General features: G+C 43.9%; 1 protein-coding gene and 1 long non-coding RNA gene across 6 annotated transcripts in view; one reads left to right on the forward strand and one right to left on the reverse strand.

Annotated features, from left to right (window-relative positions):
• Nucleotides 1-23,689: 23,689 nt before the first annotated feature.
• NMD3 (NMD3 ribosome export adaptor) lies at nucleotides 23,690-53,751 on the forward strand. 4 transcript variants are annotated; one of them, XM_069083517.1, is made up of 16 exons: nucleotides 23,690-23,782; nucleotides 24,320-24,376; nucleotides 25,732-25,866; nucleotides 29,279-29,375; nucleotides 33,863-33,943; nucleotides 34,652-34,780; nucleotides 36,845-36,935; nucleotides 38,124-38,202; nucleotides 40,895-40,991; nucleotides 42,864-42,981; nucleotides 44,131-44,276; nucleotides 45,825-45,937; nucleotides 47,460-47,532; nucleotides 48,609-48,715; nucleotides 52,369-52,439; nucleotides 53,414-53,751. In XM_069083517.1, exons 2-16 carry the CDS (start codon nucleotides 24,333-24,335, stop codon nucleotides 53,542-53,544), a joined length of 1,512 nt encoding a protein of 503 aa, XP_068939618.1. In that variant the 5' UTR covers nucleotides 23,690-23,782; nucleotides 24,320-24,332; the 3' UTR covers nucleotides 53,545-53,751. The 4 variants fall into 4 exon arrangements, with proteins under 4 accessions (XP_068939618.1, XP_068939621.1, XP_068939620.1 ...); XM_069083520.1 differs by having other exon boundaries at nucleotides 23,751-23,806; XM_069083519.1 differs by having other exon boundaries at nucleotides 23,754-23,894.
• Nucleotides 53,752-66,791: 13,040 nt separating this feature from the next.
• Nucleotides 66,792-71,104, reverse strand: part of LOC138157749 (uncharacterized) — a 36,866-nt gene continuing 32,553 nt past the window's right edge. Inside the window, exons 1-2 of one of the 2 annotated variants that reach the window (XR_011167445.1) lie at nucleotides 70,148-70,660; nucleotides 66,792-68,471 (exon numbers count right to left, since the gene is read on the reverse strand). This is a non-coding gene — a long non-coding RNA (uncharacterized lncRNA). Of the gene's footprint in view, nucleotides 68,472-70,147; nucleotides 70,661-71,104 lie in introns of those variants that run through there. The other variant, XR_011167446.1, reaches the window with a different exon arrangement.

A 71,104-nucleotide genomic window follows, 5' to 3' on the forward strand; every position in this document is an offset into this window, starting at 1 on the left:
TCATTTTAATTCCTGTTAAATCCTGATTATAATCTAACATCCCTTCAAACCATTTTGGGCACTTCACTCGACAAAAGAACCAAGAAGGTGGTTATGTGGTTGGATATGATGAAACTCCCCTCAATTCCCCTTAATGTTCCTAGCTGACATGCAAATAAACTTAGAGGTTAGAAGGAAAAAGAATAGGTGAAGCTTGCTGGTTCTTCTACTTGCTCTAAATTCCTGCGTTTTTATGCACATCTTTCAGCAATAAACCTCAGTAGACTCTTACCAGTTCTTTCTTTATGGTCTACAAGCATGGCTTCATAATTAGAGAAGCAATACCTTCCCCTTCAGTAGAAGTCCCTTTAAGGAGGCTGAGAACAGAATGCAATTTAAATATTTTTATATATTTTCGCCCAAAATATCCTCAATTAGTACAGGGAATATTCCCTGTATTCAGGAGATTTCAAGCTCTTCTAGCATTAGGACCGTTCCTCCTGTCTATTCGTAGTCCCCAAATGCCGGGAATAATCAGCCACCCGCAGTAGGCACTTAATACATGCTGGGTGGGTAAGGACTGTCATGTGACAAATCACTTGCTTTTCTAGACCTGAGCTCTCTCCTCTGTAAATGAGGGGGCCGCTCAAGACAATCTTGAAGGTCCCTTTTTGTTCTAAATCCTCTGATGTTAATCATTAATAATAAAGACAGAGCCAATCATGGGCAATTAAAAGAGATTTCCTGCCCTTCTGCTCTTCCCCTTAGCAATTTACCTCACTCCAAATTAAGAATTGTACACTCATATGCTCTGGAGGGCCTTTAAAAATTCATGTCTGCCATGATTGGGTATAAAAATAGCTCTTGGAGTCTCTGGAAAGTGTCATGGACTCACAAAGAGATGGCATCAGTTAGTCTCCTGACAGGTCTGCCTATCATGTTTTATTTCAATAAAGACTCCTTGTTCATTATCCTCTGAGAACAGCTCGCTCTTTCCCACTTTGGGGCCTTTGGCCATACCATTCCCTAGACATGGAGGGCAGTACTCATTGCCTTCCCTGCCCCTCTCCATCTCTGCCTATTGAATTCCTGGCCATATTTGAAGATGTAGCTTGGGCTCTGGACCCTCCATGAAATCATTCCTGGGTTTCAGGAAGCAGATTTGACCCGTCGCTTCCTTGGACTTGCAATGGCACTTCCTTTGCTTCTGTCCTACTTTGGTAGAAGCCGTCTTTTCTAAAGTTCTGATATGTAGGCTGAGCAAGCTTTTCCCAAGGCCCTAAACAACACTGGTTAAGCTTGTTCTTTTCCCTAAGAGTTATTGAGACTCTCCTTGAGATTTGATTGGCTAGGAATCATTTCTGTAGCTTCCTGGTTGCTTGAGTCCAAAAGCCCACAGGGAATTCTATTGTTCTCTCTGAGGCATCTGACTGTGGACTGACAGGAAGATTAATATTGGAAGCAATGTGGTGTCCTAAGTGAACATCCTTCCTCTGCTGTGACGCGTTAAATGACCAACCATTGTCTTGTTTTGTTCCAAGTGGACCTAAGCCTCCAGAAAACTAGAGTGAATTGGCCCAGCCCAAAATCGATCATGCTCTCTTTTGTATTAGAATCACTTGGGCACACATCTCATCTCTCTTACTTAACTTTGCACTCCTTGACAGCAGGGCAAAAATGTGCTGGATCTGTCTTAGATCAGCTCCAGAGAGCTGGTTGTTAAATTTTCAGTGTGAGCATTTATAATTTGGAAATTGGCAAATGTTACAAGTCAGAACTGGATTTATTGTTGAGGGGATTTTCTAAATTTAAGAAAGCAAAGGAGAAATGTAAATAATTCAGATTAAATTAAAACTGTACATTTTCAGAGAGCCAGTTGTTAGAAATTTGCCAGAATACTCTTGGAGCAGGGCATTCCTCTGATAAACTTTGGGTTTTCCCTCATGTGGGTTCTTTAAATAGAGGCTGGGTGACCACTTATCAAGATGATTGAAAAGAGAATTCTTACCCAGGTATGAGTTAGACTAGATGGCCTTCCAGCCTCAAGATTTCTGATTCTATCATTCTGTTTTTCTCCCAGAGGCTGGCAGAATAGGCAGTCTATTGGAGGATACAACCTGCATGCAGAGAAGTCAATACAAAGTAATTTGAGACAGGAAAAGACCCTAAAAGCTGGGGAGATTTGAGGCTTCCCAGAGGAGGTAGAGTGAGCTGAACCTTAAATGAAGAGAGAGATGCTGGAAGGTGTGGTTGAGAAGGAAGTGGATTTCAAGCATGGGAAGCAGGAGGCCTGTATAAACACACAGAAGTCAAAGATGACAAGTTCAGGAAATGACCAGGAGTTCAGTTCACTAGAAAAGGACCAGCTGATGCAACATGGGCTTGACTTTCTGAATAAGCTGGCATCCTGGTCATCTGTTCAGAGAGAGGTCTGGGAGTGGCAGGGGGGCCTTGAAAGGAGAGAGGCTTTGGAGCATGTGGCAGAGATGAAGAAAATAATTTCATTTAAAGTCAACCTAGTCAGCCAAGCTGCATAGCATCCAGTATTCAGGACTAAGAGCTGAGAAGGTGGGTGGTAGGGGTGGCACTGGGTTGAGGATTGGCAATATATAGACAGTAGAAAAACAAGCAGGCAAGAGATTAGAGGCAAGAGTGTATATTCCAACTAATTAACCCTAGGGCCAAAACTGAAAGAAGCCGGGGCAGCAGGGATGGATTGAGGAACTGAGAGGGAGGGGAGACAAGTCATGGTGAGGATGAGAATAGGTTTAGGAAGAGTGAAGGAGATGAAAGGAGGGGAGATTAGGATTGAGCATAGGAGACTTCCATGTTTTAAGTTCATGAGGTGTCACAGTAATGGTTGATGATGAGGTCTGAGGTCTGCTGACTAGCAGGTGTCTGACATAGAGTTAAGATGTAAGTAATGGGACTGAGGAGGCTGAAGAGTTGGGAGGTCAGGATTATGGTGATCCCCAACTATGAGGGTAGGTATTGGGGTGGAGGGGAATGGGCCAAACACCGAGTGCCTCAGTAAAAGGCTGATAGGCCGTAGCAAAAAGGATTTGGACAGGGTGCATAGACTGTTGGAGTAAACCCCAAAGGGTGGGATTTTGATGACTGATGATGGCAAAAGTATGGAGCAACGAGTCAGCCCCCTCATCCTAACCAGCAGCATTGAAGAGACCTGTCAACCTTGCAGTGTCTTACTGAGAAGCACCAGAAGATGGAAAAAGTATGAGAGGAAGAAATCTAGAATGCAGGAGAGTTTGCTAATGATAAAGTAAAGGCAATTCCTGAGAACCCTGAGGAGGATGGGAGAAGATGATAGGCATTGGAGTGAGGTGGTGCTGAACTGGACAGCAGTGTCACGGGGAAGGGCTTTCACCCCTCTTATTGATGTGGGCAGATCACAGTGATTGTTCAGTCGTGTCCAACTCTTTGTGACCCTGTTTTGGGGTTTCTTGGCAAAGATACTGCCATGGTTTGCTATTTTCTCCTCTAGCTAATTTTACAGATGAGGGAACGGAGGCAAACCGGGTTAAGTGACTTACTCAGGGTCACAAAGTTGGTGAGGTCAGATTAGAATTCTGTCTTCCTGACTCCAGGCCTGCACTCTATCCACTGTGCCACCTAGTTCCTAGAGGAATAGGAGGTAAATATAAATTTTATTCATCAAGGATATCTTCTTAGCTCTGATGACTTTTTAAACACTTTCAAAAGTCAATACACATTTTTTTCTACCTATACTGACATCTTACTAGAAGTTACAGTTTTCCCCTTTTTCTTCTATTAAAATTATTAAATATGAAGTAATTATTTATGGGAAGGGTACTTGAGAAAGATGCTTGTGTTTATCTTCACTGTTTTCTTCTGGTCAGATGTTTCCTGAACTTTTGCAACAAGAAGATAATTAGGAAATCTGCTTTTTTTTCACAAATATAGATATGATTCAACAAGAATTACAGTGTCACCCTCTTTCATCTTCTCAGTTCCCACTCTAACTGGCAAAGTTTCTAGGGGCTGGTTGACTACTTCTCTCCTGAGGGGAGAGAATGACCCTGAAAAGATCTGAGGTTTCTAGTACTAATTAGTTCTGTTGCTCATCAGCCCTCGTCTTCACACTTCTCAGTGATTATCAGCCAGAGCTTTTTAAAAAGGGAATTTACAGAGCAGCTACAGAAAGGAGAGTTGTTACAGAAACATTCCCCCCAAGTTGGGGGTTCACTTTTCCCCTTGTACATCAAATGTCCCTGGGGAGAATGGGATCAAATTTAGAGATCAAATGTAGTGAAATTGACTCCTTTTACCCTTTCATGGAGTTTTTACGACATTCCCTTAGATATAGCTCTCTGCTGGGCTCCAAGGACTGGTGCTTTTAATTTTTTCCTAGTCAGAAGTTTCTTTTTTTTCCCCTTTTTACAAATCCCAATTTTATTAATTCTATGGCTTTCCAGTTAGGAACATTTCCATAAATTCTAAAGTTAACTGAGAAGAAAGGCAGCATCAAAATCAGAAGCTTCTGGGAAATCTATGTGTAAAGCTTTGGAAACACTGTCTTTAACATTTCATTCACATGTGTTTGTTTCCTAAACTTTTATGAAGAGATTTGGGTTAGGGAGAGCCTACCATGATTGCATACTTCTCAGTGGGGGAAAGACATTTCCAATTTTGAAGATCTTCCCACTTAATGGCATTCTCTTATGTGGTCATAAGGACCACTTGGCATATCCAATGAATGAGGGGGCATCATGACACAGTGGCTAGAGATCCACTCAGGATGGAAGTCTGAAATTCAGGTTTCAGTCCTATATATATTGGCTCAGTGAGATTGGGTAAGTCAAGTAACTTCTCAGGGAAACTGGCCCCTCTCTACGACTGTAAGTTTCAGAACAGGTGATGATCAACATTGGTAAAGAGTGTTTGCTCACTGGTTGTTCCTTACACCAATGAAATCACAGATCTGGACAAAAAAAACCTCCAACATGACCCAGTGCATCATGGGGCTGAGCTATGCATCAATTAATGGATCATGTCTGGTATTGCCTTGAGAGCTAAAAGGAATCTTTCATCTTTCTAGAACTCAACTTACTGCTCTATGAAATGATCAGTTTGGAGTAGGTGTCCCTTATAATTCAGAGTTGAGAGGTTATGATCCTTTGGGGGGTAGCTTATCCCTACTTCTTAATAAGGCGGTAAAAACAATTATGTTTGGGGTGATTATAGAGTTGATACATCTCAGATTAGGAGAATAGCCCTGGTTTCAAGAAAGTAAAGTGCATTTTAAATGTGGCTTTCCAAAAAAGAATATCATGGGGGAAGGGTTTTTTTTACCTCTCTTATTGATGCTGGCAGATCACAGTGATTGTCCAGTCATGTCCAACTCTTTGTGACCCTGTTTTGGGATTTCTTGGCAAAGATACTGCCATGGTTTGCCATGTTATTTATAGGAAGGGAACTTGAGAAAGATGCTTGTGTTTATCTTCACTTTGTTTTCTTCTAGTCAAATGTTTCCTGGAGTTTTGCAATGAGAAGATAATCAGGAAATCTGCTTTTTTCACAAATGTTGGACTATGTGCCTAGATTTTTGGTTTTGAAAATGAGGTCATTGTAGGCTTGGGTTACCTTGAATATAGTTTTCAGAGCCTGAGTCTCATTTGGTTAATAGTGATATAGCCAAAGCAAGCTTTGGAGGAATAGATTCTGGATAACATTCTCTTTACATCACACAAATTATATCCCCTCTATGGGAAAACCAAGTCAACCTCGTGTCCCACTAATGGTGGGAATGTAGAACTTAGAGCTGAAAGGAGATTCTTTCTATTATATTCCTGTGTTGAAGCACCCAAGTCACACAATTCATAAGCATTCTGAACTCTATAATTAACTTTTCCATCTCACTTCACCTATAGACCAAAATGGTCACACCTTTGACCTTATTACCTCATGAAACCCTGTCCTGTTTAAGATGCTATAATTCCATGATCCTGAACTTTGAAATGCAAGTTTCTGACCACAACCTCCTATGCTTCTTCCTCTTCCTCCTCACTTCCACCCTCTATCTTTTCCAATCCTCCCTCTCCCTCTCTCTCTTTTTCCCTTTCCTTTCCTCCCCTTCTCCCTTTCTCCATCTCTCTTCTTCTCTCTCTTCTCTTTTTTCTCCCCAATTTCCTTTTCCCCTCTCTCCCTCCCCTTCTCTCTTTCCTTCTCTTCTTCTTCCTTCTCTAATTTCCTCCACTTCTGTGTCTCTGTTTTTGTCTTTCCCTCAGTCTCTCCTCCCTCCCTTGCCCCCTCCTCTCCTCTCCTCTCCTCTCCTCTCCTCTTCTCTTCTCTTTTCACTTGTCCTCTCTGCTTCCTCTTCTCCACTTCTCTCTGTCTTTCTGTGTGTCTCTCTCTGTTTGCCCCTGGCTCTGTCTCTTCTCTCTCTGTCTCTGTGTCTCTGTCTCTGTTCCCCCCCCCTCCCCCTTTCTAACTGAATAGGAGGAAGGGAAGGGCCTCTTGGGAAATTGTAGGGAAGTCCTTGTGGAGAGAGTGCAGGACTCGTCCGGCAGGGGAAACCTCAGTCTGAAACAGGACATTCATGAGGACTAGTTGTGTGATCCTTGGCAAGTTGCTTTATCTCTCTGACTCTCAGGTTCCTCATTTATAAAATGGGCTTATATAACATTTGCAATAGTTATTTTACACGGTTGTTGCAAAGAAGGTGCTCTGTAAACCTTAAAGTGTTTACAACTGAGTTATTGCTATTGTTACTTTTACTAGGCTGCATTTTCCTTTGTATCTTCCCCAGCCCTAACTTGGTGCTTGATGCAGGGTCTTAACACATAGTAGACACTCAATTTACATTTGTTGGACTGAAGTGAGATCTTTAGTTATTTTGCCATAGAAGTACACTATTCCCTAAAAGCAAGAGATTGTTCTTGGTCTAATCTGGGTCTTTTCAATTGTGTGGTTCTTTTCTTTTTTTTTAAGTCCTGAAAAGGCTAAGCTGAAAAGTAGTTTACCTTATTTTTAAAGGGTTCAAAATAGGGAAGTGATGCCCTCTAGCGGAAGGTCAGGTCCTGCTTCAAATATCATCTGGAAGACAAGGAGAATCACATCTCGACATTTGCTACCAACCAATGAAAGAAGAAGCATTTTTTAAACTTAGGGACATTAGGGGCAGGTGAGTGGCACAGTGGATAGAGCACCCGGCTTGGCACCATCAACTCTGTTGGCCTCAGTTTCCTCATCGTAAAACGAGCTGGAGGAAAAAAATGACAAACCACTACAGTATTTTTGCTTAGAAACCCTGCAAAAGGGTTATAAAAGACTGGACACAGCTAGCATGACTGAACAACATTTATTAAGTGCCTTTTAAATGAGCCAGGCACTGTCCTTGGTTCTGGGAAAACAATGGGCTTACCTTCTGTGTTTTTCATAGAAAGAATCATAGACTTAGGGCTAGAGGTGAAATAATACAACCTCCTCATTTTTCAGGAATGAGCAACCCAAAGCTCAGGTCACCAAGGGTCACGGTAAGTGGTAAGCCCTGACCTGACACAGTATTGTTCCGCTTTTGACACATAAAAGAAATTAGAGGGGAAACGAATTTTCCATAATTAGTATATTCCCATGAGGTGGCTTCTTCTTCTCTATAACTTTTCTTGACTATATCTAACAATATCCATTATTTACCTCTATCAATTGCCTTTCTATTTAAGGCTCAGATGACTAAATATAGACTTCCTTTCCTCATAGTCCACTGTGACCTGGGGAAAGTCACTTAACCTCTTTTTGCCTAGGAGACAGTTAGGTGGCTCATTAAATAGAGCACTGGGCCTGGCATCAGGAAGACCTGAGTTCAAATACAGCCTCAGACACTTATTAGCTGTGTGACCCTGTGTAGCAGCAAGCACCCCAAGCACATCCTCAGGGTTTGCTGCCACCACAGGTTCTTGGATCTGCTTTGATAAAGGAAAGCAACTCAAAATGGGTTAACAAGCTTACTTTAATCAGTCAAACATGTATCTTTACCTAGTTCAGGGGAAAAAGGTCAGCACCCCAAACTTCAGAATACACAGACAGAATTAATCAAGACAGAAACAGATCAAGTAGACAGCTTTCCAAACTGTCCAGCCATTACATCCATACCAAATCAACATCTGGGTTTCAACATCTGGGTTTTTTCAAAGGCGGGGGGGCGGCTCTGGACAACGGCTTCCCAGAATCCAGATCAAATCACAGAACGCTTCTCAAAGTGAGCCCCCAAAAACAAAGCTACACATCAGGGCTTATATAGCCTTCTCCTGGCTCAGAGAATGTAACAACCTTTTGGACCCACTGGCCAATCAAAAAGTATCAACTGAAAAACAAGCCTCCCACCCCAGGCTCCAGGTGCACTTTAGCCTAGGGGCAGGGAAGATCTTTAAATTTGCATTTCCATTACACCCTGGGAAAGCCACTTAACCCTGTCTGCCTCAGTTTCTTCATCCACAAAAATGAGCTGGAGAAGGAAGTGGCACACCACTCCAGTATCTTTGCCAAGAAAACCCCATGCACAGTCTGATCCACAGGGTCACAAAGAGCCCTACTCAAGTGAACAACAACAAAGCTCAGAATCCACAAAAGAGTGCCAGCTCATTTTGACTTCAATTTCATAAAAGTAGTAGTTTGATGTTTTACATGATTGCACATGTATAATCTATATCAGATTGTTTACCATGTTAGGGAGGGAAGAAGGGGGGGAGGGAGAAAATTAGGAATTCAAAACTTTATATAGAAATGAATGTTAAAATTGTATTTACATGCAATTAGAAAAAATAAAATACTATTTAAAAGGGGAACCCCCCCAGTAATTTGTAAAGTCAGCCAAGGGACCCTTTTCCTCCCCCCCAGTTGCTAGTGTCTTCCCCTCTGAGATGATTCCCATTTCTTATATATACATATATATGTATATATATATATATATCACATACACACACACACACACATATATGTAATTTGCCCATTACAATGTGAGCTCCTGGAAGACAAGGGCATTTCCCCTCCTTTTGTATCCCCAGTGCTCACTTAGCACAACATCTGGTACATGGCAGGCATTCAAGAAATGGTGTTTGACTGGTTGGCCTGAGCCCTTCTAGCTCTAAGAGTCTCTAAGTTACTTCATTTCTGTCTACCTTCATTTTCTCATCTGTAAAATAAGGGACTTGGATCAGGTGGCCAGATGATTAAATGTCCTCTGAAAGCTCTGAATCTGTTCCTATGCTTTCAGCACAATGCCTTACATAGAGAGTAGACACTCAATGGATATTTAGTGATTTAATTTGAAATGAACTATCAAGTGTTAGAAAATAGATGTAGAGTTGGCCTCAGAGATGGGAGCTAGGTTCAAGGCTTGTGCTTGACTTGTGACCTTGGGCACTAACTAACTTCTTAGTGCTTTCTAAGATAATAAATTGCAGAGAAGGCACCAGCCTTCATTGTTAGAGTAGATTCTTTGCTTAGAACTCCCTGTACCAATAAAATCAGACATCTTATTCTAACTATCCAGTTAACATATAAAACACAATTTCTTTTTCTAGATGACTTCCTATACTGACCAGGTCAGTAAAATATTTTTGGAATTGAAGGCTCAACATCCATATCAATAAACAGGAAGTCCTAAACTGAGAACATTCAGTTAAAATATTATTGGTTATTTTTATGTGGATTATAAGAGAAATCTCACATTAAAGTCCTTCTCCAATATCTTTCCATTTTATTTAGTCATCTATGTGTTGTCAAAGGCAATTCCAATGGAGTGAATTCTTTGGTAAATCCAACAAGCTAGGCAGGCTAAGAGTAGTGGCTAGACAATTTATAGTATTCTTGTTATCTAAGTCTGCAATGTCTACAATGCTTGGCCCATATTAGATGCTCAATAAATGCTTGTTGATGGATTGATTAATAAGGATATGAGGAGTAGCCTAGCTAAGTTCAAAAATGTTCTTTACCAGGTTGCCTCTAACATAGATTTATTTTGGTCACAATTCTTGAAAATAACCAACTCAACTACCAAATCCTTTCAGGTATAGATGGGAGTGGGATGGCAGTGAAGGACCCTTCCAGCTCTTAGCTCTATAGCTTTCTGATTCCTAGTAGGATTGCACTCCTTGTTGGTAGAGGAAATCCTCATACCCTGTGGAATCACAGATACTTAAAAGTGTTGAAGTATGTGAAAGGCATATATTGGAACATGGAACAAGCCTCCAGTGGTCTCACTCTGAGATTCTGTGCAAATTATGTCCTTTAATTTTTGCTCCCACTTTTTAAAATTTAAAATAGCAGTTATAATTAATTATTGAATTAAGTAAAATACTAAAGATGGTGACCTTTTCCAAAGTAGCTCCTACCTAAGTGAAGCTCCGCCACAAAGTAGCTTTAATAGAATCTTAGATTTATACCTAGAAGGGACATTAGAAGTCATCTAGTACAAAGAAATCACCAGTCCCTATCTCATATCATTCTGTCTTGCTGATTCCTGGAATTCACTTCTGACAATAACAAGTTGCTTTCATTCAGCAGATTTGATTGCTTTAAAAACACAATACAGATGAGCAGAACTAAGAGAACATCGTACACAGTAATAGCTATGTTGTTCTAAGAACAGCTTAGCGTGACTAAGTCATTCTGAGTATTATAAATTCTCAAATTGACAATAAAGGTCCTATGAAGGAAGATGTCCACATCAGGAAAAAGAACTGATCCATTGAAGTATGGATTGTGTGACTTTAAATACACATAGACATTCACATAGACATACATACATACACACACACATTCGTGTCTAACCTTCCCCAGGGTGGAGTGGGAAAGCATGTTAGCTTTGAAAATGATGTGTAGTATTTATTACATAGCGGTTTTCTTCCCTAAGTAAACAGCGTGAAACACAAATTCATGGTTTTATGCTGAATCCTCTTTCTATGTTGTGCTGCATACAAGAAATGTTCTTTTTTTGTATTCAAGTGCAAAATGGATATAAATTTTTAAAAATTAAAATTAAAAAACACACAACAGCAATTTCCATTGGCTGGCATCAGGGGAGGAAAACATGTACTAATCTAATGAAATAAAAAGAGGAAAGGAAACCTTCTCAGGCTATGATTAAATGACTCAGTGAATGGTAAAAGCAGGACCAGGCAGCCATGAGTACAAAGAAGAGGCAAGTGGAACTTTCTGCCGATACAAACTATCCATTTAGTGTTACAAGTTGTAGGTGGAAATATTTACCAGAAATAATGTGTCCATCCAACGGCATTTGTGTCTTCCTGTATTTCTGCATGGGTGTCAAATGATTTTGGAATGCTTTCTGGATGCAGCACTCCAGGCATTTTCCAGCCTGCCAGAATGCCATCAAAGATACAATGGTAAACGACTCCACAAAAACCCTTTTGTTCAGGTACTTCGGTTTACTATTACAGCTCATTTCATGTTTCATAAATTTTTATAGAAGGCATTTTGTCCTAGGCCGCCCTTTCTTTGCAAGTGACTTAGTGAAATTCAGTATAAGGATAAATGGAAATTCCTCAGTGAGTATGAGCAGATAATTGCTTGAGATGAATGTAGAGAGCTTTCCCTTCAGGAGCTCATGAAGGAAACTCGCTTCTCATGATAGAGAAGTACAGATGGATTGATGGATACTTCCGGACCTAAGCTTACCTAGAACCCCCGAATTTCAGAGTAAGAAGGGACCTTGATGATTATTTATTCCAATCCTATGTGGAAAAGAATCCTGTCTGTGATATATGCAACAAGTCACTATTCATCCTTTGCTTGGAGACCTCCAGGGAGGAGGAACTCACCCCTTTTAGCATTCTGCACCTAGGGCTTGACATGTCACAGCAGATACAAAATAAATGCTTGCTGATGGGTATTTGGTTAAAGCCTCCCTAAGGAGTCCATTTGGTCTTCGGATAGCTTCAATTGTTAGAAAGCTTTTCCTGTCTGCAAGCCTTAATTAGTCTTTTTGCAAGTTCAGACACTTAGTGTTGCCACCTACCCTAAGACTTCTCCAGGCTAAAACATGCCCAAGTTAAATGATCGATCAAGTAACCAGTCAGTCAACAAGATTTATTATGGTTCTTCAGTAAGTCCTCATAAAACACACTCCTTCACCATCTCTAGTTGCCTCCTTTTGAATGCTTCTCAAAATTCTGTTTTCAGAACCAAATGCAATATTGCAAATGTGGTCTGAGTAAGGGCAGGTCAGCAGGACCATCTCCTCCTGATTCCTGGACCCTAGGTGCTTCTTTTAATGCCACCTAAGGCAGCATTAGAGGCAGTGTGGTGTGCTAGAGAGAGTCAGAAAGACTTGGGTCCTGCCTCTCACTCAAACTGCCTGGGTGGCCCTGGGTGAGTCATTTAATAGCTAACATTTATGTGGAATTTTAAGATCACAAAGCACTTGAGAGTTATGTTTGCATTTAATCTTTGCAATAGCCCTAGGAAGTAGGTACTGTTATTATAATCCCCATTTTAGAGATGAAATAATTGAGGTTCAGTGGTTTGCCCAGAGTCACATAGCTAGTAAATGTCTGAGGAGGGATTGCAATGCAGGTCTTCCTGACTCCAGGTCCAGCGCTCTCTTCAGTGCACTGATTCTAGATCTCAGAGTAATATGGGAACTGCACTTAGCACCTTCCCTAACACATAGTAGTGTTTCATAAATGTTTATTGAGCACCTTCCCTAACATGCAGTAGGTATTTGATAAATGTTTATTGATTTATTGTTAGAAGTTCTTCATTGGTGTTTTCTTGCATCAGTGAAATCGCAGGTCTGGCTTAAAAAAAAAAAAAGAGAACATCAGACTTTGTGGTTGCCATATCACATTGTTGACTTACAGTGAACTTTCAGTCCAAGAAAATCTCTAGGTCTTTTTCCCTGCCAAATGTTGTCTAGAAATCTCCTGACCCTACCAAGATACTTCAAAAGTAAACTTTCATCTACAATCATGACTCATGAATCACTTTAGAGATATGACTCATACCCATATCGTCATTTACTAAGGGAATATAGAAAAAATTTGAATCATTTGGTGGTGGGGACAACTAAAATAAAACAGCTGTTTTAACACCTGCCTCGGTGACTGTCTAAATAAGGAAATCATTAAACTAATGTCTGCTCTCTTCTGCCCCATCCAGCCACCGCTAGAATACCATCTTCAGTCCTGTTACTGGAAGAAGAGAAGATTTGGGGAAGATGCAATCATTGTCTTCCCATATTTAAGGGGTTGTGACCTGGAAAAGTCAGGATCGTCATGCTTGGTCCCCCCACTAGACCTCCAAGTGCTGGATAGAATGGACAGAGGGATAGATTTGGGCTCAATATCTGAACAAACTTGATAACAAGCACTGTCCAAAAGTGAAATGGGCTGCCTCCAGAGGTATTGATTTCCTTCACACCCAACGTCTTCAAAAGAAAGTTGGTTCAAGTACTGGGGATTCTTGATTACTTACAGTTGGACTAGACCAAAGAATCTTAACCTGGGGTTCACAAACTTTAAAGAATACATTGATAATTACATTTCCAAAGCTAGAAAAAGAACAGATTAAAAATCCCCAATTAAAGAACAAATTAGAAATCCTGAAAATCAAAGGAGAGATGAATGAAAAGGGTGAACTCCCTACCAAGGAAGAAGAAATTAAAGCAATGATTAGGAGCAATTTTACACAGTCATATACCAATAAATCTGACAGTCTAAGTGAAATGGATGAATATTTAAAAAATATAAATTGCCCAGATTAACAGAAGAGGAAATAGAAAATTTAGGAAAAGAAATTGAACAAGTCATCAGTGAACTCCCTAAGAAAAATACCTAGGGCCGGATGGATTTACAAGTGAATTCTACCAAACTTTTAAAGAACAATTAATTTCAATACTATATAAACAATTTGGGGAAATTGGCAGAGGAGTCCTACTAAATTCCTTTAATAACTCAAATATGGTGCTGATATCTGAACCAGGAAGAGCCAAAAGACAGAAAGAAAATTATAGACCAATTTCCCTAATGAATATTAATGCAAAAATGTTGGATACCTACATTTCTATATAATTGATTTCCTTTGTAATCTTTTGTATTTATTTATTGTCATTTAAAAATTTTAATCTGAGAAAGGGTCCATAGATTTCCTGAGACTGCCAGAGGGTCTGGGACACAACTAAAGCTAAGAACCCTGGACTAGATGAAAGTGCCTTTAAAGTCTGAGATTCTATGACTGATCATCTTTGAGGCTCATCTTGTTAATACCCATGGGTGTCTGACATGGTCTTCCTTTCAGCCTGATCATGGCAGCTATGTAGCAGACCTGGAGTTGGGAAGACCTGAATTCAAATCCAGTCTCAGACACTTAATAGCTGCATGATGGTGGGAAAGTCACTTAACCTCCATATGTTTCCTCAACCATAAAATGGGGGTAACAGCATGTACCTCCAAGTGTTTGTGTGAAGATCAAATGAAATGATATTGGTAAAACATTTAGCACAGTTCCTATCATGTAGTAGGCACCAGTTAAATACTTCTCCATCCTGAATCATCAGACACAAAAGAGTGATCTTTAAATGGTGGCATTTAGAATATTTGCATCATAAGGAAATATTAATAGATAATGATGGGCTTGTAAAGCACTTTATGAATGTCATTTTATCTGATTCTCACAACAACCATGCAAGGCATGTGCTCTTATGATCGCCATTTTATAGGAGAGGAAACTAAGGCAAACAGAGCTAAAGTGACTTCTCTAGTGTCTGAGGCCACATTTGAACTCCAGTCTTTTGGACCCAAGACCTAAAACCCTATCCCCCGTGCTACCTCCCTGCCTCAAAATATTTGCCCTCTGGACCTTCTATTGGCAGTGAGAAACTTGTAAAACCTTTTTCTTTGTTGTTATACGAGTATTCATCAACAGATGTAAACATTTCGACATAAGAAGAATGAACAAAAGGACTGCATATGAAACTGTAAATTTGTTTCCCGCAGGCTTTTTAAAAGATTACATTGAACATGTCTGTAGTACTTCAGTTGTTTCAGTCATGTCTGACTCTTCATGCCCCCATTTGGGCTTTTCTTGGCAAAGAAATGGAAGTGGTTTGCCATATCCTTCTTCAGCTCATTTTACAGAGGAGGAAATTGAGGCAAACAGGGTTAAGTGACTTGCCCAGGGTCACACAGCTAGTAAGTGTCTGAAGCCAGATTTGAACTCAGGAAGATGAATCTTCCTGCCTCCAGGCCTGGCATTCTATCCCCCAAATTATCTGTTTGTGTTTCTTTTTTTCTGAATTCCTTTTTCATTTTGCATTCAGAAACTTTTTGTGAAGCTAGAATATACTGTGCTCTGGGCAGAGATATGTGCTGAAAGGTTAAGACATTGTCAGCAGCCTTTTTGCACTGGAACTCAAGACAGTTATTCATTTCTGTTGCAGGAGGGGGTTTGCCCTTTGGAGCATAGCATGTGAGAGTATTTGTCATCACATGAGAGTATTTATTACAGCTGCTGTTTATTATTGAAACATTCCTGGGTTTCTTCAATGCCTCTGCCATTACAGTTCTGGAAGAAAATGGACTTGGTCTGCCTGGAACAGGAAACCAAAGTGCATAAAGCTTGATGTATTCCTTGCTTGGGAAATGAAGGCATGTGACCTCATGGCAAACAATTCATGAATAAATATCACTTTCTGGGCCACCACTTGTCTTCTTGGAAGAAATTAATGAGTATAGCGAAGGACTGGCTGAATCCTAATATGTTTTTGCTACGCCTGCTGATGGCTCACTCCGTTCGGTGGACTGGAGGTTATTGGATGGAGGTCATAGCTGATGAGGCTGCCAATGGGTGGGCATCCACATAAAGGGGGGTGATTAAAAAGATGCTGCAGGGGCTCAGGGTCCTTACTTGGCACCACCGGGCTCTTCCAGACTCAGTTTAGTAGCCAAAGGCTCTGACACTGATTTAGGGATCCTGGCATGACTATCCCATGATGGGTGCTATATTCCATATTTTTCATTCATAAATGTTAATTAGTGCCTCATCATGGTCTGCTGATTGTCCAATAAACATTTACCAAGGAGGTGATGCTTGGAGGGTCTGAATCCATTGCTTGGTTGTGGGCTTCCCAACCCTGTTCATTTTGTGACTTATTGTAACATGCCAAGTCTTTGTGACACATGTGATCAGAGTTCCAGCTGGAGGGGAGGAGGGCAGGAGAAAGGATCCCTTGCCCATTGGTGACAGGATGAGCACTCGGCTGATGCCTAACACCTGCTGTTTAGGGGCACCAATTTCAAGGAAGAGATTGTATAAAGGATCATAAGCATCATAGGGTTTTCCCCTGCCACCCCCATCATTCTATTTTTATCCTAGTTTTTCTTTTTAACATTATTTTTAAGGGAGTAAGTAGTAATTATTTAATAAATAGCAATATAGAACAAGAAAGTAGGTAGGTGGCACAGTAGACAGAATCCAGGGTTTGGTATCAGGACAACTCATCTTTGTGAGTTCAAATCTGACCTTAGACACTTACTAGCTTGTGTTGCCTTGGGCAAGTCACTTAACCCTGTTGGCATCAGTTCCTCATCTGTCAAATGAACCTGATAAGGAAATGGCAAACCACTCCGGTATCTTTGCCAAGAAAACCCAAATAGGGTCAGGAAGAGTTGGACTCCCTGAACAATAATGACAACAGCATAGAACAAATTCCTTAAGTAAGGACAAATATTTATTGTATTCCAATTTAACCTTGGATGGGTGCTGCTGGCACTTCCTTGAGGGTGAATGTCAGATTAATTAAAGGAATAACGAAGGGACCCAGGTCCCTGATTCCTTCCCTGATACTTGCTACCCATTGTCTTGGACTTCTGCCTGCTTCCCAGGGTGGTTGGCTCACTTGTTAGGATAGTGATGGATCACTAGAGTGAGTCAAGGACAAAGGCACCAGAAGAAGCCTCTCCTGTGCCCAGGGTTCCTTAGTTCTTCATCTCAAGTGCTACTCTATCTGCTTCCAGCATTATTTCTGCTCTAGTCCTTCAGCTTTTTCCCATCCCACAGGGCAGCTGAAGCTTGGCAAGCACATCCAACTTCAGAAGCGCCATGAGTAGACCAGCCCCAAGACCCTGGGCATTGCAATACCTGGCTTCCTTCTCCGCTATTCCCATCAGAGCAGATCCAGATGAGAATTCCAACAATGTAGAATGTCAGAAAGATGGGGGAGTGTGTTAGTCCAGGAAGACCCCCAGTCTTACCAGTGGGAGAACTGAGGCTCAGGTGCTTAGTGAATTTGCCCAGGGTCATGTGACCAGGTGACAGAGCCAGGACTGGTAGGTACACTAATGGTTGGGCTGGGAAAAAAAAAGTCTTAATTTTCTAGTTTTTCAATAAAGCTAAATTCTTCTTCTAAAGTGACATCATCTTAAATTCCATATCTCTAGCAACTTGGCTGTCATTGTACTCATGAATAGCCTGGACTCAACAGTGATGGGGTTTTCTGGTTTTAAGCCCTTGAGAGCTATGAGGGGAATGAAGGGGTGGGAGACAAGGTGCAGCACATGCCCAACACTCTGGAAGCAACTGGAGGAAAAGCTTCATGAGAGCCAATCAGTTCTGGATACTGTACAATTACAATGAGCAATCTTGGTCTCAGAAAGGACACGAGGAAATGAACTTCCCTCCCTTCCTAGGAGAGGCAGAGGACTGTGTCAGAAGTGACTGAAGCATCATTTAGTTTTGTTTAAATTAAAAAAAAATGTATTACAAGAGAAAGCTCAATGGGGGGGGGGGGGGGGGTGATGGTGATGTAAAAATAAAAGAAGTCAACAAACAGAACCTCTTTGTAAATAATAGATGTTCATTGAAAATGCCAATGATCATTTTAGTTTCAAATGATTAGTGGAACTGGTTAATTATAGTCATAAATGATATGGGCAGTCAGGTGGTACAATGCGTGGAGTGCTAGACCTAGAATCAGGAAGAACTGAATTCAAATCCTCCCTCAAACATGTACTGTGTGACCTTGGCAAGTCCCGTGACCACTCAGCCTCAGTTTCCTCCCCTGCAAAATGGGGGTAATAATTGCACCTTCCTCCCAGGATTCTGGTGAGGATCAAGTGAGATGATACATATGGAGCACACTGCAAATCTTAAAGTGCTCCTTGAATGCTGGCTCTTGTTATTAATCTTCCTGATTAAACCTAGCTATTAAAGAAAGAAAAAAGAAAAGAAATCAGGATTGCAAGTAGGCATTTTAGAAAGACATTTAGCATGACATTTCTTGCCAGTCAGTTTGATTTGTCCTGTGCACATCCTTAGATATGTCCTGGCTGTGTGACCCTGGTCAAGTCATTTAACAGCTTTTTGCCTCAGTTTCTCAACTGTAAAATGGAGTAATAAAAGCGCTTGCCTCAAGGGTTGTTGTAAGACTCCAAGGATATATTTTTTAAAACTGCTTAGCATGTCATAGGTGCTATATAAATGCTTATTCTCTTCCCTAAAGTTCACTAGGGTTTCCCCTCAATTTCATTTGTAGGCAGTTAGCATTTATCTAGTGCCTTCAGGTTTCTAAATGGCTATCTATTTTCTTATTTGAACCTTCCTGCCTCCTCCACCTAAGGTATTTGAAGTGGGATTTGAACTCAGATCTTAACCCCTTTCCATGAGCTACTTGCACACACAAGCCTACTTAAGGAGCAGACCATGGATTCTCCCACATCCACATTCCAGAGTCAACTGCACTCCTCCCTGCTCACTAGCCCTTGTGACGTGGGTGGTCCACATACCACAGGAGTGATATGCTCCAACGGTGAAGACAGTCCACACACAGAAAGGTCCACATCCGCAAAGGATCTGGGTACACTGACTGTATCTGTTTCTTTCGGCCCCTTGCCTCTGTAGCTGCCCTGGTTTATGATACTTGGATGGAGGCATGATCTGGCTGGCAAGCCCTCCCTCTGCCAGTAGAGACTGCCACCAATCCAGGCTTGCTTATCCCAGGGGAATCTCCTCTCCTCCCCATAAAGGAGGAGTGACCTACCCAAAGGGCTGGGAGGTGGGGGTGTCCTGCCTCTTTTGATATTTCATTCCCGCCAGGCTGTTCATCTACCCTCCAGCAACGTGTCCCACCTCTTGGTCAGTCCTTTAAGCCACTCTGTGCATGAAAGTCATTATGGACACATTTTGCTGTCTATTTTATACTCACTACAGCATCAAGTACTTATTAAACTTCCACTATGTGCCAGGTTCTGGGTGCTGGGGATTCAAATACAGAAATAATCCCTACTCGAGTTTACATTCTAATTCTAATATTCTAAGGTTTCATTCTAAAAGAAAATTCTAATTCTTAATAACAAGTACATATAAATTATATAAGTAATGATTCAGAAGCTAATGCAAAGTATTTGGATCCAAGGCAGTTTGGAAGGGGGAGCGCTAACAGTGGTGATGGTGGCGGGAGATCAGGAAAGGGTTCATGTAGAAGATGCTGCATCTTAAAGGGAGAGAGAATCTAGGAGATGGGGGTGAGAAGGAAGTGTATTATAAGAATAGGGAATAATAGGGGCGGCTAGGTGGTGCAGTGAGTAAGAGCGCAGGCATCAGGAGGACCCGGGATCCGTTCCAGCTTCAGATACTTAACACCCACCCAAAATAACTGGCCCTGTAACCTTGAGCAAGTTACTTAACTCCAAATGCTAAAAAAAAAAAAAAAAGAATAGGGGATGGTCAGTGCAAAAGCAAAGAGATGGAAAATGGAGTTTTTGAGTACTAGGAAGAGAGGAAGCAGATATGTTGGAGGAGGGGCAATGTCCATCGAGGCTGGAAAGTTGGGTGGGATTTTAAAGTAAGAAACAGCAAGGTGGCACAGGGTATTGAACACCAGACCCGGGGTCAGGAAGACATTTACCTGTGTGACCCTGGGCAAGTAATTTAATCTTTCTGCCTCAGTTTCTTCATCTATTAAATGGAGATAATCATACACCTACCTTCCAGGGTTGTTGTGAAGATAAAATTAAATAATTAAAATGAAACATTAAATTAAATTTAAATTTAAAAATTAATATTTACAAAGCACTTTACAAACCTTAAAATGCTATACAAATTTTGCATATTATTAATAAACAGAGAAGGTTCAGCTTGTATCTTTGAGATAACAACAGGAAGCTATTGAACTGATGGGAAATCACATGGTCAGACCTATGTTTAAGGAAAATGACTTTTATAGCAGTGGGTAGGATGGGCTGGAGTGGGGAAGAGATTTTAAGCAGGAAGACCAATTAGCAAGCTCTCATAGTAATCTAGGTAAGAGGTAACAAGGGTCTGAAAAAAGATGGTAGTTGTGTCATTAGAGAAGGGGTCAGATGCAGGGGGTGTTGTGAATGTAGGCATGGCAAGATTTGGCAACTGATCAGATATATGGGGTGAGGAGTCCAGGTACAAGCCTCAGAGGCTGGAAGGATGTTAGTGCCTTTGAAAGAATTAGGGAAGTGTGGGAAAGGAGCAGGGATCTGTGGAAACATAATGAGCTCGGTTTTGGACTTGTTGAATTGGAGATGTTTCTGGGATGTCCAGTTTGAAATGTCCGTTAGGCAAGGGATGATGTGGGATTGAGACAGATGACAGCTAAACCCTTGGAGGCTGATGAGAAGAGGGCCTAGACTGGAACTTTGGGAACCCCCCGTTAAGGGCTATGACCTGGATGGCCATCCCACACAGGAGGCTTAACAGCCTTCAGATAAGTAGACGAAGTAGGAGAGTCCTTAGGAGAAGTGGGTGACAGGATTAGAGGGATGAAGACTGAGAAAAGGCCATCAGATCTGGTCATTCTGAGATCACAGTAACTTTGGAGGGAACAACTTCAACTGAATGATGTGGTCAGAAGCTGAATTGAAAACGGCTGAGGAGTGAGTGGAAGAATGGGAAATGGAGATAGCCAGTGTAGACAGACAGATTTTTCAAGCAAGGAGTTTGGTCGAGAAAGGGAGACAGGATACAGGATGAGAGCCTGAGGCAATGAGAGGGTCTTGTGAGGGATTTTTAAGGATGGGAGAGACTGAGGCATGTTTGAAGGCAGTAAAGAAGGAACCTTCGCCCTCTGTGTAACCGGTGGGGTTTCATCAATTAAAGTCATTCAGCATCACTGAGGGAAAACTTGTGGGGGGAGGAGGAAGAGTACAGGAGAGGGATGTACATGTGATGTCATTGGTAACTTCTGGTGAGGAAGCCACACAGATCAGCAAATGCTGCTACCGATTGGCCTAGAGAGCTGTCTGAGGGCACTTGGATGTTAATTGACTGATCCAGGGTCACAGAGTCTTTACTTGTCTGGGGCAGGACTTGAACCCATTTCTCTCTCTGTCCACTGCTCAAAGTTTCCTTTCCACTGGGGGAATACTGGTGTGAGAAAGACGGGCTTTAGCAGCAGGCAGCAGTTTGGGGTTATTTATGTTATTTTATTTATTAAAATGTATTATTATGTATTTATTAAAAGAAAAAGTTTACTGTAATTTCTCAAATGTGATTCAGATTTAATTAAATTATCCAATTATAAGGATTCTCTAAGATATACTATGATGTTTGTTGTTCAGTTGTGTCCGACTCTTTGTGACCCTGTCTGGGGTTTTCTTGGCAAAGATACTGTAGTGGTTTGTCATTTCCTTCTCCAGTTCGTTTTACAGAATAGGAAACTGAGGCAAGCAGGGTGAAGTGACTTGCCCAGGGTCATACAGCCAGGAAGTGTCTGAAGTCAGATTTGATCTTAGGTCTTCCTGCCTCTAGGTCTGGCTCTCTGTGCACTATGGTGCCACTTAGCTGCCATATCTATGTACCAATGAACGAATTCAATGACATGTCCATCCAAGCACAACACACACTGTTCATCCACTCGGTTTTGTCTTCTTGTGGCACTAGGCTGATTTCTTGACTTGCCACATACCCTTGTTCTAGGATCTGATGCCATAAGCTCAACGTTATCTGCAAAGAGGAATTTCTGGAGAACATCACCTAAATCGTCAATGGGTGTTCAGGGGGAAAGAGAATGAGTTCAGTTTTGGATATGTTGAATCCAAGATGTTTACTGGACATTCGGTTTGACATGTGGGATTGGAGGTCAGTAGAGAGATCTGGACAAGATAGGTAGATGGGAGAATTGGTAGAATAGAGGTGGTAATTAAATCTGTAGTAGCTGATCAGAGTGTGGAGTTAAGTAGCATAGAGGGAGAAGGAAAGAGAGCACAGGAGAGGAGTCTGAGGGGTACCTCGTTAGACTCGCCTGTCTTCAGTGGCCCTCCCCACCTTTCCAGCTTCTGCCATTCCTGGCCAAAGGGAATTTCTTTTCACTGGCCCTGATCTCCCCCAATACACTCAGTGATTCCCTACTTTTAAGGCTTTTCTCTCTCTGTCTCCTCTGCTAGAATACCCTCCCCCCTCTTTATCTGCTCATCCCTACTTATCTTTTAAAGTTCAACTCAAATGCCAGGTGCTCAGGGAAGATTTCTCTGAACATTCTGTCCCCAAAGGCCATATTGATTGGATTTTAATTCAATTCAATAAACCCTATGTTTCACAGATTGCACACAGCAGACACTGGAGTTTTTGGACTCCAGCCTCTAACAGGTTCACTCTTGATCTGGTCAGACAGGAAGGACAGGAAGACAGCTTCGGAGGGGTTAATAATCAGCTTTATTCTAGTCTAGTTTTCTTCACGGGTTGCTGATAATGGGAGCACCAACTCTTACAACATTCTGTAATCACCCTTCTTGAAGGGGCCGATGAGAAGGGGGGGGCACCTTCCCCTACTTCTTGATGGGGTCAGTTGAGACAGGTACAGTTTTGTGAATCCCCTCAAGCCTCCATGGGGGCCTGTCAAGGCACATACAGATTCTCCTCTAGGTTCCCCGTTTACTGACCAGTGCCCACTTGCTTTTTAGGGCAACAGACAACATCTTGCCAACATTAAGCTCACAGGTTAACTTGAGCAATACTCTGCACAAGTCACCCCCATATCTCAGTGGGACTGTCTCTCACTATGAGAATATATCTAGGAACTACTAGTGGGATGTCGGGGCTCTTCTGTCTAACATCTGGACACTAGACATTGCCTGGCCTGGAACTCTAAAGGATGATACAACCCTCCTTGCTTACCCTCTGTGAAACGGAAGGCAGCATGCCGACTGTATCGGAGCCTTTTCGGGGCTGCCCGGGCATGAATGGTGACTGCGCCTACCCTCTGCAGGGCTGGGATTCTGCCTCATCTGAGCAGTTTCCGGCGGACAGCTGCACGCTCTGCGCAGCGGGGTGCATTAATAAAGCCCGGCTGACGGCCCCCCGACATCACAGCGCGTGGGTCAGAGCGTGGCCGCCCAAGGCCGGGGGCTGGTGCGTCCCGCGCGCTGGGGCTCATTTCTCCCAAGGGAGGGCTCCCTTAGGGGCGTCGGGGGCCACCGGGCAGTGGCAGAGAGCTCTAATTATGAGGGCAAATTCAGAAAGCGCCTACTTCGTGCCCGTGGCTGGGGATGAGACAACAAAGACAAAAGCCCATCAATAAACGTTTAAAGAGGAAAAAAGCCACGTCCAGCTCCCTGGGCCTCAGTTTCCTCATCTGTCAAACAGCTCTGGGGGTCCTAATAAGGGCTGACAGCCCTTTCTCCCTCCTCCACCTTCCCAGTCCTCTCTACTCCCTCCCTCTCTTGCCCCGCCCCTCTTTTCTGACGCTTGTCCCTTTAAGAAAGCACAGGCTCTAACTCTCGCGCGGTCTCGTGCACACTCTCGCGAGATCTTCTTTCCGGAAGCGGCGGTGCCGGTGCCGCGTGTAAGGAACCCGTGAGGGACTGGGGTCGGTGCCGGCAAGAACCCGGACAGCGTAGAACAGGCCTGGGGCAGGCGTGGGGCTCCGGGTCGTGACTCCACCCCAGGGGCGGTGGGTGAGGAGGGCCGAGCGGGGGAGGGGCCGGCGTTCATCTTCCCTAACAGAGTAGGACGCTGAAGCACAGAGGTCCCGGCCGGGCCGAGGTCCCCCGGCTCCCCCGAGGCCGAGCCGAGGGGTCATAGGTCACGAGCTGGCCGAGACCCTCGCGGCCCCTCCCTAGGGAAGAGAAAGCTGAGGCTCATCGAGCCCCGCCTCCTCGTTCTACAGAGGAGGACACTGAGGCCCGGGGACGCAGGCCACGCCCAGCCCAGGCCCCCTGGACCCCCAGGAGCCCCAGCCGGCTCTGGGCACCCCGGAGCGGGGCCCTTCCGACGCCTCCACTAACTTGTCCTCAGCCTGCGGATGCTAGGCCCCTCCCGGGGGTGGCGGGGATCGGGGTGAAGGCCCAGGACAGACGCTTCAAGTCTCTTCTCTTTTTAGGGCGCTCCTGACCATGGAGTATCTGAAGGGCCCTGCGGTGAGCAGCACCGGCTGCATGTGAGTTGCGCCCCTGTGTCCGTCTCCGTGTCAGTTTCCCTGTCACTTTCCGCGTCAGTTTTCCGTGTGTCAGTTTCCCTGTCACTTTCCGTGTCACTTTCCTGGCTCAGAGCTCAGGCTCCGCCGCCTCTGCGCTGTCTCCCAGTCCTCTGCACTGTCTCGCCTTTCCCTTTTCCGAGTCTGTGTCTCGCACCAGACTATTTTGGGATCATTTCTAACGCTGTAGTGAGAGAGAAGCGCTGGTGGGTGGTGGGTCCCATCAGCCGGTGGCCAGTCAGCAGCTCCCTAGTAACAAGTGGTCATTTTCATCATGTCCGATGTTCAGTTTACAGCTTTTGAGACATCTTTGGAGTGTTTGACAGTGAACGGGGACCTGGGGGCTTAGTCTTAATATTTTCAGGCCCAAGACTCAGCCCATTGTTGGAAATGAAGATGCTTTGGACTATAAGGAAAATGAGACCGCATGGGGAAAAAACCAGGATGAGAACACAGTAGAATTAAAAAGCAGAGATGGGGCGGCCAGGTGGCACAGTGAATAGAGCACTGGCCCTGGAGTCAGGAGGACCTGAGTTCAAATGCGGCCTCAAACACTCAACACTTACTAGCTGTGTAATCTTGGGCAAGTCACTTAACCCTGATTACCTTGCCTTTCCCCTCCAAAAAGCAAAAGAAAAAAAAGGTGTAGAGATTTATTTATTAAATAATTATAATTATCCAGGAGACAGACCAATATTATACCCAGATCTGGCACAGATGTTTGAGTTCTACATCAGACTTTTCCATTAGTATGCTCAGATGCCTTTGGACGATCAAGTAATGTTTGTATTTCAGTTTGCCAATCTTAAAAATGGGATGGCATAAACTATGACTTTGCTCTCTCCTACCTACTTCATTTCAGGTCAGTAAACATGTATTAAGTGCCTGCTATGTGCCAGGCACTGTACTAAACAGTGGGGGTACAAAAAGAGACAAAAGGCAGCCCTTGCCCTCAAGGAGCTTACAGGCTGGTGAGGAAGACTAGTGCAAACACACACATATGCACACACACACATACATAGAACAATTTACACATGTAGGATAGCCTTCCTAAATAAGTTTTCTTTTTTTAGTGCATACTTGAACTCGGACTTCTTGGGAGAAACATCCTGAGACCCAGTTGTACCTATTCTCAGTCAATCCCAACATATAAGGAATGCAACATATCTTAAAGAAATTTTTTGAGAATGAGTTAATATCAAAAGTCAAAGTGCAAGTTGAGCCTATTATAATGCAACTTGAGCTCTTTGGAAGATTTATTATTACTGTCCTATTTGAGAAATGTGTAATTTGCTTTAATTTTGTTTCATTTATTTAAGCCTATGCTGTGAGTGCGGTGTCCCCATCCCCCCTAATCCAGCCAACATGTGTGTAGCTTGTTTGAGGACACAAGTGGACATCAGTGAAGGGATCCCAAAACAAGTCTCAGTTAACTTCTGCAAACAGTGTGAAAGGTATGCTATTTTAGCTTATTTAATATTCAGATTTTCATGTAGGGTGAGAGGAGCTATAGGTTTTGGGCAAATACTTGGGAGTCCTAAATTTTAGAGTGTACTTTTCTAGGTTTGAAGAAATAAATAAGATCATTACAAAGGTATTTGTTTCTTGCTCTGATGTCTTTTCTGGAGGTGGTTTTGAGAAATTGAATTATGCTTATTGAATTGATGTTTCTGAGGATAAATAAGAATAGAATATTAAGAGAAATAATTTAATTTTTACCACTAGTTTTTCCTTTGTTTAGTTATTAATCGATGTAAGTAAAATGAAAACAATCAGCACTTAGTTTGGGCACATTTGAAATTTGTATCTTTAAGTTGTACATGTGTTAAGTACTTAAAAAACCCTATGTGACTTTTCTTCCTATTTTCAATAATAACCATTTATTAAATGCCTACTATGAGGGCAGCCAAGTGGGGCAGTAGATAGAGCACTGGACTGGGAATCAGGGAGACTCCTATTCCCGAATTCAAATCCAACCTCAGACACTTCCTAGCTGTGTGACCCTGGGCAAATCCCTTAATCCTGTTTGCCTCAGTTTCCTCATCTGTAAAATGAGCTGGAGAAGGAAATAGCAAACAACTCCAGTGTCTTGCCAAGAAAATCCATAAGAAGTCGAGAAGAGTCAGACCTGACTGAATAACAGTAACAAAATGCCTACTGTATGCCTGACACTGTGCTAAGGGATACAGATACAAAAAAAAGTCTGCCCTGTTGGAGCTTACAGTCTAAAGGAAGAAGACAGTACACAGAGGGAAAGCTGAGTGTGAGTGGGGCTTGGGAGAGAAGGGGCTGGCTCAGGGGCCAGGGTGGAGAGACCTGAGAAGTCCGAAATGAGGCAGGCTGGGAGATGAGATGCCTCAGGAGACATTCCTCCTCTCTGTTCTCCTTTGATGAAAGCTGAGCTCATGGCTGTGCCCTCCTGTCAGAAGGGCTAAGGGTAGGTTGATGTGTGAGTGCTGAGGCTGATGGCAGCTTGCAGGAGAGGGAGCTGAGGAGTTGAGCATTGAGTCCAGCCCCAGCCTGGTTTGTGCACAGACACTCTGTGAGTGGCTGTGATGGCATGGACATACTCATAGTCCACAGAAGGTCTGGCTCGTTTTCTTAGGAGCAGCCAGTGGTCTGACTTTGCTTGTGATCTGGCAAGGCTTAGAATGAGTCCTCACTGCTCTGTCAGTGGCCTGGGTATCAGCATGTAGCTGGAGGATTAGCCCAGTCATGTGGAGAGAAGTGTCTGGACAGAAGGTTGGACAGAAACACAGCCCCTCCTAAGACAACAGAGGCAGCCGTCAGCTTCAGTGGGGAGAGTAATGACGTGTGATAAACGTTACACGTCTTTGAAGTAAGGGTTTGTTTCTCTTACCTTTCAGAACGGATGTCATTGTAATGAGAATAATTGTTTTATTATAATTTTTAATTTCTGATAACATCTCTTCTATAATTAAATCTTCTTTTCCTTCTGTCCACTACCTCCAGCCCCTAATTGAACCCCTTCCCCTGCCCCCTTAAGAAAAGAAAAAGAAAAAAAAGCAAAGGTCCTCAGTCCATCCCTGTAGAGTGCAGCTGGTTAAATCACCCCATCAGCCACATCCCTGGGTGCCGGGCTCTTTTTGTATTTGAGGTTCATTATATCTCTGGCAGGAGGCAACTGGTGTTTCATGTTCAGTCTTTGAACTTACTGCCTGCGTTTTTCAGAATTCCCAAGTCTTTCACAATTTTTTGTTCTTTGCTTACTTTTGTCTGCATCTTTTATTTTGTCATCTTTTAATGGCACAATAATGCTCTGCTCTGTCCATGCGCTGTGCTTCATTTAGAGATTTCCCAGTAGGAGGACACAGACTCGGCTTCCAGTGTGGGGCTAATGCAGAAAGAGCCTCTGTAAATTCATCTGAGCATAGATCCTTTTTCTCTTAGCTGTCACACATCTGTTCTTAATGTATAAATTAATCATCCAGATAATATATTTACATCTATGTCCACAAGTAATCTTGGCTGATGGAAGGAGACACTGGGTGGAGTGACCTGGAATCAAGACTGCTTTGCTTTTAAGGTCCAGTTCTTTGTGGGGTTCTTTGTGGGGCAGTATCGTGGACCGCTTGGTGTCTGCAGCTGCTTAACCAATAACAAAGTAAAGGTTTGTCCTTGCGTTGCCTCTCTTCACTTGAGGGAGGACAGTCTACCCGCGGAGGGTGTTTTGGGATTCTAGACCTGAGTGAGTACTCTCTGGCTTTCCTGGGGGACTTGTTCTTTTGTGACGATAGGTTGGGTGGTTTCTTCTGAATGGTGGCACTCACTGGGAAGCCAGGGCCTTGAGAGCCAAAGACTCTCTTCTCTTCCCTAGGATAGAGCTCAGAAAAGTTTGTCCCTGAACAGTGCGGTGCATTCACTACTGTCCCCAGCATTGGAGGGCATAGGCAGGCTGGATGCTGGGACCGTCTCTCTGCCTTTGCCACCACTGCCTCCTGCAAGTCTGATCAAGGAGAAATGGCTTCAATTTGTTAGTGTCCCACATTTGTAATAAAACTAGCATCATGTGAAATTTAATGTCTCGTATAACAGTTTTAACTTCTGAGAAAACATTGTGTTTAGTAGAATGACTAGTGCATGCTGGGGCATGGAGGTCAGAGGCCTGGACTCCTTGAATCTCTGGGGTTCAGGGCGGGACCAGGCATCTTTTAATGTGCCCTCCACCTCTAATTCTGTTTTTATGAACCTATAAAATTGTGAATTTATATGTCATGAATTTTTGCTAAACCAGGAAATAGCCATTGTTCGTCTTCCTAATTATCAGAAGGGAACCAGGATTAATTGATAAGTATGGAAAAGCCTCTTTTATATTTCATTAGGCACTGGTGATAATTCAGGTATGCTGTCTATGAAGTTTGCTTAGCACATGAATAGTGTAAATATTTTTTAAGAGGACAAATGGTTTTCTAAAACTTTAGAAAGTTCTCCTTACATATAAACAGATCATGTATCAGTTAGAAATCACACTCATTTTTTCACTAAAGTAAGTCTTTTAGGAATACTACTCAGGAACACCTTACCCTACAAACCTAGATGAAGTTATTTTAAAATAAAAAAAAACAATAAAATCTAATGATTTATGTTATATATTTATATAGAATAACTCAGATGACATTTTATATCATTGGTTTTTAATATAGAAATAAAAAACAAATCATGAGATTTTATATTATTTAAAAAATTATTTAGGCTCCTTTGCTTTGTTAGCTTGGTTAAGAACTTCCTGATTCAGTCAGGAAAATAGAAATTGTTTTAAATGTTTCAGCTGGTTGTCCTGTCTATGCCTGTCTGCTCATGCAGAGCTCATAATTTACTCTTTTTTTTTTTTTTTAAACTTCTCAGGTATCTTCAGCCCCCAGGAACATGGATACAGTGTGCCTTGGAGTCGAGGGAACTTCTTGCTTTGTGTTTGAAAAAAATCAAGGCCTCTTTAAGTAAGGTGGGCTGATTACCTTCTTAAACTGGGTGTGAAGATCAGACTGTTCATAGCAGGGGATAAACCAGAACAGAATGGAGGAATTTTAAAATTCAAGAATTTTAAAGCACAGCTTGGGGTTTCTGATTTGTTGGGGTTTGGTTTTTTTCTCACATGGCTCTTTGCAGAGCACTTTTCGGTGGCCCCAGAGGAAAAACAAGATGTACTTTAAAGTTTATTTTAGCAAAGAACTTGTGTGTTTGCACTCATGTGTCTTTTAAACTTATAAATCACTTAACTCTTACTAGTTCAAGGTGTTTTAATAAATTACTGTTTAGAATGAAACCTTTTCATGTTAAAGTTAATACTGAGAATATCAGTAATGCCTGTAGAACCTTTTTGCTGAAAATGCTTGTTAGGAAAGCAGGTTACTCAGTGTTTAATAAATGTAATTTCATGGATTGTGGCAGCATTCATTGACCTTTCACCTTTGTCCTTAGTGCATCATGCAAAGTAGATACCCCTGATAGATTCTTTTAAGCATAATCAGATTTTATAGATGAGCTCTTTTCCATCAAAGCTGAATTATAAAAGCTCTCTTCTGTTAGAAGAAATCCGTGTCATGTAGGGCTAGTCTATGGATTGTTAAGCTAATTTTCATTGTTTGCACATACCTTGCCTCATCAAGTTTTTATCTTCCTTTTCATATTTATAAGCACATGCTTTTTCATAGAAATTTTTTAAAAGGAAAATTGGCTTTGGGTTGAAAGTCTTGATTTGTCAGGGATGGAAATCCCTGCACACCTAGAGCTTCATCACAGCTGGAGGTGTTTTTGGTTTTTAAAGGCTGTTGGAGCAGTGCACAACCCTGGTGGGTTCTCCCATGATGGAAGGCTTTGAATGTGGTCTCACTGATAGGTTGTTTGGTCCCTGGAAAATAGCCTGTCCTGGTTTGGAGAGAGTGGCCCCCAGAAGGCCAGCGGCTAGGTAATGCGGGTAAAAATATTAACTAACTGTCAGTACTTCATAGCTCCCTTGGTAGAAAAGGGGGCAGAGGTACCAAGAAAGACACGGTCTTCAGACCTGTAAACAAGTGAGCCGAAGGTGTGGTTTTGTCCAGTGACCCACAAGACAAGTAGATGTGTGACCAGAGACGTCGTCACAACTCGAGGAATGGCGTCCGCCAAATGGAAGGACGGATGACGAGAGGCAATTCTCCTCAGACTCGTGAAAGGGGCAGTTGTATAAGCTGGAGGGTTTGCCCGAGTTGTCTCCTGGTTGGACCTTGGGCCGTGCCACCTGGCAGTGCTCACAGCGTCCGTGAGCATGGGGACGGCTGTGATGGTGATGACGCCTTGTGCACCTGCGTCTGTGGCAGAGAATGAAGAGGTAGAGAACTTCACCAGGGAGTCAGCAGGGAGCCGTGTCCTGCTGGGCTTGTGTTGGCAAAGGTAGAATGGCAGAACCTATGTTGGGAAATAGGGTTCAGATGAAGAAACAAGAGGCCAAGACTTCCAGGAGCTTGGCAGCCTCTCTTGGATGTGAGGAATGCTGCGAGAAGTGAGTCAGGAGATGCCAGGCTGGTGGTCACTCCTTTGTCACATCTCAGCAGGAAACCATCGGCTGCAGTGGGTGGGCTTCTGGAGTCAGGGAGCTCTGACAGAGCTGGGTCAGTATCAGAGGAGGAGAAATGCTCAGCAGAGACCCACTGTGTGCAGCAGGGGCAGCCCCAGCCCACTGTGGTTAAATAAGCGAAACTCAGAGCGGACAGAAGGAGGAGTGTTGTCTGTATCGCTGTGTCCTAAAAAGCTGGACTGATGTAAAGGGACTGCCATCATAAGGAGGCCTCCTGGATCCAGAGGCAAGCAGACACTCGAGTTTCTTGGCAGAGGGATGGGGCTGGGGAAGTGGGAGTGGGCAGAAACATTTTTAGAATACCTGCTGTGTGGCAGGCACCACGCTGAGTGTTTTACAGACATCTCATTTGGCCCTCCGGTAATCCCTTCAACTAGGTGCTGTTAGGATTCCCATTTTACTCTTGACAAAACTGAGGCAGACAGGTTAAGTGACTGCCCAGGGTCATATAGCTATTAAGTATCTGAGAATGGATTCAAACTCAGGTCTTCTGGACTCTCGGACCAGCACTCTGTCCACCCTGGTATACAAGTAGCATTACCTCACAAAACAGCAAATGCCAGGAGTTTTTGGAGGGGCCGGCATGAGAGCGAGCCAGACCCAGAAGGATATCTGAGGATGGAATTGCCGAGCAATCATTGCATTTGGATCTCACCAGAGACCTGGGCTGGCCATTTAAGATATTACATAGATGGTAAAATTCAGAAAAGGTGAGAGCTTAAACCACTGCTGTTGGTCTAGATTTTTAAATAATGCTTTTATTCCATGAAATCTAGTTTCATTAATTGGTTGCTTCAATAGACAGAATTCATATTTGGTGTTCTGGAGAGCCCCCACTTGTCTTCCAGAATGGCTTCCTTCATAGAGGATCGGCCCATGGATATTTGTTTTTGTGTCATCCTCTCCTCCCCCCACCCCAGCTTTTTTTTTGTTTTTTTAAATGAGCAGAAACTGTAAATGCTGGACACGAATGCAAATCAGGATTTTAGAACCATGTTAGAGTTTGGTGCAGAAGCAGCCAGCTGTGAGTTTCAGAGCTGAATGAAGTCTTTTGATTTAATGTGACCTGATGTCTTGTAAGGGCGTGGATGGACGGGGCCTTACGGAGAGTGTCATCTGACAAGCTACGAGCATTGGAACCATAGATGAGAAGCACTGGAGGAGGCCGTTCCTGGGGGTTTACGTAACTCGCCCCTCAGGTTACTTTTCACGTCTGCCGTTCTTTCTTGACTTGGGATCTAAATGACTTAGACTCTCTCAGCTCCATCGCTCAGAAAGGTCTTGAGTTTGGTTCTTGGGAGCCCCAGAGTCACTTGGAGACTAGAGGGATGAATGAGCTGGGCACTGGCATTTTGCTTAGCGGTCAGGTGTGACCGTGCAGTCACTGCTGCTTCGGAGGCATTCCAGACGTGGTGTGGGCAGTTCACAGCAGCCTTGAGATAAGTATGCCATCTTCACAAGAGAACTGTCCATTCATTCTAGGCCACATAGAGAACGACCCCTAGAGTCATAGGTTTTGTTCACAGCCAGGCTCAGGAGCTGCCTCTTAGAGGAAGCCTCACCCGCTCTCCTCTGCATCATTTTCACTGACAGCTAATTGGGAAATTACCTTCCACTCCAATTAGGCTGTGAGCTCCTGGGGAGCAGGGCCTTTCATTTGCCTTTCTTGTATTCTCAGACTTAGCCCCATACACAGCACACAGTAGGGGCTTTATGAATACCTGGTTATGGACTTGGTCTGTTTGGTGTTTTATTTTCTGTTTTCATGTTGTACTTCCTCACACTCTTGATTCAGGAGAATGGTGGTCAGAGACTTATTCTAGCTTGTCCTCTCTTTACATTTCGTTCTTGGTGGCCAGGGGCTTGTTCTAGCCCCTGTGAGAGTGTGTGTGTTGGGGGAGTGTTTTTTAGACCAGACCCGTGATTTCATTGGTAATGGGAACTCCTGGTGAAGAAACTCCCTCTTCTGATGCAAGGAAGTACCTGCTTTCCAACTTGGACCCTGAGACAGTTTCCTTGGGCACTGGAGTGGTTTGGTAACCTACCCAGGGTCGCATAGCCAGAGGCTGTCCTGACCACCTGATTGGCCTCTGGACCCCTGTGCCATGTTGCCTCTCGGTAGATGTGTGGCATGGGCAGACAGTGCCTTTCTTCAGTGAGACCCGCCCACTGGCTGGTCTGAGCTCCTTGTGGGCGGTAGGAAGCTCTGGGCTCAGCCTGGAAACACTCCCTTACCTTTGCTTGATGGGTGTAGAATCAAGGCTCTTTCAGAGCAGCGTTGGCCAAGTGCTCTGAGAAGGAAGGTCTCACGGGTGGTGATCTCCTGCCCTTGTGGTCTTTGGCCTTGTTGGTGCGTCCCATTTCCAGGACAGTGAGAGTTCTTCCGAGGGACACGATGTCATTTTCTTTCCGTTAGTGGATGTTATTCATTGCAATCCAGATCAGATCTACTGTGTTGCTGCACGGTTTTTGCCAACAATGCCCGTTCTCCCTCATTGGTCCTGCTGTGGTACCCCTGGGGTCTGTAGCCTCTGTGGGGACCCTTTGTTGTTGTTCAGTCATTTCAGTTGTGTGGGGTTTTCACGGCAAAAATACTGGAGTAGTTTGACATTTCTTCCTCTAGCATTAACAGATGAGGAAAACTGAGGCAAACAGGGTAAAGTGACTTGCCCAGGGTCACACAGCAAATGTCTGAGGCTGAACTTGAAGTCAGGTCCAGGCCCAACACTATCCACCGCGCCACTAGCTGCTCAGGGGTGGATCCTGGGCCTCTTTTAATTCTTGGAGCATCTTGTGAGATCTACGCATTGCAGAGCTTTTCCCTGGGAGATGGGTGAGTTTCTTCAGGTTTTGTTTTTTTTTTTGTCCCATTGAAGGTACGCCTGATTGAAGCTGGTTTTGTTTGGACTGAACCTCATTCCAAGAGGCTTAAAGTCAAGCTGACGATCCAGAAAGAGGTAAGTTAGAGAAGCCGACCAGCCAGGGAAGCACAAGTCCTGTTGCGTTGAAAGTGGCTCAGAAAGGGACCAGGGATTCACTGAGAAAATGCCAATTCCATTATTATGGATCTTCCGCTTGTTTTGGGGTCACTTGCACACCTGGCTGGGCTGGCAGGGAGAGCAGACACACACAGACTGGCTAGAACGTAGGCTTAGATTAGCTTTGGACCGTTTTTTCCAACTAAAATAAAAATATCACCTAAGAGACCCTTTTGTTTCTTTTGAAGATTGCTCATTCCTCCTTCCTCTCAATTTCCACAGTTAAATTATATATAGCTCATCCTTCTTCAAAGGAAAAATTCCCAAGTGAAACTGCTTTAATTTAAGAATATTTCATAGCCTTTGAAATGTTAATGTAAGACATCCTGGGGCTTAATCACTATATCTTTTTACTTTTTTGATCAAATAATCTGCCATTTTCTGCATATAGGATGTTAATTCTGGGAGTTTATCCTTAATTAATATAAAATACTTTCTGAAGGCACTTATGTGAACAGATTTTCGATTAAGAAAATGATGAGATAGCATGGGTTTATGGGCCTTTCAGGAAATAACTGTGCTGTCATATAGAATCTTGGAGCCACAGGGAAGGAGACTTCAGATTTTGCAATAGAAGTGGCTTACCCTGGAGATAAATGGACAAAACTGTTGTATTTTTCAACCTAGGTGATGAACGGTGCCATCCTTCAACAGGTGTTTGTGGTGGAGTACTTAGTTCAGGCACAGATGTGTGATGCTTGCCATAGGGTGGAAGCCAAGGATTTCTGGAAGGCTGTGGTTCAAGTCAGGCAGAAGGTACGAATCTGGAGATGAGGAATGACAGAGGCACTGTTCAGTGATCCTTCTGTCAGCTTGTCTCTCGGAGTTACTGGGCTGGGAGATCCGAGTAGAGGCTGAACCCTGCCCTTTCTCCCCAGACTTGGGTGCCCAGGGGACTTCAGTCCTTGCACTTTTCTGAGATGCAAGGATTGATGAGTCATGAGTATTTTTTTCGTAGCACATATTTAATTTTTAAATTTTTTTTTAATTAATTTGTTTGTTTCCTTTTAGTTTACAGGATTCAATTCCACAATTCCTTGAGTTTTACATTTTGTCCCCCTCCCTCCCCTCCCCGCCATGGCGGCTTATATTCAAGTATAGGATCTGTAAATACTTTCACATTATACATTAGTCAGGCTATAAGGACGGATTGTACCAGCTGGAATGAAAAATGGTAAAGAGGACATAAATCCAAATAAGAGAAGGAAAAAGATCAGGTATTTTGCTTCCACCTGGATATAAACTTAGTTCTTTCTAGTTCTTTCTCTGGATGCACATATTTCTCTCCATCATGAGTCTTTTGGGATTGACTTATATCACTGCATTGCTGAGAAGAGTCCAGTCTATCAGAGTTGGTCATCACACATACATTGTGTCTGTAATTGTGTACAAATTTCTCCTGGTTCTACTCTTCTCACTCAGCATCAGTTCTTTTAAGCCTCTCCAGGTAAATATGAAGACCGTCTGCTCCTCGTTTCTTATAGCACAATAGTATTCCATAACATGCATATACCACAACTTGTTCAGCCATTCCCCAATTGATGGGCACCCCCTTAATTTCCAATTCTTTGCCACCACAAAAAGAGCTGCTATAAACATTTTTGTATATATGGGTCTTTCTCCCATTTCTATGATCTCTTTGGGATATAACCCTAGGAGTGGTATTGCTGGATCAAAGGGTATGAAAGTATTTATAGCCCTTTGGGCATAATTCCAGATTGCTCTCCAGAAAGGCTGGATCAGTTCACAACTCCACCAGCAATGCATTAGTGTTCCAATTTGCCCACATCCTCTCCAGCATTTGTCATTTTCCTGTTTTGTCATCTTAGCCAATCTGACTGGTGAGATGTGGTACCTCAGAGTTGTTTTGATTTGCATTTCTCTAATCAATAGTGAATTAGAGCATTTCTTCATGTGCTTATAGATAGCTTTAATTTCTTTCTCTGAAAATTGCCTGTTCATATCCTTTGACCATTTATCAATTGGGGCATGACTTGTATTCTTATAAATTTGACTCAATTCTCTGTATATTTTAGAAATGAGTCCTTTGTCGGAGACATAGGTTGTAAAGATTCTTTCCCAATTTCCCACATCCCTCTTAATCTTGGTTACATTGGCTTTGTTTGTACAGAAACTTTTCAATTTCATGTAGTAAAAATTATCCATTTTACATTTTATAATGTTCTCTAATTCTTGTTTAGTCATAAAGTCTTTCCCTCTCCACAAGTCTGATAGGTAAACTATTCCTTGTTTTAGGAGACTGCTTACAGTATCAACCTTTATACCTAGATCATACACCCATTTAGACTTGATTTTGGTATATGGTGTTAGATAATGGTCTATGCCCAGTTTCGGCCATACTATATTCCAGTTTTCCCAGCAGTTTTTGTCAAATAGTGAGTTCTTATCCCAAAAACCAGATTCTGGAGGTTTATCAAACAATAGATTACTATAGTTATTGACTTCTCAATCTCGTGTGCCTAATCTGTTCCATTGATCCACTCCTCTATTCCTCAGCCAGTACCAAGTAGTTTTGATGACTGCTGCTTTATAATACAGATTGAAATCTGGTATAGCTAGTCCACCTTCCCCAGCATTTCTTTTCATTAATTCCCTTGATATTCTGACCGTTTATTCTTCCAAATGAATTTTGTTACTATTTTTATAGCACATATTTACAAAGATGTTTCTGGTATTATTTTTTTTGTGATCCATATTACATTAATGTTCTCCTTATGGTGGATTTTGTTTGTTGTTCTTTCACCTCTAAAGTTTGTTTTGGGTTTAATCATCTAGCTTTATTTTGGGATTTAAATTTAGACCTCACACAAAAAAACTTTCTACTATCTGGAGCAGCTCATCTTGAAGCATAGAGCCCATCAGAACACCCTGCGGATCAAAGAGATTCATGGTGAGTCCTAGATTAACTTGCATTTAAAAAATTTGAAATTAAATTTTCCATTTCACCCCCAGTTTCCTCTTCCAAGTCCAGCTTTTCCCCTTATGGCACATTCCATACACTGGAGTTGGGAAGGGGGGCAGTAGAGGAAAGGCTCTCTCCCCAGCGGTCTCCTTTCGTTCTTGTCGGTACTGTGCAGAGTGCCTCAGGGCGTCCTGGATGAGCACAGCTGTGCATGGCCTTCTGGATGGCCTGCAAACAGCTCAGAGGTGACTGGCTTACTGTGTGTCTTTTAAAAAGTCATTTAAAAGGAACAATAAGCCAGAATATGCAAGTACTGATTAACCATCTTTCTTCTGTATTGGTGGTAGGGCATCATTAAAAGGCACTATTTACATTTTTCATTTGACTATATTCCAGCCTACTTGGGGCTTTCTGTGCCTAGTTCTGTGGAATAGAAAGCATTACAAGTGGCTTTTCTCTTGTCTGGAATGGTTGGCTAGCTTGTTAAGGTGAGTGTTTACTGGAGTTGCCTTTTTTTGTTTGTTTTTTTTGAAATACATAAGTAGAAGGACAATGTTCAGGGATAATTATGGTGAACTTATGGGCTCAGAGACTTGACATATGACAAAAGTGAGGCCGATCAGGTCAAGTGACTTGGCCAAAGTCAAGGTGGCACCATCCAGGGCCTTCCCTTCACTACTCCACCGCTGACTACCTGAATCTTCACTCTCAGAGACAGTTCAGGAAGTGATCGATTGAGGGCCTCCGTCATGGCAGACTTCTCCTGGTGAGAGTGCCTGGGGACCAAGATGGGCCCTGTTGTCTTTTGGGACATCACACTATCACTCATGATGAGAACTCTGGTGTAAAGCGTTAAGTACAGCCTCAGTGAGAGATCTTGCAGCTGAAAAAGCATAACTTCTGTTGTCTGCTTTGGAGGGAGCGTTGGTGGTTGTAAGCTAAGGTTGATGGACTTGGGTTAGATTCTATTTAGTGCACTGGCTGATGGGGTGACCCTGCACAAACCACTTGGCCTGGATCATCCTCACTCTCCTCATCTGAAAGTTAGGAATGATCACCCTCCCTGCATCAAGTTGTTGTAGAGCCTTTAAATGTTATATAAAGGTTATGTAAATCTGTTGAAATGTTCATGTTGCTTGGAAAACCCTTTCATGGCCACCTTCCTTTTCCTTTAAGATGGCTTGGATTTCTATTATGCTCAGAAGCAGCATGCCCAGAAGATGGTAGACTTCCTCCAGTGTACGGTCCCTTCCAGGTACGTGGGGGGAGCGGGAGGGGAGGCACGTGTGCTGGCTGCTAGGACAGGGATTTTACATGCACTTTGTAGGCCATTTGTCAGGGAGACTTTTCTCTTACTGTAAACACAGGTGAACATAAACATCTGAGATATCTCTTCATTAGAAATGCATGTTTCTTAAAGCATCTCGTGTGTAGCACAGCCGCCTGCATGCTTCAGAGACTGGCACAGGGTAGGGAAAGTGGGTGAGCAAGAGTCTTCAGTAGAGAGCAAAGGACAGGACTGACAGACAGGGAAAGTGCTAAGCTTGTCAGAATTGCGCTTCCCAGAATGGAGGAAGGCTGCTGTTTGAGGCTCAGAGGATGGAGGGAGGACAGTGTGAGCAAAGACACGGTGTGGATGGCATTGAGTCTGGTGCTTGGGGAGGATGGGGGGGGGTCTGCTGTGCCCACCGTAGCATTAGATCTGTGCTGGAAGATAGTTGGGGTAAGGCTAGAGAAGCAGGTCAGGGCCAGACTAGGAAAGGCTTCAACATTTTAAGTTAATTCAGCCCACGTTCTTAACTGCCTTCCTTGTGCCAGGCACTGTGCTGGGCTCTGGGAACCCAAAGAGAAAATCAGAAAAATGGGGCACACAAGAAGCTTAGAGTGTGCTGGGAGGCCCTAACATGGACCTAGGTAAAGACAGTAGAAGGTAGGAAGTGGTGGAGACAAACAAGGGGCTCTTTGTGGATGGAGGGAGCTTAGTGATCAGGGAGGTCTACATTGAGGAAAGCATCAAGGAGCTGAGCCTTGAAGGATAAAGATTCTGAAGTTCTGCCGGGGTATGACTTCCCCTTCAGTTCCTTGGCTGTATTTTTATCCAGGTCATGCCCACTAATAAAACTCTGTCCTAGGCCCTCTGTGGTATCATCTCCCCTGAAGATCTCATCATTTTTCATGGGCTCAATGACCATCATATCGAGATACCGATGATTCCCAGAGGGAGGGTGTGTGTGTGTGCATGCGTATGCGGGTGTGCATGCAGTGTGTGTGCACATGTGTGCGTGTATGCATGTGTGTGCGTGAGTGTGCATGCATGGATTGCAGGTGTGTGCATGCATGCGTGTGGGTGCGCACATGTGTGTGCGCCTATCTATCTTCCTGCCTGTCTGCCTCTCTGTGTGTAGCTTCTTTTCTGAGCTCCCATCCCACATTGCCACCTGCCTTTTGGACATCTCAAACTGGACCTCCCCAGAGCATCTCAGATTCATCATGTCCAAAACAAGAACCCTTGTCTTTCCCCCCAAACCTCTTCTTGCTGACTTTTCTAGGACTCTTCAGGACACTACCACCCTCCCAGTGCCCAGATTTACAGCCCACTAGACCTGGTCTTGTCCCCAGCTCCTCCTTCTGACTCCTTCCCATAGTCTCTCTGTTGCCAGATCTTGTCATCCTCTACTTCTGCATCTTCCTCACCCACCAGCCATCACCTGGTTCATACTCTTTTTGCCTCTTGCTTGGATTATCCCAGTAGTCTTTTGTTAATGTTTTTACTATTAATTATTTTTTATTTTTGCTTTTTTTAGAGGGTAATTGGGTTTAAGTGACTTGCCCAAGGTCACACGGCTAGTTTTTGTGTTAAGTGTCTGAGAACAGATTTGAACTCAGGTCCTCCTGACTCCAGGGCCGGTGCTCTATTCACTGCGCCACCTAGCTGCCCCTATTTTTATTATTAATGTTTATTAATGTTTGTAGACTATAACTTCACTTTCAAGTCTGGGAGTTTTGAGTGTTGCTGACTACTTTGTGGGTAGAGAGAATGCTGATATAAGGCTGTGGTCCTGATGGAATCTGTGCTCTGAGGAGCACCCCCACTGACTGTCTTCCTCCTGCTGGTTGGGACAATCACGACCATGCTCGAGACTCAGCCTTGGCTGGAAGTTCAGTTACAGTCAAAGTAGCTCAGCCCCCACAACATGGGACTCTTGGGTGCAGTGAGAAAGTGGTTCAGTGGAGTCATAGGCCCCGGGACAGGCCTGACAGCATGTGCCCCATTCTGTGCACATCAGGCATCACTTCTTTACTGAGAGGGAGGGGAGTAGGTTCCATGATCAGCTCTCCGGCATTAAGATGGGGATTACGTTTTCTCTGAGTTCTGATGGATGGGCATAGTGTGTGCTGGGCTTTGTGCTGCCTCCAGACTCTTCTCACTCCAGTCCGTCCTTCACACTGCTGCACAGGTGATCTTTGTTAAGCACAGGTCTGACTGTGTTTCACACACACGTACACACATGCATACACATGCAGACACACGTGTGTGCAAGCACTCACACTCCCCTCAGTAAACTGGGGCTCCTGAATTACTTCTGGCACTTCTGCCTCTGTGTGGTCCTTGAGGCTCCTTGCATCTGGAAGCGTCTGTCTTTCCATTCTATAACATATTCTCTCCCTTTTGGCCCTCTGTGATCCAGCCACACCAGCCCCTCTGTTGCCTTCAGCTTGGCTGAGTCCCCTGCCTGGAATGAGTCCCCTGCCGGGGTCCTCTTGGCCTCTGTGCCTCCCCTCTCAGACTGTCTTCTGTCTCTAAGGAACAGGTCGGTGTGTGTGTCATCTCCCTGGAGGGGTGCCTCAGAATCCCCAGCTCTGGGGCAGGCAAGCTCAGTGCTTGGTAAAGGCTTGTCGATTGATTGGTGGCTCAAGGTTAACTTCTTTATTTCTTTAAATTCTAGATCCAAATCTTCACAGAGACTGATCTCTCATGATATTCATAGCAATACATATAATTACAAAAGCACTTTCTCCGTGGAAATTGTTCCCATATGCAAGGTAACTGTGCTTGATTAATGACAGTGTGAAGTTGAAATCAGCACCCATTAATGTGAGTTAGAAACTTAGCCTTGTTCTCTTTTAGTTTTAAAATTCCTTCCTGATTCATTTCCTTAGAAGAGTTGGGGGAGAAATGTATGTAAGATTGTGCTGGAAATGATTCATTCACATATCCGAGTCTGCCTGGAGGCAGGAGCAAGGAGGCAGCCTGGGAGCTGTCCTAGTGCTGAAACATCTGCTCTGCTATGAAACGGGAGGCGTGAATGCTGGGCGTGAGGGAGGTCCTGGCTCGGTTGTGGTTCGGGAAGATGTTTATAAAGGGTCTTTAAAGCCCTGCTGTGTAGTAGTGACAGTAATAATAGCAGCTAGAATCCTATGGGGCTGCAGGTCTGGTCGGCACCTTGCTGCTTGACAGGTTGATGGAGATGAGGGTCTGAGAAGTTGAATGATTTGCCCAGGGTCCCACAGCTCAGTGGCAGGATTCAAACTCAAGTCTGCCTCCTCTCATGCCAGTGCTCTGCCCACTGCACCCCTGTGGCTTGAGAAGGACAAGCTCTTGCATCTTTAAAAGCCTGTGGTGCCTCCCCATTGCTTCATGGGGAAAGAACGGCCAGGCTCTTGTTCCTGGTATCCAGGGCCTCCTCAGATGGCCTCAGGGCAGCTTTTCAGCCCCATCTGCCACCACCCAGTGGAAGTTCCTCACTGTCCAGGGATCTCCTTTTTTTTTTTTTTCCCCCACTTAATTAACTCAAGTGCTTTGCAAGCCTTTAAGTGTGTGTGAATGTTTGCTGTTGATTAGATTTGTATCCCCAGTGTCTGGGGCATAGTAGATGCTTGCTGATGAGTTGAAAGGAGGTGTTCATGTATTTGTCATATTGAAGTAAGTGGGCTGTACACAGGTGTGATTTGTGTCACTGTGTTTAAATTAAAGAGTAGGTTCTGACTCCCTTTTAGCTTAGGAATAGTTTAGAGAAAAAGGGTTAGGAAGCTAATGAGAGCTTTGAAACCTCAGTGTCTTTTCATTCCTTCGTACACAGATCTTTGTCGACAGCTGGTTGTGCACACGTTCCTGTGCTTGGTGTTGAGGGGAAAGAGATTTTCAGGACTGCCCTGGGAGCCTGTATTTGAGTATAGGAGACACAGCTCAGGCATGGAAGTGAGCCTCTCATGTGTCAGGTGCCCAGACTCAGTGGTACCAGAGGGCAAAGCTGTAGAAATTCATAAGGCACTTGGTTCTCTTCACACCATCCTCGGGATCAGTTTGAGTTTTTAAAAATACAGTTATTGAAGAGGTCCCTTTCACCTTGAACATTCTCCAGGGCTGTAATTCTACTTTTATGTCTATTGGAGTTTCAGTTCCTGCTTCTTCCGCTGATATCTCTATATTTATGTATGTCTCTATATAGGTGTAGGTATAGAAAGAGATTTCAGTGTGAATTGTATTTGCATAAGGCCTTTACATCTGTCTTTACTTATCTATGTATTGGGCAGATTAAGAGCTAAATGTTGCTTTGGTTGAATTTTTATTCTTGTAGATGTTCGTGGAAGTTATAAATTGCTTGAGATCTGGTACATGTTTGCAGAATAATGTTGAATGGGTGTGTGATAGAAAAATGTAATGTCATGAGGGGCTCTCAGTTCCATATCTGAATAAAATTGTAGCAGTACTGAAAAGAGAAAGGGATCTCCAAGAAGCTGACTGAGGTTAAAGCTTTTTTGTTCCGACAGGCTCTTCATGTATCTAGTTTTGGGACTGAACTCTTTAATTTGAATTGGGCTTGTAGACTTTAAAAAGGTGCACATTGGGGGTCTGTTATTTGGGGCTCACATTCCTTGTAAAAATCATCTCTGCTTATTTCTGGTTCCACACAGGACAATGTTGTGTGTCTGTCTCCCAAACTGGCACAAAGCCTTGGAAACATGAGCCAAATTTGTGTTTGTATCCGAGTTACCAGCGCCATCCACCTCATTGATCCAAACACATTACAGAGTAAGGCTTAATTTTGTTTTTTTTTGTATAAAAAAAATTGTCTTGAAGGTTGTACTTCTTTAGGGGTAGCAGTAAATAGTGTTCTTTATTGTTAAAACTGTTCACACTATGCCCTTAAATTATGTAATTCTAATTCTTGGAAAACCTTGCTTTTAAAAATGGTAATTAGAACTACTTCTGCAAACTTATTTACAAAAGGTGAATGGGAATTGAATTGTGAAGAAAGCATTTGATTAAGAACCCTACAGTATCATTTGATAACGTTTATAGAAATTATCTCTTCTATTATTCCTTAAAATCTTTTCTTGTATAGATGTTTCACTCCATTAACTTTTACTGAAATTGGATTGTGTTTGTTCTCCAATTGAATTTTGTGACTGATTCATTTAAAGTCTCATGACCACATTTCAGTGTATTTGAAAGCATTCAGAGTTTGGAAAGCAATTTACTTTTTGTGATGGAGTGGAGATGTGGAATTACTCAGATTGTTAGCTCATTCCATCATTATCCTGGAATTTAGATAAAACTCATTTGAAAGCTTCCATTCCAGAGGAACCGTCTATTAAAACAAATTACGTTTATTCCTTTTGACCCGCTTATATTTTTTAAATGTGTAGTTTTATTTTTAAAAACTGAATTTGGAATTCTTCTTTAACACAAAGTTGACAGAAATGCATAGTCTGTAGATAAGAAACAAATGATCTTGGTATAATCCACACATAGAGCACAAGTGATGACAGGAAAGGACCACGGGCCTCCCCTTTGCAGGACATTAATCTTTCTCACATGCTACCCTTAGGACAGCCGAGGCCACGGCTGTCCAGCTCTGTCCTGACCTGCTGGAAGTAGACACAGATGGTGGGGAAGCATGTTGAAGTCTGTGAATGAGCCCGTGGTGGGGCCAAGTCCTCTCCCTGTCGTCTCCTGTGTGGTGTGCTCGGCTGTCCCTCAGCCTGCTGCTCGGCCTGTAACCTCTGGGGAGCTGGACATTGTCCATGAAGCCTCGCAGTATCTGTTCAGAAGGACCTGGCAGGCGCCAGAGTCAGGGGGCGCGTTGAGAATGCCCCCAGCCTCACGCTTCTGCAGCTCGTCGGAGTGCCCTGCACCCTCTGCTCTCCCTTCATGGCTGTTTTTGTCTCTTCTCTGTAGTTGCTGAGATTGATGGAAATACCTACTGGCGTTACCCATTCAGTAGCTTGTGCCACCCCAAGCAGCTGGAGGAGTTTATCGTGATGGAATGCAGCATCGTTCACAACCAGAAAGCTGTGGCAGGGGCTGGCATGAGATCAAATAAAGTAAGCCTTGCTCCCCCTTCCCCCAGAGTTCATATCATTTTCTGGCCAGATTTTTATTCGTGGGCTGTTCTGAATCTAGGCCACCTTCCTCAAAATAGGCTTTCTGGCTAGAAAATACATAAAGTCAAAAAGATTACCCAGAGCTGTGGTCCAAAAGAACTATTGACCTATTTGGGAGGTGGCTGTAATGCTTTGTAGAAGTGTAGACGGCCGGGACCCTGGTTGGCTGAACTCTGCAGTGCCTGCTTCTGGTGGTGTTTACCACGTCTGCTGGGATCCCTGGTCCCCAGGGTGGGTCCTCCAGCCTCTCACGAAATCCATCATGGATTGTCTTCCCCTGGGGGCCGGCCAGCACTTGGGTGGAGCTCTTGACAGTGGCTGTGGCCTGGAGCTTGTGCTCGCTCCCGTTCTGGTCAGCGCAGTAGTGAGGCCTTGTAGGAAGCCAGGCCAGCTGAAATGCAGATGTGGTTCTGTCATAGCACCAGGAAGTGCCCCATCTGGTTTCCCTGCTCCTGAGGACCTCTGCACAGGGTAGCTGGAGTCATTGTCCCCCAGCAGACTTCCTGCTGCCCTGGGGGGGGGGGGGGGGGGGGTTGCCTCCTCCTGTAAGCCTGGGAACGAGGCTCTACTTTTTGTGGACTTTGATGGCTCTCTCTCCCCGTGCTGCAGCCCTGACTTTTCACTGCTCTCCTAGGACAGCTTATTCACGTGCAAAGCTTGAGGACCCAGGTATTCTGTACAATCCTTCACCCTCTGGAGTCAGAGGAGCTGGGTTCAAATCCTGCCTCTGAGGGGCACTGAGGTCACAAGCTTCCTGGGCCACACAGTTTTTGTTTATCTATAAAGTGAGGGGGCTGGATTGAGGTGGTCTTTGAGGCCCTTCTGGCTCTTCATCTGTGACCTGGGAGCTTCTTCCTACTCTCCTCATTGATGGTTACTGGGTTCCATGGAGCTGCCTTTAACTGGGATCAGCAGCCCATGAGTCATCTACTTGAAATCAACCAGGCAGTTGGTCAGCAAGCATGTATTAACTTGCTGTTGTGCTCTGGGCAGTGGGGAACAAAGGCAGAAGGGGAGCCGTCAGTGTCCTCAGTGAACTTATGTCCCATCTTTCTCCATGGTCCCATGACCATGCATGTGCACATGTGCATGTGTGCAGTGCAGCATAGGCTTTAAATAGCCATTGGAGAAGTTCCCGCCAGAGCCTCGTGGCAAGGAGGCCAAGGGCAGAGCTATGGGCAGTGCCCACGTTTTATACAGGCCAGGTGCTAGGGACATGGAATGGTGCGGGAAGCAGGGGATTCCTTTAGCTTGGATATTATACTGGGTGTACGCATTTCTTGAATTGAGAGAAAACATAATTAGTCAAATGTTAGTTGTTAAAAACCTTTGATGGTGAATCTGTAGGTGGCCTTCAAAATACTTCCATCAGGAAGTAGAATATGATTTTCTCTGGGAGAAAATCAATGTTGTCTTTCTGCATTTCCGCAGGAGGTTCATTGGACTGTGCCTGGGTGACTAAATAGCCCACTTTCTCTTTTTGTCAAGCACATGCTCGGGGAAGTCTGGGTGCAGAAGACTTCGGAGATGAACACGGACAATCAGTATTTCTGCCGGACCCATCTGGGGCATCTGCTGAACCCTGGAGACCTGGTACTGGGGTCGGTAGGATTTGATCGTCTTTTGCACTTTTTTCCACATGCAGTGTTTCTAGACAATTCTAGGACTCAGCCTAAAGAAGATTTCATTTGCATTCTTGGTGGTTAATTAAAGTTATGGCTTGGGTGTTCTTCCAGAGGGCTCCAGGGCTGTGAAGAGGCCTAGGCTTGGAGTCAGGGGGCTGTGGGTTTGAATCTCACCTCTGGCTCTTGTTAGATGGGAGGCCATGGGCAAGTCACTTGACCCCTGAGACTCAGTTTTTCCCATCTGTAAAATTGAGATATGAATTCTCACAGGAAGGATTTCCCAGGAGAATATAAAATTCTCTTCTTGGGTCTAAAAATCAACAGAATGAAGGAAGTCTAGATAGTTACCACTCCCTGTGAAAAAAGATGTGGGAACTTTGATGGACTCTGGTAGTCCTTCCTGACCTGGCAGCTAGAGAAGCTGCCCGATTCCTAGTGTGTTTGGAAAAAATGTGGAGTTCAGTTGGGCCCTGGCCTGGTCAGTGGCATCTAGAGGCTTCAGTTTGGCTGTGGCCACCACAGACACAGAAGAGCTGGAGCAAGTCCAGAGAGGGTGAAGGTCAGGGAGAGAGCATCAAAACATGCTCCAGGGTGGGGAATAGGGGTGGGGGGCAGTGCAGCTAAAGGAGGTGGAAGGAGCATGACAGCACCCCAGAAGGTAGGGTGCTCCCTGGCTGTCTGTCCCCAGGATAGGCAGTGTCAGGATTCCCGAGGGGAAAGTCAGATTCCTTGGTTTGTGGAGAGAACCAGGAAGACCTCTGTCCTTGAACAAGTGGGGAGCGAGCCATTGGCAGGGACGCTACCTCAGGGAGGAGGGACCGCCAGCGTTGGGGGCTGTATCCGAGCAGGCCGGGCTCTCTGGGAAAGCTTTGTGAGCTCCAAGGTTGCCACCAATAGTAGGAAAAGGGAAGATTTTGTGTACTTGTAAGTGGGTTGAATAGGGCAGGTGGCTTTCTGTGTACTGGTTTCATCCCCATATGTTTCCCCAAAGCAGCCCACACTTAAACATTGTGAAATTCAGAAACCTTTTGATATTCCTTTATTGTGGACCCACTTCCTAGTATTTTAATTTTTTAAAAATTTCAGCATCAGGTCTCTGAATCTAAGATGAGCAGGCACGGTGAAGTTTTTTTATTTAGAACACACGCCTTGGCCTGTAGATCGGCTGTCCTGGTGCCGGTTCTGTTGAGGAGAGACTGTCTTCTTCGTATTGGCTGGTTCCAGCCCATCCAGTGTCTAGACCAAAGAAAGACTAGTACGTGTCTTCTGTGCCCTCAGCCGCTGTGTCTGCTTCTTGTACGGCGGTATTTGCACAGAATGGAGATGAGATTGTGATAATGAAGACCTCCACAGGAACTGCCCTTGTCCCTTGGCCCAGGAAACTCAGAGCCTCATCCGCTGAGCGGCACAGCCTTTCTGGGGAACCCATAAAGCAGGAGACAGCAGACATGGGAGGGTGAATGTCCTAGGGGTGAAGTTCTCATTTTCTTCTTTTCAGGTTTGACTTGGCCAACTGCAACCTGAATGATGCGTATGCCAACAAAATGAACAGCCATCGTGTTCCTGACGTGGTGAGTAAGGCTCCTCCTCCGGTGTCTCCTTTGTTCACCTTCCTTCTCAAAGAAAGGGGCTGTTTTAGACCTCTGGGATGGGAAGCTGAGGTAGCATAAGAGCTTTCCTGGGAAAACTACTTGAAAAGACACTGATGTCCTTCCTTTTCCTAGACGGGGTAAATAAAAGAGTTAGAGGGTTTGGTCCCTTTGTTCATCAACTGTCTTAGGTTATCTTCGTTTACTCTCCCAGACTCCTCTCGACATCACAGAGCAGAATTAGCTGGGGCAGCAGCATCAGGCAGGAATATTTGAGAAGAATATATTTCGGATCAACTCTTTACTTGCCTCATTCTTTATTCTGTGTACTACCCAGAGCCCTGGTTAGAAACAAAAGGCTTCTTGGCAGAGGTGAAGGCGAACACCATTACATTATGAGACTTGACTGATGAGACCCCTTTTTCCCCTCTTTATTCTTTGTGATAAGAGGTGGTACTCAGGGGGAAGGGAGAAGAGGGTCTTGGGAAATGAAGGTGGTGTGAAAACAAAAGGTGTCAATGCAGAGCCGGTGTTCCAGCTTGAACGCAGTTGCAGTAAACAATAATCTTCAAAGCACTGAGGCCCGATGGCTCTTGGTGAGTTTTTATAGGGAAAAATAGGAAAAGCACTAAGTGTGAAACCAGTATAGAAAGTCTTCCACCCGCCTGCTTGTTTACTATTATGAAGCGGTATTGATTTTCTCAGCAGGGGGTGGAAGTGAAGTCATGGTAATGGAGAGAAATAAGCCATGTGCTTTTACGCATCTCTTTTCATAGACACAGGAGACAGAACCATCATGTAGGTGTAAGACTAATAGAAATACAGAGTAGATTGAATGAGTTTCTCTCTGACTTAATATGCTGTAAAGTTACACATCCTGCTGCATTTGTATAATAGCGAAAAGCTGGGCCAGCTGCCTTGGTGGGACGATGACTGAAGGGGCCGGGCTGCAGAGGCTCAGACAGCCTTGTTTTTTATCCCCCTGCATTCTTGGAGCTCGTGGGCTTTGGCACTTGTTGACTTCTTATGTAACTTTAAGGTTATTCTTTGGGCTTTAGGTGTTAATCAAAAAGAGTTATGATCGTGCCAAACGTCAGCGTCGCAGAAACTGGAGGCTCAAGGAGCTGGACCGGGACAAAGAAACCATGGACACAGATGATGAACGGTATGGTTTGGGGCTAAACGTTCCTGAAGGCAGCCTCAGAAAGCAGGCTCTGATGGGTTACCTTGTGATCATGGGAAGTCCTTTCCAGCTCTCAAGCTCCGGTTGCATGTGATCAGACCCTACGGAGTATAGGGAAATGTGCTTCTGCAGAGCGGCTGGGCCAGGGTGGTTTGCAGGAGTGTCGTGGCGCTGTTTATGACCACGCTCGCACACTTAGGGGCCCTCCTCCCCTTGACCTTGTGTCCCCTGGTCATTGTAGCTGCATCCCCTCCCCCCCCTTCAGGAGCAGCCCTTGTGACTTCTCTGGCCTGGTACTTAGGAGAGAAGCTGTTTCTTGTTTCATGTTGGAAGCATGGGCACAGGAGGGGTAGGATGAGGTGGCTAAAAGACTGGTGAGCTTACAGGGACATGCGGACAGTTGGAGGGATTGCCCAGAAGGCTGCTTTCCACACATGGGGAGAAAATCTTGCTAATCCCAGATTGGCTGAATTCTGAAGAGGTGAGATTTATTGCCAAACTTCCTGTTCATCACGTCATTCAGATTTAATCACAGTGAAGCCAAACCCTGTAAGTGTAGGCTTGTGACCCAGTGCAGTGAGTGACCCCCTCCAGGGAGGTCAGCTGGAGTAGGTGTGAAATGGACCGCAGAGAGGGCAATGTCAGAGATTCTGAAAACATGGACCTGAGGTGTTAAATGTGTTAAACGTTTTTTCTCTAGAATTGGGATTTTGCAGTAACCCTAGATTATACTTACCACAAAATGTTTCAGGAAAATAAGCAGACTTCCCAGGGATTGTTGCTTTGAAGCTTGTTGGTTGTGCAGGCCCAAGCTGAGGTGACTGTGTACAGGAACATGGGATGAGGGGCTTGGTTGGAGGGAGGATGCCTAGGAGACCCTTCCCCTTACTCTGCAATAGGGCTGCTTGCACGAGGGGGTAACTGGAGGTCCCATGCGTTTTCTCACTAACCTCCCGTCACGTTTTCTGGGTTATCTTTAGCCGTTTCGCAAATAAAGCTAGGAAGCGTCTGAGATGGGTGACCTGGGCTCCTGGTCTAGGCAGCATTTCCTAGTGAGCATCAGGCTGCCCGGGATCGAGCCCCTCCACCCGCAGCACTTTGTAAACTGCACAGTGCTTCGTGGATGTGGATCATTAATTATTCTTGTTAATGTTGTTGTTGACCTTTGTTAGCCACCTTAGGCCTCTTTAGCTTCTTGGGCTGCTTCATCTGAAAAGGGAAGCTCTTTCCTGAACGGCCTTTTTTATGAGGATAACGTGAGGAAGCCAGACTTTTGGAGCTGATCAGGACTATTTATTATAATAAACGGAAAAGGGGCTTGACATGAAAAGTGCTGTTATTGTAGTCAGTGCGTCGTCATCCCCACTCATGTGTGCTTTGCTTCATCAGTGCTTCTCTTATGCCTTAGAGGGGAGGGGAACCTGGGGTTCTTGAAGGCTGTGCCTATACAGCACCAGCCCCGGCAAGCTAAGGAGGCTGAGAGTGTGGGCCCAGCGAAGGCTGTCATTGGAACATCAGCCGTGCTAAGTAGACAAAAGATTGGCCACCAGGTGGTGGGATTTTTGTGCGTTTGCTTTTTGGAACATAGTGAGTCATGAGGATTGTCTCCCCAGGCATGGAGGGTTCTTGGGCTGTAGAGGTAGATGGATTCCCCACATCAGGGAAACCACAGATAATACTGTCTCTCTTATGTTCAAAAGTCTGTCTGTGCATGAGCAAAATGGGGAAGAAGTCAGTATTTCAGTTCAGCAGACTGAGTCTCTATTTTGCCCAGGTAACAAACATTTATTCTATGTTTGGTGCCGGTACTGTACTGCTCTAGGTGCTGGAGGGCGTACGGTTATATATGAGATGTGTGCATTACCTTCAAGGAAATTATCTAGTACGAGTGTTAGGCAGGAAGTACATTAGAAGATGTTAATAACTTCACAGGTGGGACATAGCGTGCTGGAAGTGAGGGAGAGCTAAGTTCTAGGGGAGATGGGTAGGGGGTTGGTTTGAGGTAGGTGTCCAGAAGGAGGTCGCCCCTTGATCCTGGACCTTGAGTGTTAGTTGGAGGTCAGGGGTGGAGAGTATGCTTGAAATAAGGTTAGCCTGAGGACAGGAGTGGGGAGTACAAGCTGAAACCACAAAAAAGGTGGCTTGGAGCTGGCTTGTGGCCTTCGAAGACCAGGCCAGGGGCTTGGGATTAATTGAGTGACAGGAAGCCAGGTCACTCTGACCCCACGGGGGAAGACAGCTGTTGAACACCATCCTCTGGCTCCCCTTTCCTCTTCTGTTTTCTTTGCTTCTGGTCCCACTTCTGGGGTGGACACCTCCAGCTCTCAGCCTAGGGCACCATCCCTAAGGCAGGGAGGGGACTGAATTTGTGTTTTAGAAGCTCTTTTCTCCCTGCTCCTGCTCAAGGGTCTCTTTTGTGTCTACAAAAGCCTTAATGTCTTTGCCTGCTTTGTCGGAGTGCTTGAAAGTAGTTTGGGTAAATTGAGAGTTGGCTGTATTATTACTATTGATATAAGTAATGAGCAGCCTGAAAACTTAGATTTAAAAGTAACTTTGATGGATATGCTCTCTTTAGTGTGTAATAAAAAAGGAAACCTCCATGCACAATAAGTAAAAACTCAAGATATTGTCTAACTGGCAAGAAATAATTAACTTTGCAGCAAGTTCATGCTTTTGAACTGCAAGCATTTTAATCTCCAAGCTTTATGTCGTCTAATAAAGGTTGACAGTAAGAAGAATGAAAGTACTTGGAATATGAATAGTTTGAACCTAATTTATTATTTTTACTTTGAAAAATGGAAAAGTGTGATAGATTCTGAAGAAGTCCTAATTCATTTAGAAAGTGGGAGATAACTGTTCTGCCTGTTAGATGTGTTCATGTTAAAAACAGGTCAGTCAAAATTAATTAGCCATTTTAAAGAAGAAGTAGCTAAATATTATAATAGGGGCAATACTCCATCACTTTGAGGCATCACGTTTCCTCACTGGATCCTCCCTCCACCCGCGTGGGCTGTGCCACTCGGCACCTTGAGGGGCTGCTCTTGGGGGTGCTTTATGGGGAAAAAAGTCCCAATCCCCGGTGGCTGATACGCAGTCTGGTGGGAAGCCTCTGCTGCCTCTCAGAGCCCAGGGCAGTCTGATAACCTGCACGAGCTTGTGATCTGCTGGCGTGACTTTGACCAGCCCAGGTCACCTCACCGCCACAACAGGCAGCATTCACGTGCCGCTCTGCGCTTTGGGAAGTGCTGTGTGTTAGCTCACTTCAGCATCACCACAACTCTGGCTAGCAGGTGCTTTTATTGTCCCTGCTTTATGGATGAGGCGGTCATGAGGCATCAGCATAGGGCATCGGGAGAGGAATGTACTGTGAAGAAATGGACTTGCTTTTTTCCCTTGGCCCTCTGACTCTTTTTCCACATATTTATTGGTAATTGGAAAGTGAAAGTAAAATGTGGTCCTTCAAAAATATTGCTTTATGTTTTACTAATTTTTACTTTCAACCTTGAAATCTTTTCCCAAGGTTTCACTGTTGCTTACTCCTTGTTTTCAGAACATCTTCTCTGTGCTTAGAGTAAGTGCAGCTTTGGGCCAGAGTTGGACTGTTCTATTAAGCTTGTACAAATATTCTTCTACAGGCAGTACCAGGACTTTCTGGAAGATCTGGAAGAAGACGAGGCAATCAGAAAAAACGTCAATATTTATAAAGGTCAGAATTCAAGTTAATTGGAAAGTTATGTTGTCTCTTTGGAGTTAAAGTGGCCTCCTTTTGGCACTTGATTGGGTTGTCACCGTTTTGATTAATTTTTTTCAATTGTCTAGCATTTATTTTTTTCTCCCATTTCTCTCCTGCCCCTTCCTGGGGGAAACCCCCCACAACTCTAAAACATATATAGTCAAACAAAACAAATTCCCCTCTTGGCCACATCCTAGAAGTAAACATCTCAGTCTGTATCATCTCTCTCTCGGGAGGCTTCCTCAGCAGTCCTCTAGGATGGTGGTTGATGGTTATGGTGATCAGAGCTCTTTAACGGCTTTTTTTGCAGTGTTATTGTTACGATAGACATTGTTCTCCTGGTTCTGCTCACTTCCCTCTGCATTGGTTCATACAAGTCTTCCCAGGCTTCTCTGGGACCATCCCCTCCCTCATGACTTACAGTACAAAAGTATCACCTCACATTCATATACTGTCCTTCCCTAGTTGAGAGGCACTTCTTGGGCCTTTACCTTTTACATTTAGTGACCCCAAGGTGTTTCTAGTTAATTCTTGCCTTCCACAAATGTGTTGGATGAGCAGTGGGCTCCATGAAGGCCTGGTCTGCAGGTCTTTGGATACCATGCAGGTCCCAGCATGTTCTTCCGAACTCCAGCCCCCATTGTGGCAGTTTGAGGAGCTTTCGTGGCTGCTAGTGGTGGCACTCCACAGGCCTTGGTTTGCTAAGCATCACCACTGGGGCCGGGGTGTGAGCAGTGCAGGGGGAGAGCCTCAGTTCTCCAGGGAGTCATGGTTGTCTGCTCCTGAGACAGTGGCAGAGACTGCTTTGGGGGTGCAGTCACACACTCTCTTCCCCAGAAGTTGGCTGAAAGTTGTGGGTGGCTACAGTGCATGGAGACGAGGCAGTAATTGTCGTCCCTTTCCTCCCCCTCTCCATGGCTTCTCACCTCTGCTTTGTGGTTTCTCAGCCTCAACAGTCCCTGCGGAGAGTGATACGGATGATGAAGGAGCCCCTCGAATTAGTCTGGCGGAGATGCTCGAGGACCTTCACATCTCTGAAGATGCCACCGGGGGAGAAGGAGCGTCAATGATGACCTGACGACATGGACGGTGCTGGGCCTGGCTTCCTCCTCTGGAAAATGAAGGCTTGGACGAAGAGATCGCTGAGACCTTCCTGCTCGAGAAGTCTTTGGCTATAAAATGTCAGGCCATTTGAAAAAGGAAAGGATTTGGAACCCAAAAAACGGAGTAGAGTTGAGTATTTACCTGTCTGTCATAAAGGAAATAAAGCTAACGATGGAGATAAGCTGTGGGTGAAAGTTTCTGTTGGATACATGGGTACACTTGTCATATGTCACTTAGGGGTTGGTACAGAGACTTCTTGCCAAAAGGAGAAATTTTGTTTTAAACTTTATAAATATCTTAGGGAAAAATGGATGCATTGTAGTGTCTATGTTGTTCACATCTCCAAATTTTTTACCTGTGAGCTTATTTTTTCCTCTCATTTCTTCCAGTCTTTTCCCTCTCTAGAGCTTGCCAGGATTGGCCTCTGGCCTGCTACCCACCGCCCCGCTCCCTCCCCAGTGAGCTTTGCTTTTTACTTAGACCCTTGGAAGAATCTTGCCACACCAGGCTCTGCTGCCCTTCAGCTTTTCCCAAACTAAAGCCCCCCAAACCAATGCTCTAGAACAGAGGTGCTGAAACATGTCCCACAACCTCCCAAGTGTGGCCAGAACCAGATTAGAATTTGATTGGGAAATATTTAACAAAATAATTAAAAGTACAGTCAGACACAGATAACATTACATTTTAAAACTAAGTCAGCATACAGTCCATAAGGGATCCTTCTGTGTGGATCAGAGGTCCCCATTTTTATTTTGTTTGTTGGGGAGGAATGCTATTCCTTTTCATTAAAAATGCATTTTTAGTAAAAAGCTTTTTATGCCATTTCCTGCATGCTCACGTATGGAAATGGATCTGGGTTGTCATCGATGTGGGAGCTCCCTGCAGTGATGCCGATTGTATCTGGCTGCCCATGGACCTCGATGACACTTGTCCTTGTCCTTCCCAGAGTTTGCCCCAGGGCATTCATCCAACATGCTGGAACACAGTAGGTGCTTCATAAATGCTTGCTGACTGGAGGCCTGCCTTATTATTTCCCAACATCTCCAAGGTTGCAATAGAGCCCTCTGACTATCTCACCTCGCATCCTTGGGCCTTCTGATGTGACCGTGTGACCGGTCCATTTGTTCTTCCTCTTAGACCATTCTTCCCTGGCCTCCTGCTTTCCTGTTCTGCACCCTGCTCACGTCACGAGCCTCTCCCATTTCCTTGTTGTGATACTCATTTTTTGCTCTTCAGTCAATTTTAAGAACTCTGGTAAATTGTTATTGGTCAGAGCCTTAGTACATTAACAGATAACTGAACCAAGGTAACCAAGTTCAGTTATTAATAGGTAATAACTAAACCAACTCAACTGAACCAAGAATTTAATACCAGGGCATATAGCAGGGAGACTTGGCTTTGCTGGGTGTGCTTCACTATTGTGGAGATGTCCTTTGCAAAATCCAGACAGGAGAGAGTCCCTGCTGGCGCTGACATTTTCCAGAGGATTCTTTTAATCTGCCACTAAACTGCACCAGGTCTGAGATCAGCCACTAGCTTCTCCTACACTCCCTTCTGCCTCTCCCTGTGACAGGCCATTCGTCTGACCCATGCCTTATTCCGCTATGGTTGACAAAGCAGACTCAGGAGGGGGGAGGAGGGGTGGCAGGTGCTCCTGGCCATGCGGGACTTGCTGGAGACATCCTTTCCTTCCCATTTGGTTAGATTGCCTCGGGAAGTTGTTCTTGGCTGCCGGCACATCTCTATTTGTTCACTTATTTTCCTTTTCACTCCTGTCTTTTTTTTTTCCTCGGGGAATCAGGACTATTTACCCAGACTTTCAAAGTTTGTTCTTTTGGTCTGTGTGCCCTGATTTTATTTTCAGGGAATGTCTCAGTTACAACTGCTTTACTCCAGTGTTTCCATTTGATAATAGAATTAGGTTTATAAGAATTAACTTTTGATAGTTAATTACAAAAAAAAAAATTTGATTTGGTGACCAACATGCAAGATTAAAGACTCCTTCAGCTGGGTGTCTCCTTCCTGTAATTAAAGATCACAAGATTCCTTGATACAAATAAAGAGATAATCTTGTTTAACGTTCCTCTGAGGATCATTATCAATTTCTTACAGCATTTCAGTGATCTACAGGTGACCACATTAGCTGCTTATTCCCCTCAGACACATTAGGACCACTGACTGCTAGACGTTCTTGGGGAATTTATCACTAGAAATAACATTGTTCTGTGAGCAAAAGGCAGTGCTTCTTCAGTCTGAGATTGGGTCTCAGAGGGGCAGCTTGGTGGGACCTACAAAATCTGGAGCTGTACTCCCTGGTGAACCAGGGACATGTCTGCTTGCCAGAGGTGTTCACTTGTGGAGATACCCTTTGTAAAATTCAAACATGAGAGGGGTTTCCCATAGATGGTCACATTCTCCAAATGACAGTATTTTAATATGATATTCAACATTTGCCTTATGCCCTGGAATACGGGACCTTTTCAGTGAGATCTAAGAAAAGGTGGGCGTCACTCTTCATACGTGGAGAAAGCAAGCTCATGAAGAGTGCACAGGGCTTCGTTTGTGCGTGCTAGAAGATGGTAGCCTGTTTGCGTGGTTCCTCGGTACGCGTGTCCTGGACAGAACAGGTGGACAGTGACCTGGACCTGGAACGACTTGAAGGAAGAAAGTACATTCTTAGAAGACTCAACTGCAGGCATCTCAAAGGTCAGTGGAAAGGCCTAAGTGGTAGGGAATATCTAGGTAAACGGGTTGCAGTGTATTATGACCTATGACATGTCCGAGAAGTGGCATAAATGTGAGTTTGCTAAGGACATGCACAACTCGAAAATGAGATGGGTCAGTCGTGCCTCAAGGCCAAGAGAAAACAGTTTGAGTAGCTTTAGCATTATTCTGCTTTCCATGATCACATTAAGCGTTTTTAATAACTCCCAGATGAGTATGTGAATACAGAAGCATCACATAGGATGAGAAAGGGAAGGCTGCAGTCTTCACTGGTGGGGGGAGTAGCTGAACTGAGTTCCTAGCTTTCATGCAAATATCCAGACTAAATAAAACGTACTGGGTGAATTATTTCTCAGTGAAATGATTTGGTGGTAGCTGTGTTTATTATTATTTTTCCAGTTGACTGCAATGAGAAGTATCTATCATAATGATTGCTGAAATGACCTTATAACCTGCCCTGGGACCTAGTTAGCTTACCTTAAAATAGATATGACTTCAGGTAATTTTAATACTAAAGTGAATCTGATCTCACTGGGGTGTATATATCCTCTCCAGTAGTACAGATTGTAAACTCTCCATGCCTTGTTGATCTGTGCCATTTAAAAAAAATCAACATCCTCTGATAAATCCTTCATAATGGAACTGTCTAAGGTGCTAGGATCCTGCCTCCAAGTTTTTTTTTTTTTGGAGGGGGGAAAGGCAGCATAATTGGGGTTAAGTGATTTGCCAAGGTCACATGGCTAGTAAGTGTTAAGTGTTTGAGGCCAAATTTGAACTCAGGTTCTTTTGTCTCCAGGGCTGGTGCTCTATTCACTGTGCCACCTACCTGCCCCTGCCTCCAAGTTTGTACACCTATTGCTAATAGTGTAACATTCAGCCTGCCCATCTTGTATTATTAGGGGTAGTCTAATATAAAAGATAAAGGAGTGTTGGACCTGGAGTTGGACAGTTCTGGGTTCAAATCTTACCTCTGGACACTTGGCTTGGCAACCAGATTTATGTCTGAGCCTCTCTGATCTTTTCTTTATAAAGCAGGAAACAATTAGTACCTGCCTCACAGAGTTATGAGGTTTAAATAAGATCGTATGTTTGTAGCGTTATAGAAATATGGGATGACTCCGCTTCCAAAGAATAAAGACATGGGTATTTCTCAAGGAGCAAAGAAGAGGTGGCCTTGGTGCCTGTGGGCACACCAGCACAGGGCAGATAGGGAGCCATCATGAAGTGCAGTAGAGGCTTTCATTAAAGAAACAGGTGATGGGGAGGGGGTGGGCTTCTTTTTAATTTTTTTTTAATTTTTTAATGCTTTATTAACTTCTGATTTACATCATTCGTTTCCTCCAGATTTTGAGTTACAAATTTTCTCCCCGTTTTTCCCCCACCCACTGCCCCAAAATAGCAGACCCACAGGATATCCCCTCCTCCAATCTGCTCTCTCCCATATTTTCTCCCATACCCCTTTCGACTTTTCCAGTGGATCTCTATGCCTCAGTGCCTGTATATCTTATTTCCCAATTACATATAAGATGGTATTAATAATACTATATATATATGTATATATATATATATGTATACACACACACACATATATATTTGAATACTTGATTTTAAAACTTTGAATTCCAGATTCATTCCCTTCCTTCCTTGTCACCCACCCTTACTGGGAAGATAAGTAGTTCAGTATAGGTTCTACATGTGTGGCTAATGCAAAACAATAACATAGTGGATATATTGTAAAAGACTGACTATATTTCCCTCCCTCCTATCCCACCTCCCACTTGTTCTATTCTCTACTTTGATCCTGTCCCTTTTCAAAAGTGGGTGCTTCCAACTTCCCTCCCCCCAGCCTGCACTCCCTTCCATCATCCTCCCTCTCATCCCCTTCCCCCTACTCTCCTGGAGGGTGAGATACCCTATTTAGTGTGTATTTCACTCCCTCCTCAAGCCAGATTCAATGGGAATAAGGTTGACCCATTCCCTTTTGCCTTCCTATTCTTCCCCTCCATTGTAACCATTTTCCCTTGCCTCTTCTGTATGAGATAGTTTACCCCAAACTGTCTCTCCCCATTTCCTCTCATTATATTCCTCTCGGGAGTGGGCTTCTTAAATGATGAAGGCAGGTAGGAAATGGACAGCTCTTGTGTCCCACTGGTATTGAAATGTCAAGGGGAAGCTAGAAAGGCACCAGGAGTATTGGCAAAGGTATGGGAAAACATGCATGAGAGTCATACAGGAGGGCAAGCATGGACGGGCTGCGGTTTCTATTTTTGGAGTGAGATCACAGGTCCATTTGAAAAGATGGAGAATAAAAGATGGGGTCCAGAGAGTATTGGCTGTCCACACTTCAGTGATTATTGAAGGCTTCCAAGTACCAGAAAGATGCTTTAGAGAACAGGAGGTGAGGGCATGAGATTCTGTGGCTTCTCACAGGTAAATTGCCCAGAAATTTGACAGTGCCAGCTCCTCTCCTTTCTATTTGACCAGTAGGAGGCTGTTGGAGTTAGATGGAATTTCGTAAGGGCTTAGGGAAACTGCGTTTGAATCCTGGTGCTGCTTCTTATTAGCTGGATGACCTTGGTCAAGTTCCATGCCTTCGGTTTCTTCAACTGTAAAAAGTGGTTTTTGGAACACGATGATTTCCAAGCTTCCCTTGAGCTCTAAGACTTATGACTCCTCCTATAGAGGAGGTAGGTGGTTGGTGGCAGGAAGGAGGTGGACGTGGGAGAAGAAGACATTGGACTAGTTATGGGGGCTGAGGAAGCAGCCTACCCCTATGTATATAGCTCCCAGACCTCTGACTAATAGCTGTTCTCCAGGTGGGAGTCCTGGCCACTTCTGGTGAAGGATGACTTCCTTCTAAAAGTGTAGTGAGTATAGCCATGGTTGTCTGGACCGGAGTCCTTAGAGGTGGCTGGGGGAGGGGGTCTCGAGGGAAGGGGATGGGCCAGCTGCTGCCTTTCCATTTCCACTCCTCAGCTTGGTAGAGTGCTGCACCCATGCTCCCATCTCTGCTGTCCTCAGTAGGGGATGGGTAAGGCTAGTCTGTGTGATCAACACTGGCCAAGTCTTCTTCAGTTAGCATGGCTTTTGTCACTAAAGATGTCACTAAATAAAGACTGATGATTTTAGAATGAACATGTGGTTAGGAGCCCTGCTCTTGATGTGACGGCATAATGCAGTCTTTCCCCCTTCAGGGCACCTTAAGGTGCTGGAGCTAGTCAGGGAAGCTGGTGTTTATCTTTTCAGTCCAGCAAACATTAATCACCGCAGTATACCAACATAGTGCTGTGGTGGATGGGAGGTGATGATCTTAGATAAGGGAGATGGGGTTCCTGCCCTCCTGGGAAGGGTCAGCATTAGGGTTCATTAAGACACTGAAGTCTGGACAAGTCAAATAACTTGCCCAAGGTCACACAAGTAGTGAAGAGTGGAGCTGTCCTCTGTCACCCCACTGTATTGCTTTGTACAAGGAGCTGGGTGGTGAAGTGGTTAGAACCCTGGGCAGAATCAGAAAGAGTTGAGTTCAAATTCAGCCTCAGACAATGTGACTCTGGGCAATTCACTTAACCACAGTCTTCTCATCTGTAGAATGGGGATAATAATGGCACTTACCCCCCAGGGTTGTTGTAAGGATCAAATAAGATAATTGCAAAGCACAGCTCTTGGCATACAGTATCTGTTATGTAAATGTTAGCTGTTATTATTAATGGTAGGGGGGAATATGTCACAGACACAAATGACCATATTAGGCAGGTTGGCTAAGGAAGAAGCTGACCTTCCTCCTGCTCTCCCACCTCCCCACCTCTCCTTACTCAGCTACCTAGAATTATTATTATTATTATTTGCTTTTTGGAGGGGGGAGGGCAGGGCAGTTGGGGTTAAGTGACTTGCCCAAGGTCACATGGCTAGTAAGTGTTAAGTGTCTGAGGCCGGATTTGAACTCAGGTCCTCCTGACTCCAGGGCTGATACTCTATTCACTGTGCCACGTAGCCGCCCCTTTTTCCTTTTTTTTCTTTTTATTTTCTTTTATTTCTTTTCTTTTTTACCTAGAATTATATTAACAGCTCCATGAAACAGTTGAGATCTGGAAAATGCCTTCCCAAACAGGACTTTACTGCATGAGGATAATCATATCATTAAGAATTACTGCAGGTTTTGAATGCAGAGAGAACATGACCCCGTGGACTGAGCAGGACTTGGCACTTATTGCCTACGTTACCTTGAATAAGTCACTGCATGACCTGACTTCAGTTTCCTCATCTGTAAGATGAGGGGGGTGGACGTGATGGCTTCTTTAGGGACATTTCCAGCTCTCATTTGTTGCTCCTCTGTGTGGTGTAGAAGATGAGCTTCTTGTTGGTTGGTTAGGGCTGTAGTTAAAAGTTTCTTTTTATATTTTTGGAGGAGGGGAGTGCAGGGCAATTGGGGTTGTGACTTACCCAAGGTCACACAGCCAGTAAGGGTTAAGTGTTTAAGGTCACATTTGAAATCAGGTCCTCCTGACTCCAGGGCCAGTGCTCCATTCACTGCACCACCTAGCCACCCTGGTTGAAAGTTTCTTGATGATTTTCAATGCATCTTTGCTTCCCACATGAATAGGGTATGCCTATTCCTTATCAAAAACCCACTTTCCATAAAAGTCTCCTTCATCATCTTCAACATATCGCCATTAAAAGAAAGAACAGGGAAGAAGATAAATTAGGCAACTGTTTTAGCTACAGGAGAGAGAGAGAGAAAAGAAAAAGCCTTGGGAAAATCTCTAGATCAGAGCCAGCAGCTAATTTCTTTCCTTTTTTTCCCACACACTGAATGAGGAGGCTGGTCCATCAGGTACTGGGCATCTGTCTGCTTTTAATTTCAGTTCCAAACTGCTTACTTCAGAGAAGAAAAAAAATGCACCTGAATTACTCAGGGAATCACATCCATTCGTGGCAGCAGAATTTGAGCTACTACTCTTAACTCTGGGGTTGAGGGGGTCAAAGGAGAAAAGACAGTTTTTGATCCTGAAAGATGGGTCCTTGAATTCTGGCTGAGGCCCTCTAGGAAATAAGTTACATTCATAGGAAATGCAGCATGGGGTAGTGGCAAGAATGCGAGATCTGGTGTCTGAAAGCTTGAGTTTAGATTCCATTTCTTCTTGCTGTATTATTCTAAGTGAAACACCTATGCTCTGAACCTCAGGGCAGGTAGGGGACAGCATTCAAACAAGATGTATGTATGTATATGAACAAAAGGGAGATAATATCAGAAGGAAGGCATAGTGTTAAGTGGCTTCAGGAAAAGCTTTTTGTAGGAGGTGGGATTTTAACAGGGACTTGAAGGAAGTCAGGGAAGCCAGAAGGCAGAGATTAAAATGCAGAGCATCCCAGGCATGGGGACAGCCAGTGAAAACGTCTGGAGTTAGGAAATGGAATATCATGTGCAGGAAGGACGCCATTCTTGGGAATGATTGCAAATTTTTCAGTTAAATATGAGACAAGGTTCTTAGCCTGGAGGTGGGAGGGGGGCACAGCGGCAAATTGAGAGCCATGGGAAATTTGAGAAAAAAATTATAAAGGTTTGAAAAATACTGTTGTGCTAAGTGGGAAAGTGAATTCATTGCCTTGCTGCAGTGAGGGCCCAGCTGAGATCATGTAACATGAATGGAAAAAGAGTAGGCTAAGGAACTGGGAGGTTAGGATGCTTGAGGGAGCATCAGTATGTACTAGAAGTCCCCTAGGATGAGGGCAAGAGCTGGGGAAGAGAGAAAGACTGTGAGCCTAGCAGTGGACTCTGAGGAAGGAAGATTGTCTTGGAGATCATCCGACAACAGGGACCAGAACCTGGTTTGGCTGATAAATGTGGACTGGAGGAACCTCAAACCCATACATGTACAAGAATCTCCTCTGCGGAATCCAGCAACCATAAAATCTCCAAAAAGGGGGAGTCCCCCAAGGCTACCCATGTCACTTTTCAAAGGCTGCTATTAGAAACTTTTTCCTAACATTGAGCTGAAGTTTCCCTCTTCCCAACTTTTCCCCATTGAGGTAATTGCCCCCAGTAATAAACATTCATAGGATAAAGAAAATAGATCTGGCTGGTCATCCGGGTGGATGCTTGAAGTGATCATAGCTTGAAAGGAAGGTCATTGAAAACGGCCCATTGTGCAGGGAAGGCAGCGGAGTGCAGGGAGCTTTAGCGTCTTGCCCAGCATCACACGGGTCTCAAGCATCAGAGGCAGGATAGGTGTCCAGTTCCTGACTCTAGAACCATGCTCTGAACACTGTCGTTCTGCTCCATGGCTCCTGAGAACCCTGATGCCTTAATGAAAAGCTTTCCCCAGAGTTGGACTGTTTAACCCCTTAGATAACTAGGCCATACAGTATTTCCCAGTAAATAGTGATTTTTTTCCAGGCACTATTGGCTGTTGTCCTTTGTAATCAAAGTGGACCAAAGTGACATCATTGTGCTGGTGTCAATGTGCAGCATGCCTGTCTGTGACTGATCAGACCAGGAGGAGCTTGGAAGGTTCTACCGCAGGTCGGGCACAAGTAGTCTATGGGAACATTTGGGGTGGAGATGCCTCTAAATTTGCACATCTTGCATTTCTTTTGAGCTATTGCAATTCTGCTTTGCTGTGGGTATGCTGTGGCAGATGGTCTTGTGCCAGCATCTCCCATGCCGTGCAATTGATTCCCAAGTTCTTCAGAGAGACCTTGAACTTGGCCTTGTATTGTTCTTTCTGACCTCCATGGGAGCACTTGCCTTGTGGGAGCTCTCTGTGAGCTCTCTAGTCTTTTAGGCAAACAGACACTTGGCATTTGATGAGTTATCATTACTCGTTGTCAGGGAGCTGGGCCCTTATGAAGAATGTGATGAATTAGCTTGCTTTGCTTTTCAAGATCCGGACAAGCCAGTAGCAGCTGGGTACCTTATGGTGAAGGGAACCATTAAAGCAGGGTGGATGCAGGCCTGCCAAGTCATCACCTGCTCCCCAAGTGAAGTAACTTGGCAAATGGATTGCTCACTCTCCTTTGAGGCAGGATTTCATAGGTTTAGGAAAGTAGAAAGGAAGTTTGGCTGAGTCTGGCCATAGCAGGCCAGTTTGACTGGAAAGTCGAGTTTGTGAACAGGAAAAAGATGAAACAAGAGTGGCAGGGAAATGACTTGGTCAGTGAATCAAGAAGTGCTTAAGCACTTAGTCTTGTGCCAGACCCTGTGCTGAGGCCTGGGGGTACAGAGGCAGGCAAAGACACAATCCCTGCCCTCAGGAGCTAATGATCTAATGGGGGAAACCACACACACACACACAGACACAAGCGCACACCTACAGATCAACATAAATACGGACATAAATTTGTATATCAACAAATGGCATGTAAATACAGATGCAGAGTAAATGGGAGGAAATCTTCAAGGGAAGGTACTAGCAGTTGAGGGCTGGGAGGGAAGAAATCTTAAAAGACCTTTTGCAGAAGGTGGGAACCGGAGGTGAGGCAGGAGATCATTCTAGGTAGGGGGGGCTGGACAGTGCAAGCAACAGCAAGGGGGCCGGCGTCACTGGAGAATGGAGTATGTGTGAGTATGTGGAGTACAGAGTGAGGAGAAGGGACAGGTGGGGAAGGGCTTTAAAAGCCAAACAGAGCATTTCTTACTTCCCTTGGATGTAATAGGAAGCCCCTGAGTTTGTTGAGTCAGGGATGGGGAGGTGACTTGGTCACAGCTGGGAAGGTCCTCACTTTGACAGCTGAGTAGAGGTGAGCCTGGAAGACCCACGGTGGGCTGTTGCAATAGTCCAGGTTTGAGTGACTGGGCCTGCGCCAGGGCAAGGGCTATGTCAGAGGAGAAGGAGGCATTTATGAGAGATGCTATTAAGGTAGAAACAACAGATTGGATTTGGGGAGTGAGTAGAGAGGGGAGTTGAGAATCCCACTGAGGTTGTGAGCCTTGGTGACGGGGAGGATAAACAGAGAGGGGGAGAAAAGGTACATCAGGGCCAAATTGGGATGGGCTTTCCATGCTAGGCAAAGGAATGTCCATTTTCTGTTAGAGGTAACGGGGTTGAGGCTGAAGATTCTTGGCCAGCAGCATGAGGGAGTCAGACCTGTGCCTCAGGAAGGTCATTTCGATAGATGTGTCAAGGATGGCTAGGGAGAAGGCGAGAGAGAGAGAGAGAGAGAGAGAGAGAGAGAGAGAGAGAGAGAGAGCGCCATTACTTTCAGGAAGGGGCTGGGGGGTGGTGAGGATTGAAAGAGGATGGAGGCGGCCTGAGTGATGGTGAGTAAAGTCAGATCATCCATCATCCCATTTTCCACACCAGTAAACTGAGGCACAAGAGGTTTCTTGAAGGTCAATATCCCAATGTACCAATGCCAAAGTCAGAACGAGACCCTGAGCCCCAGGGCCAAGACTGGTGTGCTCTCTGATTATTTAATGCGTTAGCTTCCACACCTCCGACTCTGCTCTTTTAAAATCTTACTTTATTTCCGCATGTGGTTCTTCCATTAGGAGCTTAATTGTATTTCTTTAGCCTAACAAGTACTTACTTTTAGCACAGCCACCTTAGGGTGCTGGGGCTCAAAGCCCTAAACAGAGCCAGGAAGATTTGTTTGTTTTTTTCTTTCCCTTTCCTTGGCTTCTTGATAAACTCTGGAAGAACCAGCCAAGAGGGAAGGGAAGGGAGAGGATGTTCTGCCTGCCTCCTGGTGAAATGAGTGAGTTCTGCTTAGCATTTTGAGGAAGTGAGAGCAGGGTTGGCGGCAATCCTTCCCTGCCTCCTGCTTCAGTGTGAGCAGAGTTTAGCTGCTGGAAGGTGCCAACTCTAATATGCCACCTTCACATTTTCTTTTGCATATATTTTTAAGATTTTTTTCTTTTGCATATTTTTTATCTACAGATGTTTGTACAGATTTCTTTTTGAAAAAGCTATTGCGAACCTTACAGACTCATGACTCACCTTTGCTTGTGTGGTTCTGGCTTCTTGCCCCAGTCTCTCATTCTCCTCTTTTTTCACCTAAATTGGCTCAAGGCCCAGACAAAGTCCTGTCTCTTCAGGGAATATTTCCCACTTTTCCTATGTTTCTCTTCCTCTCCTTGAAGTATGGGAGAGTGGAAGAACTTGTGAGTCTGGGGACCTCTCCACTGGGAATAAAGACCCAGAGGCTGGCTCCCCAGTCTTAATATAGTTTTGGGGAGTACAGAGTTGGGTCGGTGGGGAAGACAATATGGTTGGTTACAGGGTAGACAGCATTAGACAGGGGGTGGTTATCTTAAAGGAAGTGTGCTTGCCCACCACCCTCTCTGACAGTTAAGGAACGTTGATTGCTTTTATGGGACCCATCAGCATCTTGAACACCTTGCTAGCAAACCTGAGAAAGCAGATTCCTTGGCACCTAGAAGGGTTTGCTAATTGTACAAGGACAGGCACGGACAGACGATATAACTTTTGGGGACGATGACAAGTTAACTTGTAACTTTAACTCAGAGGAAGAGCGGCATTCCTGAGCTTACCTCAGGGATGAAGAGATAGGGCTTGAGCAGTTGTACAGAAGGGGAAGCTGCAGGATAGGATCAATTATTAAATGGCACAGAATAATTTAAATCTCATGATACATGTGCCATGTATGTGATTTTATTAATTACTTTTGGCTTTAAACTGACGTCTTTCTTTCATTTTCTTAAACTTAGAGTTATGATTTCATTTTTAGAGACCTCCCTCAAGTAGTACAGAGTGGTACTTACTTGGCAGCTAATAACCTTAGGAAATTGAGAAATAGGGCCGGCTCGGTGGCACAGTGAATAGAGCTCTGGCACTGGAGTCAGGAGGACCTGAGTTCAAATCCGGCATCAGACACAACACAAAACTAGCTGTGTGACTTTGGGCAAGTCACTTAACCCCAATTGCCCTATCTTCCCCCTCCAAAAAAAAAAAAAAAAAAAAAAAAAGAAAGAGCCTGGCTATATTGAGAAGTTAAGAGATTTGCCCAGAGACTCTTACACCAGAGGCCAGACTAGAACCCAGGTTCCCTGACTTGGAAATCTGACTACAAAGCCAACGACCATCTTCCTATCTGCTGTACCACCTGCCTCTGGCTTATTAAAGCAAAAAGAACACATTGGTAGGAGATTTTGTACTGTGGTCTTTAATTGAAATCGACCCACTAAAGTACTTTGAATCTACATACACAGTTAATTAATATAGACATCTCTAATTCCAAGACCATGACATAACATGGAAGCTTACACTTAAATCATCTCATTCTGAACTAATTTGTGTTTGTTTCAGGGGATGCTGTTCTGAGCTGATTAAATGAGTTTCCTTTTGGGAAGGGTGAGTACCAAGAAGAATCCTTGAGAAAAGGCAAGCCAGCTTCAGAGAATTTCAGCAATTATTCCCCACCCCAAATCATGCCACAGACATAAAATGTGAGGCTTGTATGAAGTGAATTTTTTTGTATTTGGACTGCTTGTTTCTAGTTACTTGGAAGAAAATGATTCAAATTGACCCAAACTTGACCTTTTTCTTGAAAGTTTCTTCCTTTATTTTTCTTACTTTTTTAAAAAATTAAATTTTATTGAGGATTGACATTCTTTTGGTATCATCTATATTTCCAAATGTGCTCCTCCCTCATCTTCCAAAAGGAATGACCTTTATAACAAAGAATAAAAAAAGAATACCTCCCCCCCCCCAAATAAAACCCCTTCAGTTTGGCAAAACTAAACAATTTTTGGAAAACATCTAACCTTTTGTGCAGTATCCCACACCCACAATCCCCCTCCTTTACAAAAAAGTGGAAGGCGATGCCTTATCATCCCTCTTCTTTGGGGCAAACTTGGTCATTATAATTTTGCAGCTTTCCGTTTGCTTCCATTTATTTTACGTTGTTCAGTTATTTTTCAGTCACGTCCAACTCTTTGTGATTCCGTTTGGTATTTTGTGTTTTTGGCAAAGATACTGGAGTGGTTTGCTGTTTCTTTCTCCAGCTCATTTTACAGATGAATTCAGGAAGATATCTTCCTGTCTCTAGGCCTGGCACTCTGTGCACGATGGCACCACCTAGCTGCTCAGTTCATAAGGACTTTCCATGCTTGTTCATCATTTCTTAGGGAGCACATTAAATATTCCACAATTGCTCTAACCACTCCTCAGTTTTTGGACAGCTACTTTGTTCCCTGCTCTTTGGTCCCACCAAAAGTGCTTTGGTCCTTCCTTTTTGTTAATGACCTCTTTGTGGAGTATGTGCCTTAGTAGTGGGTCCAAAGGTATGACCTTTCAGGCATTTTGCCAGTTCCACAGTGTCTCCAACATGGACTATTTCTATCTGTTATCATCTCTATCAAATTCCATGAGGTGAAACCTCAGGGTTCTGATTTCTCTTGTTACTAGTAATGGAAATATCTTTAATGTAGTTGTTAATAGTTTGCACTTCTTCACTTGAGAATGGTTTATCCATAGTCTTGGTTACTTCTCCACTGGGATATGGCCACTTATTCATGGCAGACAATTTTTCTCTTTCTAGAATAGGAAAGGACATATAGACTGCATCCAGGTTTGATATCCCCTTTTTATCCAAAGAGCTCAAAACCAAAAATAGATTCTTTATTTAGGTCCCACTAGCTACACATTTGCTATTGAATGACTGTGTCTAAAGTTGCTACTCGCAATCTGTACCTTTATTTCTACCTCTAGCATTTAAAAAAGCAAAGCAAAGTAAAACTCAAGAATTTTAGCAACAAGCTCAAGTCAACCTTAAAAAAAACCCAACAACAGCAACAAACCCAAACCAACTTTAGTTCCACAGATGTCTTATTCAGTCTTATTCAGATGCTTCTTACTTCAAGAAGAGTGTGGGCCATAGTTTTAAAGTTGGAAGACTTAGGGAAGTCTGATTCAACATCTTCATTTTACAGATGAGGAAACTGAGGCCCAGAGTGGTGAGTGCCTGGCCCAGTCATAGTACCATAGACCTAGGGAAGAAGGGACCTCAGAGGCCATCTAGTTAAATCTCCTCATTTTACAGATGGGGAACCCGAGGGAAGGTTAAGGGACTTGCTGAAGGTCGTGTCCTCAATGTTCCTTTCAGTTCTCAGTTCTGGAATCCCATGGCACCATTTCAATTGGATGCCTCCCTTCTGGGAGGGTGGTTGGCTTCTCTGCTGCTCCCCGTTTGTCTATTTTATAAACAACAGGATTGTATCTGTAGGAGAACATTTGATTAAATTTCACAACTAGAAAGAAGTTGGAGAAAAGGTGCGGCAGTGTTGCAATTCATTGGAATCAGGTCTGATGAGAGGCTTTAGTAAGGCCAAAATGATTCAACATTTCTTTTAGTTGGGAAGGCTCTCTCCCCTCTACCCCCATTCCCCAGGAAGTTCTCTGATTCAAAAATGGAGATGAACACGATACAAAGTGCCAAAATCACTCAGCTTTCTGTCTCTCTGTCTTTCTTTCTGTCTCAGTGTTTCTCTGTCTCTTTCTTCCCCTCTGTCTCTCTTTCTTTCTCCCTCTCTGTCTCTCTCTGTTTCTGTCTCTCTATTTCTCTCTCTTTGTCTCAATTCTCTCCACTCCCCCTCCCCTTCAATTTCACAACACACAGGACTTTCTAAGTGCTGTACAAATGCTTGTTGAGGGGCAGCCAGGTGGCTCAGCGAATAAGAGCACCGGCCCCAGAGTCGGGATGACCTGGGATCGAATCCTGGCTCAGATACTAGCACCACACCCAGAAATAACTGGCTGTGTAACCCTGAGCAAGTTACTTAACCCCAATTTCTTTAAAAAAACAAAAACAAAAACCAAATGCTTATTAAAGGACCAATGAATTAATAATTAATTAAATTTTCCACCAGATGGCGCTAGTGCCTGATAATTATACTACTGTATATTGAAGGTTTCAATTACTTTCAAATATTTGCACCCATCTTCATGTTTATTTTAATAGATGCAACATTAGATTTTAATTGACAGTGGAATTATGAAAAAAATTTTCACTCTCTTGCTAGTCTTCATTCTGCTTCAGAAATATTTTAGCGACTCATATTTTGTTAAGATATTCAGTTTAATTCAATAAACATTTATTAAATGCCTAATATATTTTTCTCTCTCTTTCCCTCTCCCCCCTTCCCTCTCCATCTCCCTTTCCTTCTCCTTCTCCCTCTGTCTCTGTACATACATACATACATACATACATATATATATATATGTACATATATATATATATATATATAATGTAAGTTCCTTGAGCACAGGAAATTTTTATTTTGTCTTTGTGTACCCAGTGCAGGAAATACTCATACACATACATGTATATGCATATATACACACATCTATAAATATATATAAAATACATATAAGATTATTTATATTATATTGAAATATAATAATTTAATATATAAATATAACATAGAAAATGCAGGTATTGCATGGATATACACATTTATATATGTAATTTATATAATACTTATGGTATACAAAGCATTTTGCATATATTGAATCATTTGATCCTCAAGTGATTTTGAGGTAGGTGATACCATTACCCCCATTTTACACATGAGGAAACTTAAGCTCAGAGAGGTTGACCTGCCCAGGTTTAACAAAATAGATCAGTTGGCTTAATATATTGGTGTCCCAAAAGTCTTAATGCAGTTTGAAGCTTTAATAGCTATTAAACAAATAGATATTTTCCTATAAAATTAAAGATTGATTTAAATTCTATTTTCCAGGACTTAATTAACCTAGATTTAACATTCCTAAATTTAATTACTAAAACTTAGTTTGATATTAAATTTTATGGTTCCTTCCTCTTGTAAACTTCACCCACCACCTACATCCCAGAAAAAAACTTTCCAAAAGGCCAAACTTTTGTCTTGTAATTACCTTCACCTTTGGATGAGCAGCCCTGAAAATGGCCATTCACCTTTCACCCAACTTTCACTTGTGGCTTTAAAAAGCTGTGGCATGTGCAACGGCAACACCCCAGTAAAAGTATCTTGGAAGACAGGCTAAGTTAGGTTATAGGTAAGTGATAGATCTCAAACCCATCAGCAAGGTAGGAGGATGTGCCCCTTGGGGAAATTTTCTTTTTTCCAAGAGAGACTCCCAACTCAGGCTGAGGAATCATCAAAAGATTAGTGGTACCCCTTTAGGGAAGTCATAAATGAAGTCCCAGACCACTCACAGCCATTGGCTGAAGGAGGAAGCTAAGTTCTAGGCCTCTCATTACCATTGGTGAGTAGGCAGAGTGATCCTTTCCATTCCAAAGGGGCTGAGGAAGCACCATTTCATAAGCAGCCATTATTGGCAAGTGGCACAACTAGCAGTCACAAATAACCATAGCTGGTGAGTGATGGGTAAACCAGTAGTGGGTTCTTCCCAGCTAAAAGGGGCAGTTAAGTCTCTCTAGCCATCACCTGGGGACACCCCTATCCAAATTAGTCTAAGATACACAGGAATCTTGAAGGGTCCCAGAATTTGACCTAAAAAGGGGACTTTCATTTGTGTGTGCTGATTTTTTTCTTTTTTTGCCTTTTGGAGGGCAACTGGGGTTAAGTAACTTGCCCAAGGTTACACAGCTAGTATTTTTGTGCGGGTGTTAAGTGTCTCAGGCTGGAACCAAACGCAGGTCCTCCCAACTCCAGGGCCGGCGGAGCACTCACTGCACCACCTAGCTGCCCCCTGAATTTTTTTTTGAAGGAACTTTGTTAGCAAGGGCTTCTGTGTACGTCTTGTCATATTATCTGTTTTTGTAAGTCAAACTAACTTTTTCCTGGAGCTTGGTCAGCTCAAAGCTTTTTCTTTAGAAAGAATCTCTTTCTTCCTGACTTTGGCCAAGTC

This window comes from Petaurus breviceps, unplaced genomic scaffold (genome assembly GCF_028583685.1).
Source record: "Petaurus breviceps papuanus isolate PSGF00001 unplaced genomic scaffold, PetGlider_PUasm1.0 173, whole genome shotgun sequence".
In the NCBI taxonomy this organism is placed as follows: Eukaryota; Metazoa; Chordata; class Mammalia; order Diprotodontia; family Petauridae; genus Petaurus; species Petaurus breviceps.

Excerpts from the sequence above, each read along its gene's own strand:
- NMD3 (XM_069083517.1), top strand. The coding sequence starts at position 24,333 with ATGGAGTATCTGAAGGGCCCTGCGGTGAGCAGCACCGGCTGCAT. Across the intron at positions 29,376-33,862 it reads TCAAGGCCTCTTTAAGTAAG|GTACGCCTGATTGAAGCTGG; the intron begins GTGGGCTGATTA and ends GTCCCATTGAAG. Across the intron at positions 36,936-38,123 it reads GCGGATCAAAGAGATTCATG|ATGGCTTGGATTTCTATTAT; the intron begins GTGAGTCCTAGA and ends TTTTCCTTTAAG.